The following is a 72,089-nucleotide window of genomic DNA, read 5'->3' on the forward strand; positions in this document are numbered from 1 at the left end:
TCTATTACTAACAAGCTATGCAAGTTTGGGCAACTCACAGTCTCTTGGTGCCTCAGTTTCCTCATCTACACAACAGGAATATCAGTTGAAAGTATTCCACAGTGTTGAAAGGCTTAGTTAATATATGTAAAGCACTTAAAACAGTGCTGGGACTTGCACTGTTGACCAAAATGGAGTAAGAGGGATTGAATTTATGTTCCCTCCTAAAACAACCACAAACAAAAAAGCAAATAGAATAAATAAAACAATGCTTTTCAAGACATAGGCAATGTAAAATAGTTATCCCTGAGACATGGGGAAAAAACGAAAGAAGCCCTATGATTGCCCCAATTTAATGCCTTGAGACAGTTCCTAGGCCACCAAATGGGGTGAGGGAGAGGGGAGAATCCAGGCAAAGCCTGCTGGACTCCCTAGGTTGAGGAGATGAAGTTCAGAGTACCAGGAAAACAAGGGGGTCAGGATTTGCAAGACAGAGTACCAGAAAGGAAAGAGCTGCACAGGAAAGGAATGATGGAGATCAGCAGAGGGTCCCCTCAAATATGCAGCAGAATAGTGATGAGCACATGCATGTGAGGAAACTGTGTGAGGACAGGGAAAGAACTATCCCAAAGCACCAGAGAATACAGTACACAGCACCCACACAGGACCAGGAATAGGGGCTATTGCCACCAGTCAGACTGGAAAACCTCGTAATTTACAGAGCGTTTGGTAGAGTATTCAACAGATTCTTGCCTCAGTAATAGGAAATAATTAGTCTTGAGTAAACATTTCTCTGGTCACGTCTAACAAATTTTAAAAGTTACAATTCTCAAAAAGATAAAACTATCTCCAAGTAACTTAACTGCATCTCAGAAAAAAGCTCAAAAATATTTATAGGAAAACAAAAATAGCTAACACCCAACATGATAAAATTCACATCTTGAATCAAATTAAAGGTTACCAGGCATGCAAAGAAGCCAGAAAATATAAATCATATTGAAGAAAATAATTAATCAATTAAAACTGACCCAGAACTAACACAGATGTTAAAATCATCAGACAATGACATTAATATTTATCACTACTGTATTCCATATGTTCAGAAACTTAAGGAGAGATACCAAAGATATAAAAAGATCCAAACAGAACATCTATAGGAAGAAACTACAATGTCTGTGTTGAAAAAATACACTTGATGGGATTAGTAGAAGGTTAGACATTGGATAAAATATTTGTGAATCTGAAGACACAACAATAGAAAGTATACAAAATGAAGCAAAAAGAGGAAAAACAAAACATGTTAAAAAATAAAAAGAGCATCAGTGAACTGTAGGAAAACTTCAAGTGGCTAACAAATGTGTAATGGAAGCCCCAGAAGAAGACAGCAGGGAGGACAGAAAATATATTTGAAGAAATAATAGCAGTCTATTCCTTTTTATTACTGAATAGTATTCCAACACATGAGTAAAACACAATTTGTCCAGTTATTAAGCAATAGACATTGGGATTGTTCCCAGTATTTTTTTTTGTTCTTTTTTTTTTTTGTTCCCAGTATTTTGCCTGATATGAATAAAACTTTTTTGTATATTCAAGTATAAAAAACAAAAACAAAGAAAACCAAAGGCAAAATAAAGACTTTTTTACATATATAAAAGCTGAAAGAATTCATCAACAGTAGACCTTAACAGTACTAGAAGAAATGTTAAGCCTTTTAGGCAGAAGGAAAATTATACCTGATGAAAATATGGATCTGCACACAGGAATGAAGAGCACAGAAATCTGTATCTATATGAGTAAATATATAAGACTTTTTTATTTAAATCTTTTAAATAAATAATTGTTTAAACAAAAATAATAACAATATATTGTGAGGTTTATAACATGTATAAGTTAAATGCATGAAAATAATAACATAAAGGGCAGAAGAGAAGTAGAATATGTATTTGTAAGTTTCTTATATTATATGTGAAGTGTTATAATATTATGTGAATGTCAACTGTGAAAAGTTAAAGCTGTATACTATCTTTCTAAAGCAACCACTGAAATAATAAAACAGAGTTATAGATAATAAGTTACCAAAGGAAACAGAATCATTTAAAAATTTTAATGAAAAAGAAGACGGGGAAGGGGAACAAACAACAAAGACAAAGAGAAATCAAAGACTGGAATATTTTGGTTTAAGGTTTAAGGTTTAGCTTAGAGGTTTAAGACCCAAACATAATAATCACATTAAATATAAATGGTATAAACACACTAATTAAAAGGCAGAGGTTGCTATATTGGATAGAAAAGCAAGACCAATGCTGCCTAAAAGAAAGGTACAAGTATGTTAAAAGAAAAAAAAAGAGATATACCATCCTAACATTATTCAAAAGAAAACTAGAGTTGCATATTAATATCAGACTAAATAGATTTAAGACAAATATTATCAGGCAAAAGGAGGACAAATTTTATAAGTGGGTCTAATAATCAAGAAGACATACAATCCTAAGTGTTCATGCACCTAATAATAGGCTTCAAGACATTAACGCAATACTGAGAGAACAGCAAGAAGAAATGGACAAATCCAGAGTTACAGTAGGATATTTCATTTCTCATCTCTCAATAAATAGAATAAGTAGACAGAAAGCCAGTAATAATATGGGGGACTTAAAAACCACAATCAAACAAAATTGACCTGATTGGCACTAATAGAACACTCTATCCAACAACAACAGAATACATGTTCCTTTCATTTGCACACAGAATATTTTCCAAGAGAGACTACATTGTGGGGCATAAAACATATTTCAATAAATATAAAAGGACTCAAATTATATATACTACTTACCTGATCACAATGAAATTAAACTAGGAATCAGTAGTAAGAGAGGACTCTAGAAATCTCCAAATATTGATATTTAAAACTAAACAACAGAACTTTAATCAATGACTCAAAGATAAAATCAAAAGCGAAATTAGAATTGAATGAAAAAACACAGCACATCAAAATTCATGGGATTCTGCCAAAGTAGTACTTAGGAGAAAACTTATTGCACTAAACACCTATTTTGAAAAGAGAAACATTTTAAATCAACAACCTCAATTTCTATCTTAAGAAACTAGGAAAAGAAGAGTAAATAAAACATGAAGTAAGCAGAAGAAATAAAATTCTAAAGATTAGAGCAGAAATCAACAAAGTGGAAAACTACTAAACAATAGAGAAATTTAGTAACACCAAAAGCTGATTGTCTGAGAAAATTGAATTGATAAACCTCTAAGGAGAGTGATCAGATAAAAAGAGACAAGATACAAATTACCAATATCAGGAATTAGAGAAGTGATAACACTGCAAAATCTACAGATATTAAAAGGATAATAAGTGTTGGCGATCCCCATACCACCCTAAGTTTTGATGATTAGCACTAGAAAGGCTCAAAGAACTCAGAAAAACTGTTATACTTACAATTGCAGTTTATTACAGTGAACAGATACATATTAATATCAGAAAAGGCAAAACACACAGAGAGGAGCCCAGAAGAAATCAGATATAAACTTCGAGTTGTCCTCTCCCAATGTAGTTGTATGGACAGGTCTTAATTCTCCCATCAATGATGTGTGACAACACATATGAAGTATTGCCACCAGGGAAGCTCATGTAAACCTTGTTGTCTAGGGTTCTTATTGGGAGTCAAGTCATGCAGGCATGGAACACCAACATCACTGACTTTAGCTATCCAGTCTCCAGCCCCTCCAGAGATCAAACTGATAAAGTATTGCCCAGAAATCCAGGTAAACAAAAATAGGCATTCACCATAAATCACACTGTTAGCATAAACTATCTGACAAGCACAAAGACCCTAGGCATATAAAGACAATCTTATCGTGAAGGATGCTTAGAGGTTTTCTCCCAGGAGCCAGTCAAGAGCCAGTTATTTCTTTGGAATGTGCAGAGTTTGAACAACACAAACCCTCTGAGCTAACCCTTTCCTGAACAATAAGCACATTATGAACAATTTTATGCCAATACATTCAACAACTTAGATGAAACAAATAAATATCTTGAAGGAAAAACTACCAAAATCACTCAAGAATAAATAATCTAAGTAGGCCTTTATCTATTAAAAAAATTCAATTTGTAGTTAAAAAGTTTCCCAAAAAGGAAAATTCAGATGGCTTCACTGGTAAATTCTACCAAGTATAGAAGGAAGAATTAATACCAATGCTACACAAGTCTTTCAGAAAATCAAAGAGAAGAAAACATTTCTCATTTGGTGAAACCAGTATTACCCTGACCCCAAAACAAGGGAAACATTACACAAAATTAAACTTTAGACCAATAGCTCTCATGAATATATGCAAAAATTTTAGCCAATCAAATCCAATATACAAAAAGCATAATGTACTATACTACATCTAAGTAGAGTTTATCCCAGGATGCAAGATTGGTGTAACATTGGCCAGCTGATCAATGCAATTCACCATATTAAGAATCTGATAAAGAAAAATCATATTATCATGTCAATAGGCCCAGAAAACACATGCAAGAAAATCCATTATCCATTTCTGATAAAAACTCTTAGAAAACTAGGAATAGAAAGGACATCAACCTAATAAAGGACATCTACCAAAAAAACCTAAAGCTAGCACCACACTTAATGGTGAAAGACTTTATGCTTTTCCCCTAAGATCAGAAACAAGAAAAGATACCCAATCTCATTTTTCTATTCAACATTATACTGGTGGGTCTAGCCAGTGCAATAAGGCAAGAAAAGAAGAAAAGGCATGTAGATTAGAAGAAAGAAAGAAGTAAAACTGTCGTTTGCAGACAACATGATCATACAGGTAGAAAATCCAATGAAATCTACTTTTAAAAATGCTGCTACAACTATTAAGTGTGTTGGGCTTCCATGATGGCACAATGGTTAAGATTCTGCCTGCCAATGCAGGGGACACAGGTTCGAGCCCTGGTCCGGGAAGATCCCACACGCTGCAGAGCAACTAAGCCCATGCACAACTACTGAAGCCCGTGTGCATAGAGCCCGTGCTCCATAACAAGAGAATCCATGACAATGAGAAGCCCACGCACTGCAACAAAGAGGAGCCCCCACTCACCGCAACTAGAGAAAGTCCATGTGCAGAAACGAAGACACAACACAGCCAAAAATATAAACAAATAAATACAAAATTTAAAAAAAAATAAAGTGTGTTTATCATGGTTGATCAACAAAAATTGATTTTATTTCTATATAGTAGACACAAAATATTAAAAATTGAATAAAATTGCTATTTACCATAGCATCGTGTTATTAATTACTTACGGATAAATCTGATAGATGTGCAAGACATATATTGAAAATTATGGGATACTGCTGAAATGCTATTTTAAAGGCTTTATAAAATGGCATCTTCTTTTCAGCCTATTGTTTTAATAAATTAATTTATATTTTATTTATTTATTTTTGGCTGCGTTGGGTCTTGGTTGCTGCATGCAGTCTTTCTCTAGTTGTTGTGAGCGGAGGCTACTCTTCGTTGTAGTGCACAGGCTTCTCATTGTGGTGATGGAGCATGGGCTCTAGGTACGTTGGCTTCAGTAGTTGTGGCTCACGGTCTCTAGAACGCAGACTCAGTAGTTGTGGCGCACGGGCTTAGTTGCTCCACAGCATGTGGGATCTTCCCAGATCAGGGATCAAACCCATGTCCCCTGCATTGGCAGGCAGATTCTTAACCACTGTGCCACCAGGGAAGTCCTTTTTCAGCCTATTTTTAATGTTTTTTATTTACTAAACCATGAGGTCATGGCTGCAACTAGCAATAAGTAACAAATGGGGTTCATAGAAACTCATACTGGAAAGGAATCTCAGAATATATAAGATGTGGAAATGTTTCAGTACTTAACTTTGAAAGGTTTCTTCTTTCAATATTTATGTGAGTGCTCAGTGTCAAACACTTATACACTGAGTAAATAAAAGATGCACCACCTGAACTTGTGGAGATATTAACTAGTAAAGGGAAACAGAAAATAAACAAATGCAAATAATTTAGGAGTTGTAATTAGTGCTAAGTGAAAATAATAAAGAACACAGAAATGTAAAAAACTGGGGTGCTACTTGGATAGAATAGGGTAGTCATTGAAGTCTAAGTGGACATTCAGGTCAAAACCTGAAGCAGAAAGAGCCAGCCAGATAAAGTAAAGATCATTACAGCCAAATGGAACAGGAGTTGGGAACGCCTTGGGTAGGGCAGTAGGGGATGCCAGGAGAGACTGGCATGTTCTAAAACTCCAAAGAAAGCCAACTTGGCTGGAGTGTAGGGAATGTGGAATAAAGGGAAAGACAGCACAATGGTCATGTACGAGGTAGGCAGGGATCGGATCATGCAGGCTCATGTAGGAACTGGGATTTTATTCAAAGGGCAATGGGAAGCTGTTTTACAGTTTTAGGCAGGCTATAGACATTAGATTTTTCTTTTCTAAAAAATTACTCTAGCTTCTCTGTTGGAGAATCAACTGGAGCCAATATAATAGTCTAAGTTGTCACAGATGGTCCCCTTTTGCTACAAACACAAAAACGCTGTACACTACACAACATGTTTTTATTTAAAAGAAAAAATACATCACAGAACTTAAAAGAAAGCAAAAAGAGATGTAGAAAGCAAATCCAAGGGGTACTCTACCTGAATGTGTGCTGGGGATTTGATTCCTAAACACATATGGAGACAAGATCACCGAAATAAAGTTCAGAGTGTGGAAACTCCTAAATTAATTTACAACTCCTAAATTAATTATCATGGTCCACATGGTAACAGAGGATTAGAGAAAACTCAGCCTACTGCTTTGTAAAAGCAGTAAGGAAGACTGTTATCTCTGAGTTTTATATATATATATATATATATGTGTATATATATATATATTTTTAAAGGGCATCTACAGATACTTGAGGCCTGTATCATACAGTGGGGGTTAGATCTAAATTTATATTACAAGTTTAAAAAATTACCTTAAATCTCGTTTAAAGCAAATGAAACTTCTAGGGACCAGCAAAACCAATCTGTAGTCTCTCAATCCAAGATATAAAGGGCTCTCACAGAACTTTTTTGAAGATAAACTCCCAATAAAATACACATTATTTTAAGAAACCAGTCACCATGAGGGAGAGCTAACAGAAACAACAACAGTAGATTAAGAAGCTTGCAAATTGGAAATTACAACTTTATACAGATGTTGTCTTTTACCATAATCTTGCTCGTGCTTTGGTTCTCATTCAGGGTTAATGCAAAACTTTTTAAAATACCTTAATTTTCATCTCTATTATGATTACGACACTTCTTGAAATCTACTCAAAGTGAGCTAAAGAAAGTTTATGTATAAAATTTAACATGGGGCATACAAGGTGGTTCATTTTTATTAGATGGAACTAGATAGCTGATGCCTGTAAATGGCAAACTGAATTAACTACCAGAATGTACCGAGCCCCATCTACTATTTTGAAGCTAGATTATCTGTATACTTTAACGTATTTAGTGTAGCTTCAAAAACTGGATGAATCTGGCTCCTCCAATCCTTTTGGATAGCATTTTTTTAAATGTTAGGAAAAATGAGTCCACATTTAAAATGAAGAGTTTGTGCACACCTAAATGTAAGAAATCGCTTTTAAGTTTAAAAGCTTAAAGGTTACAAAGAGAATTCCAAACACCCTTCACCTTCTAATCACCTGTTTAAGCTTGAAATATTCATTCCAACTCTTTTCTTGGTGTAGTATTTTAGTTTTAGTCTACTTCTTTATTTCAATTTGTTTAAAAATATTGACACACTAAAACCAAAAGCCACACATGTGATTTTTAAATATAAGCCAAAATAACTCGTTTTAAAAATGCAAAACAGTGAAAAGAGAAACACGAAAAATTAAGTGGTCTCATTTAAATCATCCTGATCTATATGTACTTTGACAACGTTTGCATCTTTTAATCTCCAAAATCTTGCTTAAAATGAGAAAATGGAAGCCCAGAGTGGTAACGTGTTCAAGGTAGTACCAGAACATTGAATTCAGGACTCCAGGCGGGAGAAGCCTAGGAAGTGTTTTCCCATCCCCCCAGCGCCGACGTTTTTACATTGTCTTCTCGGAACATAAAAACAGAGGACAGATCATTTTTAAGAGGAGGGATTTAGACATCCCTTAGGAGAAAGGTTACAGATTAGCGAGAATCTTTCACAAAATCTAAGAACCAACTCCCAAGCAACAGAAATCTAGAAGTCGCTACAGCCTGGGGGAGACCTGGCTACGCTGTTAAACGTGTCTTGTTCCTTTTCCACTATTATACCCCAGTCCTCTGAAATGATTCTTTATAATTAAAAGCCTAAATCTGAACATTCTTGAGTCAACTTGCGGGATGATTTCAGCGCAGTTTTGGAAGAAGCCACTACAAGCCACGCAGCGAAACCCTCCACCACCAACACATAGAGTGCTCCGCCCCAGTAAATTGGAGGGCGCCAAGAGGCAGCTCTGTCCTCCCTTTTCCGCCACCGACTCGTAGTCACTTCCTCACTGCCTGTTTATCTCCACATTTATTTCCATTGCTATTTCCCCCTTTACCTCTTGAAGCGATAACCCAACAAGCATAGGAGACAGGGAGAAAGAGCAGCCAGGTCAGGGGAAATGAATGTCTGCGAGGCCACGATTTCTTCACGCAGTTTGTCCGGCACTGACGGAGAGAGCCTCGAAGAGAGCCGGGTCCTGCTGCAGGGGAGAGGGGGCCTTGCGTCCAGAGCTCGATGCGCTGATTGGTTGGTCAGCCGCAGCCGGGGAAGAACCCGGATGTGCCTGGGTAGCTGTGTTGGCAATTGGGGTTCTGAGGTTTGGGCGTTCTGGGCGTGCTGGCAAGTCGAGGCGGATGGCGCGGGGTTGGGCTGGCTTCTCTGAGGAGGAGCTGAGGAGACTAAAGCAGACTAAAGGTAAAGGGACGGGTCTGCACAGATTTAATTCTTGGGTCTGTTAAGGGGAAGGGGCGGGGTTGCAGTTTTTGAGGGGAAGGGGGCGGGGAAAATGGTTATCTGTGTTAGGGGAAGGAGCTATAAGGGGGAGGAGAGGCTTGAGAGGGCGCCAGAAGTGGATGTGCTTGGAGCCACGGCTGGGGGAGGGGGGCAGGCACAGAGGACTGGGGTCTACTTTTAGAAAAGAGATTTCAGGTACTTATTTCAGGGATTTGACTTTTTCCGGTGAAAGGAAGGGGACTTGGGAGAGGAAGTGACCTGTTAGGGGGATTGCTGCATAGATCAGTGGTTGGAGGGTTGGGGTCTGAGTAAAGGAAGGAGAAGGGGCACACACCATATTAGGTTTGTGATGAATTTATAGAAGCAGGCAATGATTGGGAAAAAGGATCACAGGGGTCTGAATAAATGCAAAAAGTTGGTGCTTTTCATAAGACATCTGGAGTCTTGCTTTCACTTGCCAGGTGATTTTTGCAGTTCTTTCCAACTCTTGAGAGTCAGCAAACCAAAAGGGTCTTTGAGAAGATAGATGTGAAATATCTAGCTACCTATCTACGCCTCTGTCCATCCATCCATCCATATCTACTGACTTTAGTGTAAGCTAAAATTTTGTGCTTCCTTCTCCAGCTTTATAACGTAATCATTGAATGGACTTGTACTATTTTGTTATCTTTCAATGAAGAAATTAAGTTTGCTGATACTTTGTGAGAAACTCTTGGTAATATAAACGGTGCTTTGATTGTGGTTGAAATTTCGTAAAGTTCTGTACAGTGATCCTGGTAGTGCACACCTCTTCTGTGAGCTTACACCATTCTTGGTGCCATAACTTATACATTCTGGGAGAAAATTAAATAAGCTCTGCCATGCCTTTAATTAGAGTTTGTGAGAAAACTGGATGTTTTCTCAGGTAAGCTTGTGCATTTTTAGCATGGTTGTGAAAATAATCTAGGGCTGACAAGTGGAAAAGGAAGTAAATTTGTAATGTAAGGCCAGTGTAGATTATGTAGATCGAGGAAATTTTGACTGGTTCAGAGACCTTTTAAAACTAAATCATAAAAGTTACACTACAGTTTGTAATTAACTGACATTCCCATGTTCAGATGTATGGAGTACTAGTACCCCTGCTTCTGGTCTGACCAGAAGTTACGGGTATCAGCTTCTGCAATTAGGGATGCTGATATGAACAAGGCCTCATCCCTGCCTTCGAAGAGCTTATAGTCTAATGAGGAGACAAACTATAATATAATGTGATAGTAGATGTTGTACAAGAGCTTGCTACAGAATTAGCAGGAACTTTACTGTGCTGGTGGTTGGGTGGAGCTTGGCAAAATTTCACAGAAATTATGTGTTAGCAGAGGTGAGTTTGCCAGGGGAAAGAAGACTTAACGTAGAAGGCTAAATTAAACATTGGGTTCATTATGTGGAAGTAACGTTTTGTACGTTAAGGACCTTAACTTAAAGACCTATCATTTCAATGAGAGGTTAGAGCATAGACGTCAACTCAGTAGTCTTTGATCACCTTAAGAAAACATCTCAGCATCTTTGTATACTCATAGCCAAACGCTGATTGGTATATAGAAGATCTCCCAGCTCTGCCTCTAAATCTTTTTGTCTTGAAGTTCTTATTTATAAGACTAGAACAGCTGAATCTTTAATTTTTAAGTCTCCTTTCAGCTGTTCTCCAGCCTTAAAAATATATTTAGGGCTTCCCTGGTGGCGCAGTGGTTGAGAGTCCGCCTGCCGATGCAGGTGACGCGGGTTCGTGCCCAGGTCCGGGAAGACGCATGCCATGGAGTGGCTGGGCCCGTGAGCCATGGCCACTGAGCCTGCGCGTCCGGAGCCTGTGCTCCGCAACGGGAGAGGCCACAACAGTGACAGGCCCGCGTACCGCAAAAAATATATATATATATATATGTGTGTATATATATATATATATATTTAAATAACCTATGAAGATGGGGTTGGTTGCCAGCAAAAATAAAGACAAGACTACTCTAGAGAAACCCATATGGGCATTTGGGAAAGTCAAAAAGTTCTTAATAATCTTGTTTATAATATTAAAAAGCTGGAAACAACCCAAGTGTTCATTAACAAGGGAGTGGATAAATAAATTGTGATATAATCATCCACTGGGCTACTATACAGCTAGTGGGAATATATGAACTATAGTCACATGTATTAACATGTATAAATTTCATAAACTTAATATATGAAAAGAACAAATTGCAAAAGAATATATACAGTCTGATACCATGTATAGAAGTTCAAAATCATACAAAGCAGGTATATTCTTTTAGGAATATAGGAAATATATAAAGAAAATCAAAGGAATGAAACACAAAATTCAGGGTGGTGGGAAGGCAAGGGAATATGAACAAGAAGGGGCAAATACACTTTCAGAAGTACTGAAAATTATGAAATCAGGTTAAGCCAATTTAAGCTGCAGTAACACATATCCCTAAAGTATCAGTTGTTTGAAATAATAAAGATCTCTTTTCCACTCTAGTTTCATGTCTTCCATGGGTTGACATGGTCACTACACACCATGATTTGGTATTGTCATAGGAGTTCACCATGGCAGGAGAAGATTGAGAATTGAGTATTGGGAATGTGTCACTCCTACTTATGTTTCATTTAGCAAAAGTAAGTCATATGACTTGGAGGACAGGAAGTAAAATTATCTTGTGTGTTCCAAAAGAGGGGTAATGTGTCAGTCCTTGAACATCAGTTACGTCTACTGTAGTCATGTTTTATAAAACTGTGTTATGAGTTTTTATACTTTGTACAAGTTGGATGTGTATATGTAACAGAGACATACATATTATTTAATGTATAGTTTATTTTGTAATGAAAAAAATTGTAAATAAACAGTGCTGTCAATTTCTAATTAAAGAAAATATTCACGAGTTCTTTTTTTTTTTTAATTTTATTTATTTTGGGCTGCATCGGGTCTTCGTTGCTGTGTGTGGGCTTCCTCTAGTTGTGGCAAGCAGGGCCTACTCTTCATCGTGGTGCACGGGCTTCTCATTGTGGTGGCTCCTCTTGTTGCAGAGCACAGGCTCTAGGCGCGCAGGATTCAGTAGTTGCAGCACATGGGCTCAGTAGTTGTGGCATGCGGCTCTCTAGTTGTGGAGAGCAGGCTCAGTAGTTGCGGCGCACTATCTTAGTTGTTCCATGGCATGTGGGATCTTCCTGGGCCAGGGATCGAACCTATGTCCCCTGCATTGGCAGGCAGATTCTTAACCACTGTGTCCCAAGGGAAGTCCTGAGTTCTTTTTTCTAGATACTAGTTCTTTGCCAGTTAAATTATGAATATCTTCTCACAGTATGTAATTTATCTTTTAACTTTTATCTTTTAATGAAGAAAGTATTTAATTTTAATATGGACAAATTTGTTAGTTCTTCTTTTATAGCCAACGTTTTCTGTATTTTAAGAAATTAGCACCCTACTATAAGTTCTAAAAGATATTAATCCCTATTTTCAATTAAAAGTTTTTAAAAATCGTTTTTATTATAAGCTGTAGCAGATTCAAAACATTGCATAAAGAAATGTGTTTCTGATGTGTTTTAAAGTGTTGATTTGACATTTAAGTCCTTAATCCATTTGGTGAGTGTTTTGTTTGTTTTTATATGGTATGAAGGATAGAGCTGATTTCATCTTTTCCATATAGATAACCAGTTTTCTCCCGGGTTCATTTATTGAAGAGATCCCACCTTTTGTTGTTGATCTGCTGTGCTACCTCTGTTGTATACCAGTGCTTCAAACATGTATGAGCTTGTTTCTCTGTTCTTTATTCTAATCCATTGGTCGCTTATCTACTCCTGCACTGATACCACAGTGTTTTAAAGTTTTGCAATATTCCTGATAGCTAGTAGTCTAGTCCCCTTGTTCTTTTTCTTTGGAAGTTTCCTTGCTATTCTTGAACTTTTACCCCTTCATATAAAAATTTTGTGATTTTACCAAATTTCATGGAAAACCCAGTTGAAATTTTTATTGGAATTGCATTGAGTCTTTAGATCAATTTGGGGAGGTTTCACATTTTCACATTGTGAACACTACCACTAACACAGTATGTGTCTTCATTTATTTAGGTCTTCTTTAATATCTTCTAATAAACTTTTAGAATTTTTCCTGTAGAGGTTTTGAACACCCTCTTGCTAGATTTGTTCCTAGATACTTGATAATTTCTAGTATTGAAATATCTTCTCTTTAACTATATTTTCCAATTGCTGCTGACATATGAAGAATACAAACAAGCCAAAAGAAAAATCAACAAACGATATGAATATATATTTCTTAGTAAAGGAAATATGAAGAGATGCTTATCACCATCAACAATCAGGATTACAAATCAGGACCACAGTGAGATACTACTTCATACCCATTTGATTGACAAAAATCAAAGTTTGATACTATTATATATTGAAGAGAAAGTGCATCCACAGGATCTTATACGTTGCCAGAGGGAATGCACTTTGGAAAGCAACTTGACGTTTCTCCTAAAGTTATACTTTATGACACAACAGTTCTTAGATGATATCTAAGGTAAATTCTTGTACCTATACAAGAGGAGACATTAAAATTAAATTAGCATTAAAATTGAATGGCTAAAGCAACATGAACAATATGGATGAATATTGGCAATATCATATTAAGTTAAAGAAGATTACATCCACCATGACACCTTTTATATAAAGTTAAAACAAAATAAAATTTTAAAGAAATATTTGTAGATGCAGTATGACATAAAAAGCAAAGGAAGGGAATGATCAACACATGATTCAAATGATGGTTGTCTTGGTAGGAGAAAGTAGAGCTTAAACTCAGCCTCTTGGATTGATTTAACCCAGAAATGTGTTTGTCTTTCTATTTTTCCTTTTTTGGGTTATCTAATCTTTAAATTTCTTTTTAAATTAATAGTGGTGAAAATACTTCTAGTTCACTTCTCTTCCCAGTATATTCCTATTGCCGTTGTTTTTGGATCAGACCAAGTGCTAGTTCAGCATTGAATTGTGAGCAGAAGTGTTATGTCACTCCTGGGTCAGAGCAATTAATTGCTGAACCAGGACCTTCCTGAGCTCTCTTCTCTCCTGCCATGGGGGCTAGCAACACTAAATGGCTGTGCAGTCGGCCTGGTGCCCTAAGAGACTGATTAGCAGAAAGATGCTGCTGGCCTTCAGTTGGCACGTGGCATTAATGAGAAATAAACCTTTGTTGTTTAAAACCACAAAGATTCCAGGGTTCTTTGCCTCTACAGCATAACCTAGATTTTCTTGATTGATGCAATTCCCTATATTTTACATAAAAATCTGAATTTTTCTGGTGAAAAATCAAAATGTCTGATAACACTGACCTAAACTTTTTAGTGACAGCTGCCATTTTTAATGGCTAGAGGTGGCTATGGATTGCCCCCTTTAAACTGTGCTTGCGCTCCCAGTTTACCACAGTCTTCTGGATACTTGCAGCCCCCAATATAAGTATGTAAAACAGTATGTTCCTTTTTTTTCCAGTTCTTCCTAAAAACCTAATTTTTTTTAAGAGCAGTTTTAGATTCATGGCAAAATTATGAGGAAGATACAGAGGTTTCCCATTTACTCCCTGCCCCCACATGTACATAGCCACCCCCATTATCAACATCTTCCACCAGAGTGGCACATTCATTATAACCTACATTGACCCATCATTATCACCCAAGTCTATAGTTTACGTTAGGGTTCACTCTTGGTGTTGTACATGCTATGGGTTTGGACAAATGCATAATGTCATGTATCTGTCATAGTATACGGAGTATTCTCACTGACCTAAACATCCTCTTTTCTCTGCCTATTCATCCCTTCTCTCCTCAATCCTTAGCAGTCACTGATCTTTTTACTGTTTCCATAGTTTTGCCTTTTCCAGAACGTCATATAGTTGGAATCATACAGTATATAGCCTTTTCAGATTGTTTTCTCTCACTTAGTAGTATGCAGTTAAGGTTCCTCCATGCTCTATGTGGCTTGACAGCTTATTTCTTTTATTTTTAGCATTGAATAATATTCCATTGTCTGTGTGTACCACAGTTTATCCATTCACCTACTGAAGGAGATCTTGGTTGCTTCCAGGTTTTGGCAATTATGAGTAAAGTTTCTGTAAACATCCATGTTCAGGTTTTCATGTGGACATGAGTTTTTATTGCCTTTAAAATACCAATGAGGGGCTTCCCTGGTGGCACAGTGGTTGAGAGTCCGCCTGCCGATGCAGGGGACACGGGTTCGTGCCCCGGTCCGGGAGGATCCCACATGCTGTGGAGCGGCTGGGCCCGTGAGCCATGGCCGCTGAGCCTGTGCGTCTGGAGCCTGTGGTCCACAACGGGAGAGGCCACAACAGTGAGAGGCCCGCATACCGCCAAAAAAAAAAATAATAAAATAATAAAATAAAATAAAATACCAGTGAGCACGATTGCTATATCCTATGGTAAGAGTATGTTTAGTTTTTTTTTGTTGTTGTTGTTGTTTTTGGGGTTTTTTTTGCGGTATGCAGGCCTCTCACTCTTGCGGCCTCTCCCGTTGCGGAGCACAGGCTCCGGACATGCAGGCTTAGTGGCCATGGCTCACGGGTCTAGCCCCTCCGCGGCATGTGGGATTTTTCCGGACCGGGGCACGAACCCGTGTCCCCTGCATTGGCAGGCGGACTCTCAACCACTGCGCCACCAGGGAAGCCCGAGTATGTTTAGTTTTGTGAGAAACCACCAAACTGTCTTCCAAAGTGACTACCATTTTGCATTCCCACCAACAACGAAAGAGTTCTGGTTGCTCCACAACCTCACCAGCATTTGGTGTTGTCAGTGTTACAGATTTTTGGCCATTCTAATAGTTGTGTAGTGGTATCTTGTTTTAATTTGCGTTTCCCTGATGGCATGTGATTTGGAATCTTTTCATATGCATATTTGCTGTATGTATATCTTCTTTGGTGACAAGGTGTCTGTTAAAGGTCTTTGGCCCATTTTTTAATCAGGTTGTTTTCTTGCTATTGAGTTTTTAGAGTTTTTTTTGTATTTTAGATAACAGTCCTTTTTTATCAGATGTGTCTGTTGCAAATGTTTTCTCCCAGTTTGTGACTTGTCTTCTCATTCCTTTGACATGTCTTCCACAGAGCAGAAGTTTTTAATTTTAATGACATTCAGTTTATCAGTTATCTCTTTTATGAATAGTGCCTTTTGGTGTTATATCTAAAAAGTCATTGCCTGAGATCATCTAGATTTTCTCCTGTGTTGTCTTCTAGGAGTTTTATAGTTTGGAGTTTTGCATTAGGTCTATAATCCATTTTGAGTGAAAGGCATAAGGTCTGTGTCTAGATTTATTTATTTTTTGCTGGAGGATGTCCAGTTGTTCCAGCCCAGTTGTTGAAAAGAATATTTTTATTCCATTGTATTGCCTTTGCACCCTTGCCAAAGATCAGTTGAGTGTATTAATATGGGCTCTGGGCTCTCTGTTCTATTCCATTGATCTCTATTCTGTTCTTCTGCTGATACCCACTGTAGCTTTATAGTAAGCATTAAAGTCAAGTAGTGCCAGTCCAGCTTTGTTCTTCAATATTATGTTGGTTATTTTGGGTCTTTTGCCTCTCTATATAAACTTGAGAATCATTTTGTCAATATCCATAAAATAACTTGCTGGGATTTTGATTGGTATTGTGGTGAATCTATAGATCAAGTTAGGATGAACTGACATTGACATCTTGACAATGCTAAGTCTTCTTACCAATGAATATGGGATATCTCTCCATTTATTTAGTTCCCTGATTTCATTCGAGTTTTGTAGTTTTCCTCACAGATCTTGTACATATTTTGTTAGATTTATACCTAAGTAATTCTTTTTTTTTTGAGTGCTAATGTAAACGTTACTGTGTTTTTTATTATCAAATTCCACTTGTTCATTGCTGCTAGGAAAGTAATTGATTTTTGTATATTAATCTTGTATTCTGTAACCTTGCTATAATGACTTATTAGTTCCAAGAGGTTTTTTGTCATATGTTTAATCCTTAAGTGACCTGATTTGTTGTTTGGGAGTTTAAAAGTTAGCATTTTTAATCTCATAGGTAGGTTCTGTGAAAATGCAAAATAAAGTGGAAGCTGTATTATTGACTTTCAGAGGGATATTAATAATTCAGCTAACAAGTGTAACTGAAAGGTAAGCAGGCTCAGTGACATTTTCTGATGGTGTGAATAAAGATCAGTAGCCAAGAATAAGTTTCTGTTGCAAGATGTAGGACTCTACTTTGTGTTTCTGTCTAAAGTCAACAATAACATTTTACTTTTGATTGTATGTCTTTGAAAATATTTTCTTTAATTCTTACACCAACTCCATGAGATAAGTAGAGCAAGTAAATTTTCAACCAGTTTGACAGGTGAAGAAACTGAGGTATGGAATAATTAATTGACTGGCCTAAGGTTACTGAGGTGTGGAGAAAAGCAACACCAGAACTTTGACTCCAAAGCTTTTAACTCTCCTTTGGGAAATTTAAATATTAAGCTTATGTTGTTTCAAAGGTCAATATGCAGGATTTAAAAAACACACTTAGTTCATTTATTAGAACTTATCATAGTTTCATTTCTCAGGCATTTTGTAAAGAATATCTCTTACAGATCTTATGTAGTATAGTATGAATGTGAGTCAAGATTCTCCAGTTGTCTGACCTACAAGGTTAACACTGATATGGACAATCCAGAAAGTACAATAGAAGTGTTATCATTTAGTTTGTAATGCTTTTAAGAAAAATTTCTCCCGATTGTTTTATCTTCCTCTATTGCTTTGCTCAGGCTGCTATTAAAATTAACTTGCATACATTGATTAAAGGCTAACTACACTCTGGGGAACACAGCCCTGGACTGTTTGGAAGATGAAAGAAAACAATTTAGGGTTAACTAGCATTCCTAAAATTAAGAGACTTCATTCAGCTCTACTTTGTGTATCATGTCTACCTATGTATCAAATTACCCTAAGGTCTGTTAAAATTTAAGAAAGGTGAAGCCTATCTGAAAACAACCACCGTTTTATTTCAGAAGAACAGACAGAACCATAAATCAAATTAAGACATATCAGAGAATTCATTTGTCTACCTACTTTGGTCATATTAGATTCTTTTGGCAGTTAGCAAATCAAGTTGAAACCTTGCTTTGTATTCTAAGGCCTAACTCACAGACAAATGGACTTCCTCAAAGATAATTGAGAACTAAGGAAGTTTTTGTTAAATATTAACGGTATGATCGGAGAACTGTCAAAACTCTGCAAGAAGATGGCTGTTTTTCTCTGGGATTTTAAGAAAGAGAAGGGGAGAAAAACCCTGCAAAATTATCAGAGTTTAATGTTAATGCTTTATTTTCTTAGAGAAATTATAATTATTTGCTGCTCACACAAAGGAATTTTTCTCCATTCTCTTTTTTATATAGATCCATTGGAACCACAGCGGCGTCTTCTCCCTGTGAAGAAAAGTCGACAACAACTTCAGCGAGAAAAAGCCCTTCAAGAGCAAAGCCAAAAACTTGGACTTCAAGATGGATCAACCTCATTACCTCCAGAGCAGCTGCTTTCTGCACCAAAACAAAGATTTAATACTCAAAGACCATGTTCTTCTCCCCCCACTCCCCCCACACTCACCTCTTCTATTGGTGATGGAAAACCACAGGGTATTGAAAGTCAACCAGGGGAACTAGGACTTAAGAATTCCCATGAAGGTCACAAAAATGCTGAGGTTCTACCTCCAAAACCAGATTGCAAATTGGAAAAAAAGAAAGTGGAATTGTTAGTAAGTCTGTATATCCATGAGACTTTTTTCCATTTTAACGTTTTTTTCCCATTGGGCTTTGAAGAAATGCGTTTTGTTTGTTTTATATTCTAACGTAGAAATGTAATGAATAAACTATTGAAAAATAGCTACCACCTAAATATAAGTAGCAGTGTTACACACTTATGTTTTATGTTATTTAGTCTTTACAATAGTCTTACAATGCACGTTCATTATTTTCACTTTATAGATGAGATATCTTGGACTCAAAGATACTGTATTCCCAAAGTGAATACACCACTAATAAGTAGCAGAGTTGGGGTTCACATACAGGACTCTCTGGATCCAGAGTCTATGCCCTTTACACTCACCAGAACCAGTTCTTATATGCATGGTACTCCTCCCCAAACTGAACCCATTCTTTCAACTTCCAGATTGCATCTCCATTGGCCCAGAAAAGGGTACTTCTGAAGAGATGTGAAGGGATGGTCAAAGGAAAAAGTATTGGAAATTGAGAGGACTAATTAAATAATTCAGCTGCATCATTAGATTTCTTTTTTTAATGTGTTTGTATTAGAAACCACCTGCAGAATTTGGTTTAGCCACATTTTTGTGGAAATTACCATTCTATGACTTGTGAATTCTTATAATCAGAATTTTTTTTTATTATATAGTTTATGTTTGAATATCCACTCTTTATTTCCTCCTGATTTATCACTCACAGGGAAGAAAGAATGGTATTTGTTTCTTTTTTCCATTTTCTGAGTCTTTCTTTTTCAAAGTGTCTTATATTTTTTCTAATCTCACCTATTTTTCCAATCTCTGCTAATCCAGATTCTGTACTGAGTTTTAAGTGTTTCCTGCCCACCAGGGGTTTACAGCCTAGAAATCATTTTGACAAGAGACAGAAAGCCACATGAAGTATGAGACCCAAATTAAACAGATGCATACTTTTAATGTCTTAAGTGTAGTTTACCAGCAAAGTCCTGAGACAAGTTGTTGCGGGGGTGTGTAAATTGAACTGGAGAATTTAGACTGAATATCATTAGGAAAATTATTCTCTTTTTAGGTACTTGAGAAAATATTCATAGAAGACATGTAATCTCAGGAACTGTTGTTAAAACGGAGAAATTCTGAGGCTCTAAGGGGGGAAAGGAAAAGTATATACTAGAGAAGGTCAGAGATGACATTGCACTTTTCTGAAAGAGGCACAAGATAAGCCAGAAAATAGAGAATTAAGGAAGTGAAAAGGACTTGGAAGCAGAAGATGCTTGCCTAGTGAGTTCCTTGATGCTGTAATACCCCACCAAGACCCCTGAAGGAGAGATGCCCTGATAAAAATAATGGTTAGAGAAAATCCAGGTGTCACTGTTGAACACCATTTGGGTGCTGGGTGAGCTGGAACTAAGGTATCTGGGGAGGAGGTACCTGCAGGTAGTAAAAATGAGAAAGAACCAATGCCAGCACTAAGGTGGAGGCTGTAGGAATGGAGAGAAAAGGATAATTTTGCAAGTGGTTACTAGGTCTGGGAATAGAGATTTTTGATATAATGGCTGTGAGAAATGACAGTAATAGGAGCAAATAGCTTTGTCATTACCTTGTTTAATTTGAGTTGATATTAAGTTCATGAATTTACAGGAAATTTTAATATATTTCTTTTAGAATTGGAAAGATGGGAAGACAATTCATGTTTTCAGATCTTTGGAGTTTTTCTTTAGCCCAACATTCAAGTCTTAGTTCATAGTGTTTCACTCTGTTTAAAATGTTTAAGAGCTAGAAAGAAGTGAGCAAATTGTAAGAGAATGTATGAAATAAACATTGGTTACTGTGCTAAGGGTTATTACATGGTGAAGATGTGTATTATAGAAAACTATAAAAGATATGAAGTTAGTTACAGAACAACTTATTTTGCTTTCTATTTTGCATATAACACATGATTAACTTAAACAAGTTTCTTTGTACTCCAAAAAAATGCCATAGTACTCTGGCTTCCAGTTTGGGTTCCTAGGTTATATATGTATAATGGATTTCAAAGGGCCAATTTATATAAGCCTTCTTTACTTCAAATCATAGTCTTTGTTCCTATTAGAACAAAATAATGAGCTACAGACGGGTTCCTTTTAAGAGGACTTTTTTTTTTTTTTTTGCGGTACGCAGGCCTCTCACCGTTGTGGCCTCTCCCATTGCGGAGCACAGGCTCCGGACACGCAGGCTCAGCGGCCATGGCTCACGGGCCTAGCCGCTCCGCGGCATGTGGGATCTTCCCGGACCTGGGCACGAACCTGTGTCCCCTGCATTGGCAGGCAGACTCTCAACCACTGTGCCACCAGGGAAGCCCTAAGAGGACTTTTGAAAGAAAATATATATAATCTGGTTGATTAAATTTTATACTTAGGAACTGAGACTGGTAAGGTGGAGCAGGGTTTCAGAAACTCATTTTTATACTTTTGCTCCCTAGGCAAGAAAAATCTCGTTGGGAAGTCCTCCAGCAAGAACAACGGCTAATGGAAGAGAAAAATAAACGTAAGAAAGCTCTTTTGGCTAAAGCTATTGCAGAAAGGTGAGGCACCTGAACCAGGAGAGCTTGTTTGTAATCTGTAATTAGTTTTGTCATGTTTTATATTTATTTTCCTATGTCTGTTCTAATAAATGGCGTTTTCTCTACAACCATTACTTTTAAGACCTACTAAACAAATTATGCTTTACAAATGATACTGAAATTACAATCTTAATTTATTAAGGAGGGCTTTTTAAGCATAGATTATAATGTATTTATGAATACAGGGGCAATTAAAACTTAAGGATCATCATCAGTGTTTTTAGTTTTAACCATCTACACATTCATAAGGGAGCAGTAAATAGCTATCAACATAAGTAAATTAGCAACAAATGCAGGTTTTAATTTTCACAATAGGCCTTAATCATCTGACATGTGGAGGAATAAGATTATTCCACATAAGTGACTTATACACCCACAAATCCTAATTGTATTTCCTATGGCCATTTTTCTTAAATAATGTATCCTGCCCCCACTGATAAAAGGTACATGATATAATTTAACTTTTTATCCTTGACTGTGGGTCACCATTATGAGCATTGTCCCATACTGTATACAATTCAGTTTTTCTCTCACCTTCCAGAGTGAGCTTGTCAGCGATCCCTTTTCCTTTACTGCACTGTACAAGCCTTGAACAGCAACATTCCTATTTGAGCCACTTTTCCCATCCCTCACCCACTCTTCCCTCTTTGTAGTTTCTAGTGTGCTGTGGCCTTAGGAAACCAAGCTCAGTCAATAAAGCAATGATTGAGAATAGTGAGAACTAAATGCAAGCAAGTATTCAGAGGCATTTTCTTTTTAGATCTCCAGAAAAGTCTGGCACAACTATTACTCATTAAAGCTGGTGTGTGTGTCAGGGGGAGAGGAAGGAATAGGGATGGAGAGAAAGGCACGTGGGTATAAGAGTAATTCAGGATTTTATCTGCCAAAGGGATGTATGTATTTGAAAATAATGATTTTTTTTTTCTTACTGGTACACCTTGATCTTTCATGAAGCAACTTACTGAACTTATGTTTTAAGAAGAAAAACAATGTGATTATTGAAACATGATTATTGAAAAGCATTTTAGTAGTCTTCAGTTTGGAAGAGGTTGGGGAGGCTGTTTACTCGGGATTTTACAAAAAGATTCACAGGCTCGGCACTTACTCTTCTCTACGTGCTTTTGATTTAAGACAGAAAGTATTACTGTAGACAGAAGTGTAAGGAAATATAACCTGATTAGATTATTACTAAATGGGTAGTGAATCACTTGAAGTAAAAAGATCACGTGGTTAACTTTTGTAGGCAGAAAATAAGGGTAAATGCATAATGGAGTAGAAATCAGGAGAATGTAAGTTGCAGTATAGTGGTTTTATTGGGAGTTTTATTCTCCTGTGAGAATGTGTATGAAATTTCAAAATGAGTGGAATTGTGATTAAAGGTTGGCTTTTGTATTTGTTTATTCTGTTTCTTAAGTAGATGATGTACTTGGGGTTGGAGAGAAGGCTGAGGTTGCTTCTAAACAAAGGAACAAAAAGAGTGTTTGGTTTTGAGCCCCAGAAAGAAGAATTTTGAGGACCTGTAGTTTTCCTAAGGAAGAGGAATCAAAGAAGTTTGGGGAAATGAATCTTAAGAAAATTAAAACCGATTGACATATACATGCTACTATATATAAAATAGATAACTAATAAGAACCTACGGTATGGCACAGGGAACTCTACTCAATTCTCTGTAATGGCCTATATGGGAAAAGAATCTAAAAAAGAGTGAATATATGTATATGTATAACTGATTCACTTTGCTGTATATCTGAAAGTAACACAACATTGTAAATCAACTATACCCCAATAAAAATTATTTTAAAAAATAATAAAACCAAATAGATGTTCTCAGACTTATAAAGGAATGGTGTTTAATGTAGGCAGCTGTTCTTGGCGTCCACTAAGTATCAGACAAATGAAAGTAGGCTTAGCAAGAAGAGTTTAAGGCTGGAATTTGGAAAGCTGTGTTCAGTATTCCAGCATATCCAGTTCTCTATACAGATACATCCTTTTAGTGCTTATTCTCATCCTTATGGAATGAATATAGGCCTATGAATGAACTCTCTATTGGTATTTTTTTTAATTACTTTTTTTCCTTGTGTATAAAAAAGTATGTACTAATATATAATTTGGCCTAATAAGGAGGAAAAGTGCAAATGCAGTTTTAGAGATATACCAAAATGTTACCAGCATTTGTTTTATCTCAGTTTTTCTAGTTTTTTTTTTTAATTCTTAAAACTTACACATTATAATCATATTGTATATACAGTAGCTTGCTTTTTTCACTTATATTGTGTATGGATACATGATTTTAAAATGTTTTTATTTTTCCACTCATATTCCTCATTTTATAGATCTAAAAGAACTCAGGCAGAAACCATGAAACTAAAGAGGATCCAGAAGGAGTTACAGGCTTTAGATGACATGGTGTCAGCTGACATTGGAATCCTCAGGAACCGGATTGATCAGGCCAGCCTTGACTATTCATATGCTTGGTAAGTTGGGGAAATGGAACTCTGAACAAGGAGTTTAATTTAGTTAACGTTTATTGCTGGCTAGGCCAGGGCATTTATATATATCATCATTAAGCCTCATAATGACCCTATTAGGCGCTGTATTTATTCCAGTTTTATACTAAATCAAGTATCTCCTTTTTGAAGTCTTCCTTAACTCTGCCCTACCCATTAACCTTGTTTATATCCCTGTTAGAGCATTTCTTGCATTATTTATTTACATTTTAGTCTTTCCTGCTAAACCATCAGCTGTTTAATATTTGAGACTCTTTAAATGTCTAAATGACTTGCCCCAGAACTCTATATATTATTCTGACACCAAGTCTGTGCTCTTTCTTTTAGAAATTTTGATTATGTGAGATGGTATAGGGACTAGCCTATTTCTCATTTCAGTTTTCATCAAAGAAAGGAGATCTAGTTTATTTTTTAAAACCTTTGAGTATTTGAAAGAAAATACCACTCTGTCTTGAAAGCTTGAAGTTTTTTCTTTTTTTTTTGCAATTATACTGTATATAAAATGGCTTGCTATCATGTGTTTCCTTGGTTTTAATGATTGGCATTTTTTTAAAGAGAAAAAATCATCATTGCATATTCTCAAAACAAACTAACACATGTAAAGAATTACATGAGCTTTGCAAACAGATAAAAGCAAAAAATTAAGCCCAATTTCAGGGTTATCAGTCCTTTCAACATTGCTTTAATCATCCTGGATTGTCTTTCTTCACAAGGGAATGCTGTGTTAATGACTCAGTTTTGCATCTTTCTCTGTAACACTAGAAATCAATCAGAGTGCCGCATTAGTCCAGGGTAAACCACAGCATCAGAATGTTTATGTAACAATTTAATAAAGCGGAAATGCTTGATTGTGGTTTTTAATTCACTGTTTATTGTTTAAGAAAGAGGTTTGTGGTGTCCTTGTGATTTTTATAATTGTTGTTTGACCATATGCTCTTAGACCTAATGGGTTGCTTTTATTAATTAACTGTGTAAATTAATGCCATCAGTAGCTGATAACTGGTGGTTCCATTTCTGTTAATAAGGTCATTAAGGAGGTAACCAAGATTTTATTAAGATTAAACTAAGCGTAGATTTTTAGCACATTTTATTCTCTGTAACTTAAGTTTACCAGAGGAACATTTTTATGCCTTTGTAGCTCCTTAAATGAATAATTCTGATTATTCTGGATATCTCCACAGAAAAATCATTTGATCGTGTTTTAATTCAGTCCTAGGGGAGGCTGAAGAGGATGCCTTTGTACATTGAAAATTATATAAGAAATGTCATAGTTTTAGCCTTCTGAGAACCACAAAGAAGGTGGGATTCTGGTTAAAAGAGAAGACATCCCATAGTATATGAATATTTTTAATGACATTTTAGTACACTTTTATATAGTAAAAAGATTTTATATGGTAAATTTTTACATCTCTTAAGCTAAAGATGACAGTTTATCATGATACTAGTATTGACATAGATGTATGTGAGTATCCTTATCGTATGTGTGAGGCTATTTTTAAAAACATAAGCTCTTGAGTTAAGTCAAAGAGAAGCCACTGACAATTTAGACTAGAACCAGGGTTGTATCTTGTTCATGCATAAGATTAAGACAGTATTTTCTAAATTTACATCTGTGGTTATTAAGAAAGTATAGATTGGTGATATAGTATTATGGTCTAGATTTCTACTAGAAGGTAATCCGCAGGGCAGTTTCTGTGGTTCTGTGGGAGATTTCCTTGATTTTTTTTTTTTTAATAAAAACATTGTAGTTCTGTAGTGGCTGGCATGGTGCTGTGTCCACAAAATGTTCTTGTATACGAATAGGCCAGAATTCATCCTAAAATTGGTTTCTGTAGAGCAGTGTCAGGGTATCCACCTCTGAGGAGATGGTACTTGGAGTGTCCCAGCGGAGAGAGTTGTCACTGCTGCTGCTGTTCACAGCTGTGATTACAGTGCTGCCATGTGCTGCGCAGGCAGCTTGTAAAACTAGAGTGCCTGCCTGTAGAACATTTCTTTAACCCTCAGTATACCAGGAAAAACAATGATCACCATTTGCCATCAATGTTGAATAGACGCTCCCATACGCACATGCACACATACACGTGTAAACATATATACATAAATATTTTAAGTCATTTTATGAATAATTTAAAGAAGTAAGAATAAAGGATTGTGGAAAACACCTTTGTTAAAAAATTTTATATCAAGTAATGTTTGACTGCAAACATTATAAAAAGCTAAAAGAATATTGTTATATCCTTTCAGCCACACAGGATGGTCCAGGTACTTGTAAAATATTGTATGATAAAATTCTTCCTCTTGAAATTATTAACTCTCGGAGAATAACGTATTTCCTTTTTATCCTCAGAAATATATTTTTCACTCATTGATTCTTGAGTTTGAGAAAATTCATCTAAGATGTGTTTTTCTGAAGACTCATACTCTGAGATTTCACTTACATGGTCAGTTTCAACATCTAGAATCTAGCCTGTCTCTGCATTTATATTGATTTGCTAGGGCTACCATAACAAATTACCAAAAACTGCGTAGCTCAAAACAACAAAAATTTATTCTCTTATGCTTTTGGAAACCAGAAGTCTGAAATCAAGGTGTCAATGGGGTTGTTATTCCTTCAGAGACTCTAGGGAAGAATACATTCCTTGCCTATTCCAGCTTCTTCTGGTGGCTGGAGACATTCCTTGGCTTGTGGCCACACTACTCAGTTCTGGGTCTCCATAGTCTCATTGATTCCTCCTGTTTTCTCTCAAAAGTTTCTCTGCCTTTTTCTTAAAAGGATACATGTGATTGTATTTAGGGCCCAGCTGGATAGTCCAGAATAGACTCCTCTCAAAATCTTTAACTTAGTCACATCTTTTACCATTTAAGGAAATGTTCACAGGTTCTTGGGATTAAGAAATGACTATCTTTCGGGGCCGGGGTGGGGTGGTCATTTTTTAGCCTCCACAACATGCATCTTTTGATTTGTCTAATAACTGCAAAATGTCTTCATCTGTCAATTTTCTTTGTCATTCTGGGTAGAAAACGAAAAGTAATAATTCTCATCTGAACAGTGAAAGCTAAGAGCAGATTACAAGTGTGCTATTTCCAGTCTTCTTTTATACCTTATTTAAAGGTGATGTAATACTTTGGCAAAACAGTAAGGAAACTAAGCGATGATGATTTATTTCATTATAGTATCATCCTTTTAGGTCATTCCATCATTCTCTGTTTTCTTATTATTTTAATTTTTTTAGCATAAATGTGAATAATTGATGAGTAATGAGTAAATAATTCCTAGGGTGATGAAATGGCAAAATGTTTCAAGATATAGGAAAAAATATATTTCAACAATCCCATAATATATCTTAGGTTTATAAAAGTGGACCCATATAGTAATTGCAAACTATAATTAAAGTCTATTTTTCAAAATATAAGTAAATTTATGCCTCTTAATAAAGGGATCATGTGACTGTTAGAGATCCCCTCTTGGAGTTTCAAAACGAACATAAGCATTGTGAAAGCTTTGAGAATGTCTGCTGAAATAAAAGGACAAACAAACAAACAAAAAAAATATAAGTAAATTTTCTTTTTGTTCTCTGGAACACTTCTAAGAAAGGATAAAAATAATGATATGTTGATCCTTACAAATAGAACTGCTCAGGAAAGAAACTGAAGAACTAAGTATTTCATTGGAACCTAATGACATGCCAAGGGTTAATGGTGTTTTAAAAAAATTTCAGGGAACCAAAACCAAGAGACAGTTTCTAGAATCCTTTAAATAAGATTCATTAAATCATTCAGCATTCCTTTAAAATAATAAAACAATTCTATAATTACATTTCCAGTTCAATTTGTCTTACTGTGTTATGTATAATGCTCTTATTATTCTGTTCCAAAGTATGTCTTCATACTCTGATTTGGTATTATCCCCCTGACCCCCAGACTCATAGTGCAGTTTGTGAAACTAATCAATATTTTGCACATAAATCACTCTGTAAAAAATATATATATATGCGTGTTTCTGGCCAGAAGGACTTTAAATAAATAAACAAAATGCAGAATCTTCAGTGATTTATCCAAGGTGAAAGATCATTGGAAACCTAGGGACCTATTTGCAAATTTTAATTTCAATTCAGCATTCATGAGCCCAGTCAGTAAATCTTTACTAACTGACTTTGGCTGAGGGAGACCACAGACTTGCAGAGAAGGGAGGTTTGAGCTGGGGGGAGAGACAAGATATGTATACCTGTAGAGAATGTTGTCAGAGCTCTTAAGCTGGATGAAAGAACATTCATAAACAGGATATGTTATAAAGTATGGAAATAAGGGATCCAGATACCCAACACAGCTCCTTTACAACAATTCTTTTAACATAGGGGTAATTGAAAAACATCTAGTTCTCATTCTTATATTTACTAGATGACAGTAAAAAAATGAAATATGAGAAATGAACATAATATAAATAAGTTTTCAAATATAAACACCAAGTCCTTAAATTGTACATAATTTTAATTTTAGATAACATGTTTAGTGGTATACTAACAGTGCTTTTTTATTCTGGTGCTCTGAAGAAGTAGTTCTGTTTCTTGAATGCCTACCAGGCACTGGGCTAGACACTTGCCCTGTTTATTCTATTTAATGCTTAATTAACACTCCTATGAGATGTTATTATCATCACCATTCTACAGATAAACCAAGACTTAGTTCAAGAAACCACCCCTGGTCACCATACTGGAATTTTCAGTCACTGCATGCCTTTTCTCCAGCCTCTTCCACAGGAACCTGGCTGTGTTTTGTATTCATGATATTGAGCCTGGGACACACCTGATAAGAACAAAGATGGGAACTCCAGAACATTTAATCCATAGACTAAACTGGGGTGCATGGCATGGCCTGGCACTAAGAGTTCTGTTTAAACTGATACGAGTCAAGCCAAGCCAACCCAGGTCCTCCCTCTGGAATTTTGGGATTGGAACACTGAGGGATTGAGTGGAGTGAATTTGATGTCAAGGCACAGCTGGCGGCCATATTGGGCTGTGAATATGATAGGAAAGCCTAAATGAGAGAAACTGTGGTTTCTCAGCATTAGCATGAGCAATAGCCTTTGATTCCAATGACATGCCTGTGAGATTGCCTCTTGTATCCTACAATAAAACCCATTTTTTACCTGAGTGAGTATGACTGAATATCTGCTCGTTACATCCAGAAAAAGCCTTCAACAAAGGAGGTACACACATAGTAAATGGCAAAGGCAGGTTTTGAACCCTGGGTTCTCTAAAAGCAAGGCCTTTTATTTTTTCACTATATTTCCCTCCAAGACAGAGAATCTTGCATAAGGAGATATACCTGTTTCTTTTTTGCTATAACTCTAGTATTAGAAATTATTATGTTGAGTAAGGTAAGGCAGTCATAACAGGTAAGGCGTCATGGCCTTCACAACTGTTAGTGGTAACTAAATAGAATAATTAGTTGGTAGGTAGGGGTCGTCCTCTTTTCTGGGCAAAAAGAAAAGCAACGCATTATATGGAAAAGGCAAAAAAGAAGAAAAAAAGAAAAAGGAAGATTGCAAAGTGACTTCCCCAAGTAGAATTACCCTACTTCAAATAAATCTGGCATTACCTACCTATGGAGTTTCTATATATATAAAAGTAATAAACTTTTCTTAATAGAAGTCTAACAGTAGTCTGTTACAGAGTGGAGAGGGTGAAAACAACTTAACCTGGGGATTCTCAACTGGGGGCAGTTTTGCCCCTTAGGAGACATTTGGTAATGTCTGGAGACATTTTTGGTTCTCACAACCAGTGGGTGCTACTGACAACCAAGGAGAGAAAGCCAGTGATGTTCTGCACATCCTGCAATGTACGGGACAGCTCCCCACAACAAAGAATTACATGGCCCAAGTTGTCAGTAATGCTGAGGTTGAGAAACCCTGCTTAAACGTATCCTGAAGTTTTCTCTTCTACTTGGTGTTTACTTCTTACTCTCACCTAGTATCATTGGGCTGGCTGCGCTCTGTCATTTCTGAACCACTGTCCATGTCCTTCTCCACCAAAATTTTTCTTCCTTTTCTACTCCATTAATCAAAAGATATGGATTTTCTACTTTCTCCATCTCTTATTATTTTGTCTCATAAATTTAACCAGTTGAGTGCTGGAGCTGGCTCGCCCTGGTTCATGAGAGAGATTTTGTGTATCTCTTCCCAATTCTGTATTCAGTGATGTCTCACTGATAGCTTGAAATTGGACATAGTAATAGTATTTTTACTACAGAAATTGATAAACACTACAAATTAGGGCTCTCCCCCACTGGAGCTAGCACACCACTGAATTAACCTATCAGCCTGCTTTCATTCAAGCACAGCCTTGGAAAGAAGAAATGGGTGTCGAAGAATGTTGTTAGGTTAGGAGAGTCCAAATGTGCATGTTGTGGAAGTTTCAGCAGCAATAGCCTACTTTGTCTAACGTGTAGATAAGTGTTCGTAAAGTATTAATAGCCATACTTTCATCATATATATATATATATTTCCCGATTTTGGAGTTTAATTATTATTTCTAGGCCCTCCTTTGACTGTCTTCTTCAATGGAAAACTAATGGACCAGTCTTTGTACCTGTCCCTGCAGGAAGCGGTTTGACAGGGCTGAAGCAGAGTATGTTACAGCAAAGCTAGATCTACAGCGCAAGACTGAGCTTAAAGAGCAACTCACTGAACACCTTTGTACGATCATACAGCAAAACGAGCTCCGCAAGGCCAAGAAGTTGGAGGAGTTGATGCAACAACTAGATGTGCACGCTGATGAGGAGACTTTGGAGCTCGAGGTGGAGGTGGAGAGACTGCTGTGTGAACAAGAAGCAGAAGTAGGGAAACAAGTGGTTCATTCAGAGAGACCATTTCAGCCTTCTGGGGAGAATATGACCGTAGGGTTTGCTAAAGAGAACAAAAAGCATCAAGACCAGGCTGCTTCCCCAAAGGTAGATGAACAGTGTGAAAGCTCCAGTAGCATTGCCCTTCTTGATCCAGACCAGCCAAATCAAGAAGTTGAAACTACTGTAAAAGACATTTCAGCTGCTCTGACCACATGAGGTGCCAGTGTTTGTTCTTTACAACTAATATTCAGTAAACTAAACTTTCTGTTGTAGATCATGCCATGACCTCTGATAAATGCCTCTTCAAAGCAGTATTAATTTTTAAATCCATTAGTTTTAGTATAATGTTTGAACATTCTAGAAAATCTGAGATTATGATAATTTTTTATATGGAGGCATAGTTCACCTTGATTTTGATCCAGTTCCTTCATTGTACGCTTACAAACAAGTGATTTAAAAGGATGGAAGAAAAACTACATGGTTAATAGTGTTTTTAGACCAGGTGAATACTGAAAAGTAAAGTGAAAAATGAACTCAGTACCTAATTGAACTCATTTAACTTCTCCTGGGAGAAATGTTGAGAATGAGAGTACTATTTTATGTAATCAGTAAAGAGACATAAAAGCTAACATGTGAAAAAGAATGAGGAACAACCAACAAAAGTAGTAGGTTGAATTATCTATTTGGATCTCACTAGAGTTGTAAAACACAACTTGGAAGTTGTAGTTTATGAAAAGAACCAGAAAACTTAAACCAGCATCACTTTTGTTTTCAATTTGCCTTTTAAACGGCTTTAGTTTACAACCTGAGTTTTGGTTAGTTGATACACATGAGCGCACGTGCACACACACACACACAGATAGATATACACATACCATGGTATATAAATAATTTCACTGTTAATATATTGTCTCTTTAATCGGCACATTGATTAAATTTACCCTTCTGCAGGCTGAAAATAATATAAAAAATCTTATTGCTACTTTGGATTATCTAAAAAAGTTGATATATTTTCTTAAAGTTACCTCTAAGATATGTGTTTTATATGTTGGATATAAATTATCCTGTCATAAAACATTTAAATTATTAAAATGATGGTTTTCTTATTACTTCAATAGTTTGTTACTGTCACTAATACTTGACCCCTACATTGTGCTATATGTGAATGTGTAAATAAATATTGTAGTTTCGTCACAAAAATCTATGAATATCACATTAAATTATGATCTATTTATCAGAAATTCCAAAAGTACAAATACTACATTTTAAGTCTTAAAGAACTATTATAAAAGAAGATAAGGACAAATGTAACATTGTATCCATAATAACTTCTGAAAAGTTGGGGACATACTATTTTTAAATGAGTTTCTTTGAGGGTATTACCTTCTAGTAATGCAGATGAACTTTGTAGTTTTATATTATGTAATTTGAGTTGAATTTATAGCTTTCCATTACTGCCTTCTCTAAACAGAGGCTTTTATACAGATAGTTGTTTTTTTATTCATGAATTACATACATAAAAACGGAAAGCTTCGTTGTCTAATACACTTGTTTTTCTAAGGAATAAATGATTCTAATGCATTTATAATGTCGCCTTTCAAAGTTTTAAGCAGTTTAGTGTGTATTCTTAAGCACTATGTGGCAATAATGTATCCTGTATCTCTGTGTGGTAGATACACTTACCTCCTTTTTATAAGCCTCTTTTAGGGAAAATCCATCAATTCAGCTTCTATAATATTGGCTAAATGCAGGTAGGTACAATCTAATTCTCAGTCTATACTTTAAGTACTTACAAGGTACAAGGAGAATTGAGAACCATGAAATAAATGAATTGGATGGGAACTCAGAGATGATTCGATTTAATCCTCTTATTTTACAGTTGAGGAATTTGAGAGCCAGAGATTTCACTTATGGCAGGTTGGCCGACTGGCTCATGTTAAAGTGCTAGTAAAGTTGCAGTTCTAAACTCAATATATCTCATACATATATTAGGCCATGAAGTTCACTGCGTTTTTCCACTTGAAAATTTTGCTTTATAACTCATTCAGGGTTTGTACATGTGAAATGATTTCAAATGTCTGTAAAAGGTCCACTGAAACCATTATTTTGAAAAACTTACCTTACTTGGCTTTCCCAGGGTGGTATCCAAGTGCTCAGGTGATGATATAAGTGACAAAGTTATATTGCATCCGTTTTGTACAAGGCAGCTGTCTCCCATGTGTGAGAGGAACAGAGCAAATGAGTGAGAATGGAGGCTCATTGGTATGAGGACCATATGCACTGGTTTTTCCAGGATAGCCCTGATGTCTTTTAAAATCATAAAATACACTTGAAAGACTTTTGATATATGGATTCAGAAATCCACAATAATTATTTTCTTTTTTTAATATTTTATTTTATTTATTTCTTTTTGGCTGCTTTGGGTCTTCGTTGCTGCACACAGGCTTTCTTCTAGTTGCGGTGAGCAGGGGCTGCTCTTCATTGTGGTGGGCATGCTTCTCATTGCGGTGGCTTCTCTTGTTGCAGAGCATGGGTTCTAGGTGCGCGGGCTTCAGTAGGTGCAGCATGCAGGCTCTAGAGCGCAGGCTCAGTAGTTGTGGTGCACGGGCTCTAGAGCACAGGCTCAGTAGTTGTGGCTCGCAGGCTCTAGAGTGCAGGCTCAGTAGTTGTGGCGCACGGGCTTAGTTGCTCCGCGGCATGTGGGATCTTCCCAGACCAGAGCTCCAACCCGTGTTCCCTGCATTGGCAGGCGGATTCTTAACCACCAGGGAAGCCCCAATAATTATTTTATGAACAATTTATGAAATGTTATGAACAAAATTACTGGTTCAAAATTACTGCCATGAGTTTACTGGGATGCTTCATAGAACTGTTCCTCTCTGGTGTTTAACTCCTCTTCTCTTCCTCCCTCTTCTCAGATAGTTAGAGCTTAATGTTATCAAGGCTCTTAATGATGTGATATGTAATTTAGGAGTTAACTGCTTTGTTATCTCACTTGTTCTATTTAAAAGATAGGGTTTACCAAATTGTAGTAATTTTCACTCATTATCTTAAAAAGGCATACTTTGAAGGGTAAACATGAATTCCAGAATTTAAGAGTTATAACTTGAGACTCTACTACTTTCTTTAAATTAGAGCCATTTTTATAGGTTTCAGAGAAGCAAAATTTCCTAAAGCATGGTTCTCAATACATTTAAAATAAAAAGTTTTTCTCAAGTTTTTCACCTCTGCATAATTCTGCAGAATTATAGCAATTGCAGGTGGTAAATCTTTGTACTCACTGAGAGCACAGCTGGTTTCCAAGTCAGCTGATACAAATCTCTGATTGGAATTCCTAGAACATATTTCATTGCTAGATTGGCATTTGAATTATAGAGTAAAAAGTCAGCTATAAACCTCTCTCATTCTTTGTTTGGATTTGGCAACGTAGTATTCTCAAGGAGCTTTAAGTATTCAGCAGCTTCCTCTTCTGAGGCATTGGCACAAAATGAACTCAAGTTATTCTGACCCAGGCCATTCCCAGTGACCTTTATAAATGATGTTTTGGGTTTTGTATTTCTAAGAGCTAAGTCAGCATTTTAAAAGTCCTTGATAGATATAACTCAGTCTGCCAGACAAGACCTGGGGCCACTCTGTACCAGGGTAATTATACCCCTTCTCAACATAGATCTATCCCAGGCCAGACTTGAACTGCTCTCTGGAGGGATGAAGCAGGACGTGATTCTCCAGTCTGCCTTTACCTTAATGTCAGGCTACTTTGGCAAGCTCCTAATCCCAAACAGTTGTCTTGAAAATACAACATCATCTCTTCACGCAGTTGATCAAAAAAACAGCTGTGTGTAACTACATACATGCAGAGCTATATAAGAGGTATACAGTCTGCCTTTTGTCCTTAAGAAGCTTGTAGTCTGCTTGAAGGACTAAGATTTACATGCATAAAACAAATGCTGATAAAAGAACATAATGTATTATTAATGGGAAGCAAAATAAGTGACCAGTGATGCATTCTCCAGAAGTCCCAAATTTTTAGAACAGTTCTAATTTTAGAGGGTCTGTACACTTGTTCTGCGATCTCTGAATGTATTTAGGACCTGCCATATCTCGGTTTGCCTTTAGCACTGAGGAGCAACACATACACAACTAAAAAAACAACAACAAAAAAACTGCTAGACAACATGTCCAGATTTTAAGCTAAAAAATTGTAGTCACCAGAACAAGAGTGAAAGGAAGTTTTTGCATGACATGATGTAAAACAGGGGGCCCACTGGGATTTATCAGTTAAAAAAAAAAATCAAGCTTGGTAAAATGAACTTTAAGCACATACCTTTCTGACAAAGGGTTGATGGTATCTTATGTGGAGAAGAGCATAAATATAATATCTCATTACAGTAATTCAAGGTGTTGCTGAACCAAGGGGCAATAATTATTGCCCAAGCCAGAACAAGATGGAAATGGAACAGACTGGTGTGAACTCAAGGATGACAGTGTGGATGCATGTTCAAAGATCACACACATAAGAGAGGTCTTTTCAAGCCAAATGACTCTAGGCATCTAAAATAGAGCCATAATTAAGCAATAAGACGTGACAGAGGGCACATTTCTCAGTGATTATAGCATGCCTCAAGGGATAAGTCACTAGGCCAAAGGTTCACATGAGGAGTGAAATAATAACCTTGCAATGTATGGTATCGCGCTCTTAGAGGGAAAAGAAGCAAATGAATAATGGGAGTTAGAAGAGTCATTTCACGAACTCTTATTTCAGTTGTAGGTTTACACTGCCATATGTACATTACATGTAACCATTAGTTGTACCCCGCATCCTGAAGCTGTGTATTTACACCAGAGCCTTCACCTAATTTAAAACCCAGAATCTTCCATTTCAAATTTTCTTAGCCAAGCAAAAACCAAGTAATTAAGACACAAACAGACTTGAAAGTTCATAGCCGTATATATGGAACTACAGTCTGGTAGAACTATAATTACAGTTGCTCAGACCTGGCGTTTATAACTGAAAAATAACTGAAGCAACCACACTGAGTTATTTTTGTTATCTTGGCTCATTTATCTCATATGCATTTCCCTCAGAAACTACCAGTAGACATGGCCCCAGTGCCCCATAGGTCCAGAAACGTTTCCAGCTTTCTAGTCAGCTTTCCTTTCCCTACTGCTATGCTGCTGGTGGAAGATGGGGACAACTCTAGAGCTAGTGACTAACTGAACCCCACAGTACGGTGGAGGTGAGCCTTTCACTAGGATGAGAAGTGTGATACCCAGTAGCCGTCAAGTGGGATAAACAATTTCCAGACTCTGACGGATGCCCTGAAAAGCCCAGCAGACAGAGGTAGGTATCTTACTGCCAGATGTCTCTCCATGTTTCTATGATTCTTTATCACTTGGGAAGATAGTTAAAAATCTGAACCAAAGTCAGAGGACAAGATTTTTTGTGGACTTTAATGTCTCCCTATACCAGTGAATTTTGTCTCAGGCTGTTGTACCCTGGACAAAATGCTATGCAAACAATTTATCTTAGATAGTCTAGGCCCTTTTGTAACCAATGTTCTCACTCAAAATCTGTTCTTGAGAAAAGATCTGAATACAGTTGCTAGAGACTGAATGCTTGTGTCCCTCCAAAATTCATATGTTGAGCCATGACCCCCAATGTGATGGCATCAGGAGGCAAGGCCTTTTGGAAGTGATTAGGTGATGAGGGCAGAGCCCTCACGAATGGTATTTGTGCCCTTATAAGAGACTCCAGAAAACTTTCTGACCCCTTCCACCACGTGTGGGCACGGCAAGAAGACAGTCATCTCTGAACCAGGAAGCAGGTCCTCACTAGACCCAGAATCGGCCAACACCTTGATCTTGGACTTCCCAGCCTCCAGAACTTGAGAAATAAATATCTCAAGTGACTCGTTTATGAGTCACCCAGTCTATGCTATTCTGTTCATTTTTTAGACATTTGGTCCTGTCCAAAACTTCTATGAGCATATTTGGTCCATGCCAAATGGTTTTGGATGGGACCAAATATCTTATGGACCAAGTGTCTCTTATGGACATTTTGGACTGGACCAAATGTCCTTCCAGTTTCTATTATAGCAGCCCAGACAGACCAAGACAACGGTTACTTACATTTTGGGGAAACTTTAAGTCAGTAGGTTACTTTTCCCAAGGGTGTCTGCATTTTAATGTAGTGGAATATTTTAAAGTAATGTATTTTAATTTGTGTAGTGGAAATCTTAACCCCCAGCTAAAGGAATTTCAAGCATCAGAGAGCAGGTGTGAGAATAGTGCTACTGCCTGGAGAGGACTTGAGGAAATCCTGAAATCATACCCTACTGCATGAGCTGAGAAATGAGTCCGTGAAGCCTTTATTGCTCATGCTGGAATAATCCTCATTTGAGGAAAATTACTCCAACCCGAAAAGAAACCAAGTCTGCCATTCGGGCCATATATACCAGTTATTTGTAGCTGCATAGTAAGCCATCCCAAAACTTAGTGTCTTAAAACAGCAACCACTTTTATTTGCTTACGATTCTGTGGGTCAATACTTTGGTCTAGGCTGTGCAGAGAAGTTCACTGTGATTGCTGGGGAACACTCATGTGGTTGCAGTAATTTGGTAACTTCCCAGGGCTAGATGACCTAAGAAAGCCCCACTCACATTCTGGCAATTGGGGATGTCTGTCACCTGGGCTTTTTTCTCCATTTAGTCTCTTATCCTCAAGACGGTAGCATGAATTTCTATTTATGGACGTCCCGGGGTTCTAAGATGGCAAGTGTGTAAGCTGCAAAGCTTCTTGAGACCCAGGCTTAGCAGTCACATACCTTACTTCTGCATTCCACTGCAAAGCAAGCCACTAAATTAGCCCAGATTTGAGTGGTGGCAAAATGTACTCTACATCTTGAAGGGAGGAACAGAAAGGCACTCAGAAAAGGGTTAATCATACAGAAAAGGGAGGAACTGTTGTAGGCATCTTTGCAAACAATTTAGCCACAGTCTGCACCCTCCCCCTCGCTACTATAAGTCACAGCCATTTCACATGCAAAATGTACTCACCGCCTCCCCTAAAAGTCCCTTCCTAGTCTGGTTTCAGGCATGGAGTCCAGGATCTCATCCTTTGATCAAGTCCAGATATGGATGAGTATTGCAAGGCTGAAATATTGAACAATATCCTGCAAACTAAGAAAGTTTGAGACCAAGAACTGAAGTAGGTGACTCCATAAAGTGCAATTATGGAGTTTATTATGGTAACTTCCATACAGGCAGGATCAAGCTGATGATGATCCAGAGACATTCACAGCTTCCCTCTGTACCATCAAAAAGGGCACAGGGGAATTTAAGGGGGTCAACGCTAAAAACAGAATCTGACTACTAGGGAGAAGTATGTCTGCGTTGACAGGAACCAGGAGGTTTTCCTTGCCTCCACCCCTGGGGGGTCTCATGATCACTAATCATCTGCATCAGCAAAAGGCGTTCTTCCAGTTTTCGTATTAAATGAAGGCAAGAGTAAAAGTTGATAGGGAACTTATCTGGCTTGGGTGCATTGCTTGTGAGGAGGCTAAAGCTCAGTGATGCAGAAAGGGGAGAGGGTAGGACTGCGGGTCTACGATGGAGCTGACAGAATGGAGTCAATGTGGTTCAGCCACACAGTGAGGCTCCTCAGGTGTAACTCCTCCAGTGTGGCTCCTCTTAATCTAAAGACCTATGAACTAAAATGAAAAGTTACCTGTCCTGACCACATATCAACATACAGTGGTGAGACAGAACAGGATAGCTTCAGTAGGCATTCCCTTTTAAAAAGAAGAGGAACATGAGGCAAACTGAAGGCATTCTGAAATCTAGCCGGAGGTATGTTGTCAGGTCTCCCTCTTCTGGGGCCAGGGAATGTAATGAGAGCCTAGTTCTGCTCTCTGGGAGTGGCTCCCTAGTTCACAATTCTAGCCTACACACTCGGACATCTCTTCTCTTTTCCAGAAGAAATGACCCATGTTTGCAAATGAGTAGCTTTCTCAGCCTGCTTCCTGTCCATAGAAACTTGAGGATCCAGAGGTCTCTTTTCATTTTGGAAAGTCTTAGTCTCTTTTAGTTCGAACTGGTGGTGCTTTTGTCAATTCAATTCTCTTGTATATGTCAGGGAGCTGTGACCCCATGTCTCTACTGTGGATTGAATTATGTCCTCCCAAAATATGTATGTTGAAACTCTAACCTCCAGCATAACTGTATTTGGAGATAGGGCTTATAAGGAGGTAGCTAAGGTTAAATGAGGTCGTAAGGGTGGGCCCCTGATCTGATAGGATTAGTGTCCTCATAAGAGACAACAGAAAGCCCTCATATTCTCTTTCTCTCCCTCTTTCTCTCTCTTTTTGCCTCTTTCTCTCTTTCTCTCTCTCTCTCCCTCTCCCTCATATGAGGACACAGCAAGTAGATGGCCATCTGCAAGCCAGGAAGAGAATGCTCACGAGAAATCGAATCAGCTGGAACCTTGATCTTGGTATTGCAGCCTCCAGAACTATGAGAAATACATTTCTAATGTTTGAGCTATCTAGCCTATCATGTTTTGTTATGGCAACCCAAGCTGACTAATACACATATATGTAGCAAGAACTGGGATGCTGTTAAAACAAATTCCATCCCAGCAGCTCCAAAACCCTTAACTTATTCCAGCATCTGAAGTCTAACGTCCAGTCTCATCTAAATATCATCTAAATCAGGTATGGCTTACATAAAACTATACACTTAAAAAGGGTGAATTTCGGGCTTCCCTGGTGGCGCTGTGGTTGAGAGTCTGCCTGCCGATGCGGGGGACACGGGTTCGTGCCCCGGTCCGGGAAGATCCCACATGCCGTGGAGCGGCTGGGCCTGTGAGTCATGGCCGCTGAGCCTGCGCGTCCGGAGCCTGTGCTCCGCAACGGGAGAGGCCACAACGTGAGAGGCCCGTGTACTGCAAAAAAAAAAAAAAAAAAAAGGGTGAATTTCACTCTATATACACATGCCTCACTCAACAAATAAGCCTTTGAGAAAAAAATAGTGACTTAAAACAACTATTTTATTTTCTCACCATTCTGTGGGTCAGCAATTCGGACTAGGATCAGAGGGGCAGTTTTTATGTTCTATACACAGCATCAGAAGCAAATAAAATGATTTTTGTTTTAAAGGGATTAAGTTTTAGGGATGGTTTTTTACACAGCAATAAATAATTGATATGGTGCAGTAGATTGAATCAGGAGCTCTTGCTTTTATATGAGGCAACAAAATACAAGTTGGCCATGAGGGAGGTCAGCCTCCCTTAAGGTGATTAGCAGAAACTCTGTCCCATCTAAGGAGGTGTGTGCCATATCTAAATGATGCCTAAACGACCTGATCGGAGCCTTCATTTGAGGTAGTATTCGGTGCAGAGAGCAAAGAATTGTGGGTTAAATTCAGATCACTACCCAAAGGGAAGCTGAGCTACTTTCCCAGAATTGCCCTTGCCTGTCTTAGGGTCTGGTTCTTGGTTATCTGTCCAGGCTGGCATCCTCTTAAGTCGTATATGGTACCACTTGTCCCTCGTATTCCATTCATGTGGATTACATCTTCAACATCGCTTGGACCAGACTGTGGGATTCTTCCACATCTGGCTTCCTCTTGGCCATTTCTATACCTCTCAGGACCAAAGAAAATTTTAGGCTCACAACTCCTTTGCCACTCTAGGACCATGGAAAATTCTCTGAGGCAACCCATACCCTTTTGCTCTAGGTGTGCCAGGCAGTGTCTCTGGCACAATGCTGGGTAGAGGGGATCTTTGGGAAGTTTGCCATCTTTTGGCTTCCAACCTGGAAATAAGGCATAGGTCTCCTTGTTCTCAGAACCTGAAAAACCCACACTTAAGCTAGGGTTCAGCCTGTGGAGGGGGGCAAGAATAGAGTGCAAGAGTCCCTTTCAGCGAGTCACCAGTATCTAACCCTCTTGCTTTGCTTTAGAATGGCCTCTTGTCTCCCAGCCAGGGGAATTTTTATTTTACGTGGGCAGGAAAATATTGGCTCAAGTTGATCAAATATTCTTCCAAATCTTTTTTGTCTGAAGCCTGAAGCTCAGCTTTTTAAACTCTGAAAGCCAAGAATTTGTCTCTTTTGTTCTCTGGTTCTGCTGTGACAACCCTCCCTTGAGGCAAGGAATGACTCATGGTCTGGCTGCCCGGTGGGGGAGGGTCAAGGGTAACAGGAAATCACGGGGAAAAACACATTTGTTAATATATAAAAATATTATCCTGCTACACTAGGATTCCTATTCTCTTTCTCATTCTTTGTTCAATGACAAACCCGTCTTTCTCCTTTCTTACAGTCTTTTGCATTAGAAAGGGGTCTTTGGGACGTAAGTAATAGAAGTCAACCCATTTTTGCCCTCCCGCTCCCTGAATGAAATGCAGGTGCTGAGAGAAGGAGCAGGAAGGATTTGAGACAGAAAAGTAATCATGCTTCACGAAGCCACCAGGGACGTAAATTTCTATCAGAACCAAGCTTTCTCTGTTTTCATGTTGGCTCTGTGTACGCCATGGCGCTCTCTGGCCCCTCTGTAGATAGGGCCTGCATTTGAACTCCTCCTGCTACTGTGCTGAGACTGAAATCTTCTTGTTCTAATATATGAATTCTAATGGAACGGATCGATCAGTGTGGTCAATGATCAAGCAACAATAGCTGAGAGAGCACTTGTAGGGAAGGGCAGAATCCCATTTTACAAAGACTGCCAAGTGCCCATGCCCAACAGAAGAAAGGAAAATTCTTGAAAAATAAGAGGTTAGACACATAGTGCTTTAGATGTCTAGTTTACTGTTCTCTGGGTGGAAGTGACTTCGCCTTTCCAAAGCTATCTTGGCAGCTTATCTCTACCTACCTACCAGACTACTCACTTCATAGCTATTTAGGGATATGTCTCTCTTCTAATGGGACAAGCAACCATGGGCAAGAACTTTGTTTCTCCTCCCCACAAAGGCAAACACAGTGCCCTGCAGAGTACAGGATTCAAAAGCATCCATTGAAGAATCAATGGGGACTTCCCTGGTGGCGCAGTGGTTAAGAATCTGCCTGCCAGTGCAGGGGACACGGGTTCGAGCTCTGGTGCAGGAAGATCTCACATGCCATGGAGCAGCTAAGCCCGCGCGCCACAACTACTGAAGCCCGCGCACATGGAACCCGTGCTCCGCAATAAGAGAAGCCACTGTGATGAGAAGCCCACTTACAGCAATGAAGAGTAGCCCCTACTCACTGCAACTAGAGAAAGCCCACACGCAGCAACGAAGACCCAACACAGCCAAATATAAATAAATAAATTGAAAAAAAAAATCAATGAATGGGAACAAAAAAAAGAGTTAATTGAACCAATAAGCCCTCCCCCCAAAATCAATGGATACTATAAGGGGAGAAATATAAGGCATTTAATGACAGACATAATTTTGAAAAAGTATCCAGATACCTTCTATTATATGCTACAATTTTCTTTAGGCAGGGAAAGAGTTAAGCAGTCTTACACCGTGTTCATGGACTTCTGACATGATATAAAACACTACAATTTTGGCTTTTCCATTTTAGCTGACATAGTTTAAGTTGATGAATATTTTGATTTGTGCCAGTCTCAGGCAGTTTTAAATGCTATCCCTGCAGGAGTCAAGAAGTCCAGTCATAATCATAACAATATGCTTGTCAGTCAAAAGCACCGGAAGATTGTTTAGGTGCAAAGAAAGCATTTTCCCCTGAAAGGAAACAGGGCAATTGAAATCACCCACTTTTCAAGGCATTGAAGTCAAAACTGTTACCAGCTTCATGGTGTGAAAATCCAGGTCTCAGCACCCCCTTGGTCAGACTCCAGTATGTCCTGGGGCTATCCAGCCAAAAAACAAGTTACAGTCTAAAGTTCAGAAGAAATTAGACTAAAGGGAAAGCACAGCGATCAAGGTTGATTTCCCCGTCATTATTTGCAGGTCACTATTTCAACAGGGAATGTATAATGAATTCCCTTCCATTTCTGCAGTCAGTGCACCTTGGGATAGATTCACAGAGCCAACTAAATCAGAGAATTCATGCAATTACATGAGATCTGGGCAGAAGAATGTGATTTTTTTCTTCCTGAACCGACCAAGCAAATAATGCTTGATAAAATTGACCTAAAGGTTATACCATAGGAACTGTTTGCATTAGAGCAGGCAAAATTAAAACATCCACATAGTATTGGGTTCGTTAGAAAAAGGGGAAAAGCCAGAAACCAATGTGGGAGAAAGAAAGGAAGAAATGAACAGCCTGAAGAAATGGATTTCAGAATTGGAGGCAGCCCAGAATTATTCAGATCTTTGGCTATGTTGATGTCAGGACCTTCTTTTTTCAAAGTTAGTGTGACCTTAGCCATTCCAGCTGCTCAACAAATTTGCTCAGCAACTCTGCCCCACCAGAGGAAAATTAAAAACAAATCTGATATGCCCCTTCTTATTTTATTGCATCAATAGCAGCTTTTACATGGAAATGAACTAGTTAAATAAAAAGTTACTATAATAGAAAGAACACCTTTCACCCCCAAAGAATTCCATATACCCCATGCTGATATCAAAAGAATCTCCTCATGGGAAAGAGCAATGTGGAAAGCAGAGGGGAACGAAAATCTGGTGTTCAGAGTCCGCTGGGAGCTTCAGACAAATATGAAACAATGACTTCATGTACTAGATAAATTTCTCACATTCTTCAACCAGTTTTATTGGCTAAATACTCATGTATCCAGTTATATGAACACCAAGCCCGCCCAAAGAAGAATCTGAGTGGGTATTAAAAAATATATCCAGGGTAGAAATCTAATCATGAGCTAACCCTTTGTCCAGCAATTAACCAATGTTCCTATTAGCTGGTCATTGTTGAAGTCATCTAAAAACATGTCCATGATTATCCTCTATCTCACTGACAAGGAAATCATAACTTTGAAAAGGTAAAAAACCTTTTAGCAATAATAGAGCTGGAGGACATATACTGCGGCTCTGTCTCTTTAGCTCTGTCTCCAAATTTTTTCCTATGAGAATCTTTCTTTTCATTTAGGCCATTTCTACTTGTCCTTAACCAGGCTACGCATACATGTGCCTCTGCACCTTCAATGTGCTCTGGTTCCCCTCTTTTCTCTTGTCTAAGCTCTTTTCTTTCTATCCTTCGGACTAGATGCCTCCATGAAACTCTCACGGGCTGCTCCAGGCTTTCCCAGGTCTCTCTCATCTGGATTCCTCTGGTACTTAGGCTAGTCTGCGTTGCCCTGTGATATCTCATATGATTTCATTAGCCTCTGAAGGCCATGAGAGATAATAGAAAGTGTATAGGGTTTGGAATCAAATAGACTTAGTTGGAGATCTGGGACCTTTCCCTAATGAACTGGTAATTTAACCTCTCTGCAGTTTCATTTTCTCATGTGTAACCTGGAAATAATAATATCCAGCTTACAGAGTTCTTAGGAACATCAAATAAAGTCATATATACAGAGTACCTGGTCCCTTACACTACGAAGTAAGTCAGAGCTTTGTCTCTTTTGTTCCCTGCTTTATCTTTGGCACCTAGAAGAGTTCCTAGCACAGAGCATGTTCTCAATTAATGTGTATTAAATGAATTAATGAATAATCAGTGTGCAGTAAGTGTTGGTTCTCGGGTTTTTGCTTTTTACACTAGCCTGTAATTTTTGGAGGACAGGGCTTGTGCATATATCTCTTGGTATACTCGCTTTGATGAGTGTTTCAAGGAGCTTTGATGAGTGTTTTCTTCTGAGTCCTTGGTCTCCCTGTTTGATGACTAGATGACTCTCAATGGCACATAAAGATCTATTCATCGTGGCAGGTAACCCATTTGTCTATGGACTTCAATGCTACTCCCCACTGCTGGAAGCAGCAACACAGTAAAAATAATAACCATCTTGGAAAAAAAAAGAAAGCTATAAGAAGGCGTTTGACAAATACGTATCATTTACTAACCTTTTCCACCTGTCCAGCCCTCTGAAAAATATACCATAAAACTCAAAAATAAAAGTTAAACAATCAATAATGAAGGTATTGAAGGAGGAAGGAAGGAAGGGAAGGAGAGAAGGAGAAGGAAGGGAGAGAGGAAGGAAAATAGAGAAAGAGAGGAAAAAAAGAAAAAAGAAAGGAAAAAATGCCGTGAACATATCGCTATTGCCTCAAGGCTGCGTGTCTTATGTTTGTTCCCAGGACTCTCGTGACCATTCTGGCTCAGGCTGGGAACAGCCTCAGAGGAGTTCTAAAGTCCCAAAAGGACAGTGGTATTTAGAGTCCAGAAATCTCATAGCACGATCTTTTCTTCAGAGACCATGCCAAGGCACCATACATACATCACAAGCACACGCTCCCTGTGTCTCTCAGAATAATAAACTAGATCTGAGAGCCTAGAAGATCCCTTCTTGATTTTAACCCAAAGACTTCAGAATTTTTTAAATCAACTTGGGCTGCGATGTCATACACTGGAGAGACAGTTTAGAGCAGTTAAGACAGGATTTCCCTTGGCATAACGGAAACCACGTGCACTATTATGGATTTCTAATGCACCATTGAGGTGGGTACCTGTTGCTTTGAAGAAAAGGAAGCCATTTCCAACCACATTTCTCCTGATTTATGCCCAAGCCCCAGAAGGTCCAGACAGGTTGGGAAAGATCTGGTAACTAGAGAAGTGACAGGGGGTGAGAAAGTATACTTTGTAAAAGACTGCAAACTTGACCCTCATCTTAAATCCTTGTCTTGGGCAATGTGTGCATTTCAGAATTTAAATCATGTTAGTAGTTTAAGTCAGATTGAGGGTGAAAAACTTCATGGCTCTATGAATTAGGACTGGATTGTTTTGGTAAATACATTTTCTAAGTTGGACAAACATAAATCAGTCCTAACAAGGCACCCGTGATTAAGCAGGTCTAACACCCTTCCCCATTTTCCACCCATTCTTAATTCTCTTCTATTCACATTTTTTTCCAACCAGAAAAGTGGGGAAAAAATGAGGATTTTTAAAAAACCATGCTGCACTCAGCCCTAAAAGAGAATAGAAGAGTCCAGGATGACTCAAGGACACAGGTGACTGCACGTGTCTTAGCAAGGAGGTCAGGACCAGGCAGAATCTGGATACAGGAGAGCTTTTCGTCAGACAGCAGGGAATGGAAGTCCTAGATTTCAGCCTAATGTCCAAGAGCTGGCAACAGCTATCACCTCGCAGCTGGCATTCCACAGTGCTGTCCCGGAGGGCCTCCACAACTGCGCCCATGTGCCTCATCTTTCTCCTTCTCTTACTCTTTGACCTATAATCTTCTGGTGCAGGAAATTCTAGCTGCCCATCTTTTCAGTTGACTCTTGTTTATACATGGAAAATCTTCATATTTGTTTTTTATTAAACCTTGGGTTTTGCCCTTACTATATTTTCTCATGATTGTTTTATTCTTTATTGCTGTCTCATCAATAATGGTCTCACCTTTGAATGACTGCTTTATTTCTATTAGCAAATGACTTTCTTCTTCAAGTGTCATCAGAAATAGAACAATAACACTGAAAGAAAAGACACCAGGGTCATTTTGTCCTTTTTCATACCATGGTAAACTGGTCAAGTAGGTTTGAGACTTTTTGTTCACCCCACCCCGCAGGGCTACCTAATTCAGCACAAGACTTGGTTTTCTTTGAGGTTAGTGCTATATAAACACTGTCCATTAAAATTCGACAAGGTGTCAGGTATAAATCGATTATGAGGCCCCTGATCATCTCTTTTTAGCAGAACTGAAGAGTTGATATGAATAGAGTTTTCATTGAATACTATTTCTCAGGGACTTGTTCCAAACTTTCTTTAAAGATGAAGAAAAAAAAAAAAAACCTGACGTCTTATATAATCATCAACATGGCACAATGAAAACTGCTAATATAAATAACCTAGATAACCTAATCTGCATCCCTAAGACACCTCAGCCTCCTTTGAAGAGAAGCAAAAAGGATGTCCAAATGTAAATAAACCAGAATAAAAACCAATACACCCTGAGGGATGGGGTTGTTTAGCTCACACAGTGGAATGAAAAGTGGTTTGTGTTTGTTTGCGTCTTTTTAGTTTGTTTTATTGTTGTGGTTTTAACTTCTCCATGATTAGGACTCAAGTAATTTTCTTCTTTTCTGTTATAAGTTGCTGGCAGGCTGGTCAAGATTCGGTTTCATTCTAACGTTTAGAGAAAATGATCTTCCTGTTCCATATTCAAAGATAAAAATATCTCCCAGCTAAAGTGATTGTCAATGCCAGGACCAGGTCCCTTTTCAGGAATTTCCTTCCTGGACTTGGCCCTTCAACCTCTGAAATAACAATTGTTTTTTAGCTTTTCTGAAATGAAAATATTTACCAACAGGGTTTGATTGTACAACATCGCATCTCCTTCTTCGGTCTGCTGGGGTAGCTCATCAGACGGGCTGGTGGTGAGCCGGGGAAAAGCCAGGAGGAAACCTCTGTGGGCAAAGGAGGGAAGGAGAGAGAGAGCAAGAAAGAGGAACAAGCCCTGACTATTTGACGTGCACACAGGAATTTCAAAACAGGCTGCAGGGCTGAGTATCCAAACGGAGGAAACGTGTATCAGATGAAACACCCACGCTTTGATCTTTCTTAGAATGTAGTTCTTTTTGGCAAAAACGCTTTCTCCTCCATACTCATTACAGAAAGGAACTTGTCGTTGCCAATCAATAAGGATAAAGCAATAACAATAGTGTTAACACCTTCCCAATGGGAAAACAGTGTTGGGAACTGTGCATGCTATCTGCTCTTGGCTTGGTTTCATATTTTAAAGGGGATTTGGCAAAATAATTAGATGCTTCTGTCTACCTCTGTTCTATCCTATCCAAACCCTATGCAGCTTAGTAAACTGATGTCAGAGGAATTTGGCAGGATACTTAGTGATAGCTTCTCAAATGAATGTATAAGTAGGGCAGAAATAGCCTTTCTGAAGGATACTTCCTATCTCAATCCCTAATGTATTAACAGTTACTGCTGAGTAATGCTAATACCAGGGATGGTGTTGAAATGGGATGACGTGGTGGTGGGGTAAGGGCATTACGTCATTTGATTGTTTTCCTCTGACAAGAGTGACATCCTCCAGGGGCAGAAAGCACAACCCTGCTCCAAAATGTCAACACTCCTCCAGGAACAAGGCAGTTTACAACATGACAACATTTTCATCTGTGGATTAACCTCAAGGACGATCTGCTATTTGCTAGATCTCTCTTATTTTTTGAAACTATCCTTAGACATGAAAAAAGGATTATTATTTGGTAAGAGAGGAAGGTGAAACTCACTTTGAAAGAGAGCCCATTACATGTCAGGCATTCTGCTAGATGCTTGAAAATTTTATTTCTTTTTGTCTTCATTATAACTTTATCTGGTTCTGTTATTATCCACAATTTGTGAATGAGCAAAGCATGAGTTAAGAAGCACAAAAATTAACCATCTTGTCTAAGGTCATACATCTAGTAGGAGAGAAGCTTCCAAAAGAACGATGAGAACAGATCCTATATTTGTCTTTGTAACGGTCACAGTGGTGCACTGCCCAGATGACCCTTTCAGGACCAGCTGTGAAAAGTGTTGGTTGCTAATGGCTCACTGGAGATTCTTTCTTCAGGAATTGCCCTAGGCTAAAGAGAGTGGTCTTGCCAAAGTTTGTGCCCCCTTCCTGGGGGGAAGCCTGGAACCAAAGTCTGAGAGTTATGATGGTACAAAGAACTGGCCCCCATGCCTCAATTGGGAAGAACTGGGGCCAGAACTCGGCTGAGGCCTTTGTTGTGTCTGTATCACACCCAAAGGCTCTCCCTACCCAGTCCTGCTTCCTTGACCACTTACAGACCTTGTCCTCAAACATACTCTCCAATAAACTTTGGCACACACATCTCCATCCCAGACTCTATTTTCTGAGAAGTCTGATCTTTGACAGCCTTCTGGAATGTATATTAAAAATGAAAAAACAAAAACAATTTAAATGCTAGGACATAGAAAAAACAAAAAGATAAACAAACAAATAATACCCTGCCTCATCATTTCAGTATAGTGGCCCTAGTATTGTACACAGGAATATCTAGAAGTGACACTCTTAATCCAGGAAGAATGTTGTAAATCATAGGATTTTACTCTTTTTAGAACCAAAATGAATGTTAAGGAGACTTTCTCTCCCATCCCACTTCTATCCACCATCATATTACAATTTAAAAAAATAAATGAGGCTTTGAAAAAGTAACTGACTTGGTTATGGTCCCCCAGCTATTTGGTAGATGAGGGCCTAGTGCTGAATCTAAGATGTCACTATGAAACACAGAGCCAAGGTCATATTAAACTTCTAATTTGATTAAATTAAAATGCTTTATGGTACATATTATGTGCAAGAAAGTAATTAACTGAGAAATGTCAGGTTCTTTCATGCCAATTTTAGAGTTAGTGATACATAACTATTGCTTTTACAAATATAATAAAGGAACTTAATATCACGGCAGCAAACATTATCCTCTGCTTATCCTCTGATCAAGTACTGGATCTTACTTGATTCTGCCTATTTTAACCAAGTAGTGTCTTTTACACATAATTCACGCAGCTTTAAGTGATGCATTTTCTCTCCCTGCCACCCTGTGATAATTTTAATTTAAATTTCACCATGTTACATGATCAATTTATTTTCCTTAAAAGGAACAACTTCAAGTGTGCCTTCCAGAGCTCTGGGAGTTCTTTTTCCTTTCAATTAGATTAGTTTATAAATGGGGATCTTGGAAACTGAAAGAAGATTCAGTTGCAGAAGGAAAGACTTTGTGCTTGATTCTGATCCCCCCAATACGTACGCGTGCGTGTGCACAGACACACACACCATCCTCCATCAAGAGGTTAAAGGACCATGGCCTTTTGTTTCATGGGATGGATTAATATTGCTGGGTTGCTTGCAGGGAGAAAGGACTTTCCAAGCTGTTATATGCTGGATGCGTTGAGAGTGCATGTTTCTGTAACACCATACTTTTTAATACAACTGACGGTCTGTCTTGAGATTTAAGTGTGTTTTGACAGTTTTTATGCACCTGTTAATTCCAAGCTCTTAACATATGCCAGTTAAAAAGAGCCAGGCACTAAAACATCTAGCTTTAGAGGCTAAATATGGCTCAGCTGCAATCCCAGGCAGGCAGGCTGACAGGAACAATTCCTTCCGCCAAGATGGAAATCAGCTGTAGCCTCCTCTTGTGCCTTGAACAAACCATTTCTAGGTGGGGAGGGTGGAAATACCATTTGATTTCCCAGGGGACAGTTATCAGCGTCAACTCAGGTCTTCATCCATGGTTGGTTACTCTGGATAATATTCTGTTGTGTTCAAGTGGAGGACTCAGGATTTGGAAAGACCTTTATGTTCATCGTGGTGTCTAGTTAGGAGAGCTCTCCATCTGTTCTCTGCTCCACACCTTCCCTTCATACCCACCTACCCACACCCAGCAAAACTGAGGACAGATGCCCGAATTTTTCCAATGCTAACTCCACGGTTTTTAAGAACTAAGGCCATGCATTTCTCTACAACACAAAGAGCAATATTTCTGGTGTAAATAAAGAAATAATTCTCGTCAAACTTAAACAAGGATGATTAAGGGATATTCACTGTAGCACTAGCTAAATGCCAAAAGATAAATGATCTCTCTGTGCATACAAAGTACCTTGTACTCAGAGCTTTAAAACAGTGTAGAGTGAAAGATAAATAAGCATTTGCCTTTATTGTTCTCTGAGACTCTTTGGGGCAAGGTATGGATTTGATACATTTCAAACATCTGGTACATTTCCTCTTGAGGGTACAGAACAATTGCTGTCCAATGGAAATGTAATGCAAGCTACAAATGTAAGTCTGTGCATATGTAATTTGAAATTTTCCAGTAGCCACATTTTCAAAAGTAAAGAGAAACAGGTAAAAATAATTTTAATCATGTACTTATTTAAGCAATATCCAAAATACTATCATATCAATGTGTAAGCAATTAATGAGAAATTTTATGTGAAATTCGATGTGTATTTTGCACTCACAGCACATCTCTGTTTGGACTAGCCACATTAGCCACATTTCAAGTTTTTAATACCCACATGTAGCAAGTGCAGTTCTAAAATGTTGATCATGAAAATGTTCCAACAAATGGAAAATAACATTTAATGACCCTGGGAATATTACTAGAAACTGGATAATGGCCAAGGGACCTGTAGAGAATTCACCAGCTTCTTCTCTTTTTTACCCTGTATTACAACACATTTCTTTTCATACGATTGTTTGAATGTCCTTCTCAGCTTCACAGTGATGGTCATCAGATTCCAAGTACATAACTATAGAAAAACAGAACTATTAAAAAGTGGAATGAGTTACCTAGATGGAAAAGTAGATTTCATGTCATCAGAGTATTTGAGCAGAATCTAAATGATTGTCTGCAGTGATGCTATGGTGAAATTCTGTACCATGTGGCTGAATAGCATAAGGTAGTATACACAGCGGCTAAGAGCTTGGGATTTAGAGCCAAGTAGAACTGGGTTACAATCTCACCTCCACTATTTGTGTGGTAGCACATAATGAGATTTAATTGTCCCATTTGTAAAACAGGAATAACCACTTCATGAAATTGTTATGTGAAATAAATGAAAGAATATATCTATAGCTCTCACAATGTTCAAAAAGATATTATGATTATGATTATTACAGCATAAGAAAACTGCCTACGGATATTTGGTACTAAAGACAGATGACACATAATATTAAGCATTTAAGACATTGTGTATCGTGTCTCCTTTAACTTTTGCAACTACTCTAATCTATCATGGTTATAGCAAGGTCATCAACTGTTAAAGAGGGTGACAACTAGACTTCAGAGTGATTTGTACCAAAAATGGTTCACTTCAAAAATTGTGGTTTTGTTATAATTTTAGGAGAAAAGAAAGAACTAACTTTCATTGAGCGTTGTTGGTTTTGTTTTTGGTTTTTTCCCTGTTTGTTTTTTAAACGTACAAAGCACTTTCTGCATCTTACCTTAAAAATCCCTTGAGGTGGTGTTCTTTTTAAAGGGTGAGTATACTGAGGATCTGGGAAGTCAAGGGTGCAAGGTTAACATGTAGTGCGTTAATATGTGCATCCAGACCCGTCCGACTTTAAAGCTCGTGCTATTTCCACTACATGGGAATGGCCAGATTTGACTTTCACTTATCTGCAACTGTCAGTCAACAGTAGAAACAGATAGAAACAGTATTTCAATCAGTACTAACATACAAATATTCTGGCTCCTAAATTGACGCTGGTTAAAATACATGTCCCCCAACTACCATCATTTACCCAGAAAGGGGGTTAGTGCTGCACCTGTGGATCATCGCTGTTATCCACATCACAGTCTGCTTAGGCACTGCTTCTTACTGCACCACTGAAACGTTCACCCCTTTGAGGAGCTCACTTCTGATGGAAAAAATACTGGAAATTGGGACACATAAGTTGAAACGTATTTCAAGAGACTTCTCTTAGAGCATGCTACACCAGTGTTCTCAGGGCAACACTGGTGACCACCCTAGAGGTGGGAGCCATGCACACACTTCTCCAGAATGACTTTCCAGGTGTGTCTATCCTGATAAAACTAGTTTAAGGTTGATGTCGGTGGGGGGGGGGGGGGGGAAGGGGCGGGGCGGAGTGGAGTGGCAAGAAAATAGATGTTTAAACACCACCCTTTAGACAATCATTTATGGTTAATCACTATCAGTGCCTTTAGAACATGTCTGCCATAGAAGAAAACAAAAGAACAAAAGTCCCTGGCAGCTGTTCTAAGGTTCTTTGCTTCATCAAGTTCAGTCTTTGTAGCTTTTCAGAGAGAGGTCCAAATAGGAATGTCCATAGTACGGCTGTGATTTTCAGAGGAGTCAAAATTCCTCAGTTTTGATCCTGGGACAGAGATGAACAATCCAGTTCAAACTGCATTTGTATTTCTTATCTATAATGTATTCAATTTAGTTTAAACAAACTTCCGTGTTTCCCTTAGGTGTTCTTACTCCAGAGGAACTGTTTCCACAAATTATATGTAATTACCCCTTCTGGTCAAAGGTGAGAAGGAAATTAGCATCACAATGGCAAGTTTTCTCTCTGGGTGTTGCCAGCTCACACAGTTCCATGGGTGATTTGAGTGTGTTAAGCCTCCGTTTACAAGCAGGAAAGCTCAGCAGAGCCCATGAGGACAGCATTAAAAATTCCTGATCAGAGACAAGCATTTCAGACATTCATTACCACACAAGCCATCAGTGGATTAGATCGAATAAGCCAAATACTTGCAGACCTCAGCCCTGGGGCTGGTTAGACTATTCAAGTAATGCAAAGTCAAATGGGCCCGAGTTACACCCTGCCTTCTTTTGAAACAAGCCAATGAGCCTCTGTCTACTCATAAGGGGTGTTAGGATACTAGTTGAAAGACAGTAGGCCCAGACATTTGGGTTTTAGCACTCTATTTGGTTATAGAAAGTAGGAAGTCATCTAGTGAGTCAGCACACACACACACACACACACACACACACACACACCATTTTTAAAAAATGTGTTAAGTTAGAGGAGGTAGCCTTTTGGGGGGAAGATAAGGGTGCTCTCTCCACTATTCTAGAAGAACGAAAATAACTCATCTTTTTCAGTAAAAAGAAATTGCAAAATATTCTTCCAGAAATAAACATGAAAAACTATACACACACATGAATTTCTGAGATAGATGCCAAGTACTGCTCTGAAACCATGTGAATTTTTCTCTCGTGCATTTGTCAGCCTGACTCCAAACCATTTTATTCTTTCCTCATTTCTCCCCTCTGCTCTGTCTGTTTTTAGTTAGTTGCTTCTTGGCATAGCTTCCGTTGGAGCAGAGAGTGCCTGTACTTTCTTCTTTTCTTCCTCTCTTCTTTTTCTTTTGTTTCCTTTTAAAACTTCTTTTTTTGTGTTCTTTCTCCTGGGCTCTGCAGTGACTCTGCAATAATTACTAAGACCAGAGCAAACAGGAGGTATGTGTCTCTGGAGCCCACTCTGTCCCCCTCCATCAGGCCTTCCTACTACACATAAAGAGCAGCTCAGTGAGGGGCACAGAGACATGTTCACGAATGCAAATGATACGCGTGCACGCTGCCCATGACTCACTTCTCTGCAAGAGCCTGCAGCTCCCCCGCCACCTTCTCTTGTGAGTGGACTTGCCCAATGGCACCATTTTGTGTCGAGGACTTCCTGCAGAGGAATTCTCCAAGCTGCTTTTGCTTTTAAGAACTAGGATTTTGAGACCCAGAGTGTAGAGGTTGCGATATTCATGTATTTACAGAACTCCATTACATTTTATTGGACCTCATTTTTAACTGGCTTTGTCACAACATGTTTCAAGTTGTGGAAAAACAGAAACACACTAGCCATGCAGCCACATAGAGACCTGAAAAGAAGATGGTTGTTTTAAATCTAAGTTTAAGCAAACAAGTTTTGTTTGAATATGGAGTAAGTTTTAAAAAGCATCATGAACACACAGAATATAAAATGAAACACACTGTAAGGGCACGTCTTTGTTCTCATTCATTTTGTCTGGGGAGCTGGAGTGGATTCAGCTGGTGTTACTGTTTCTAGCAATGTGTGATCAGCCTTTGGAAAGGACACAATATCAGAACACACTCATAAGTGTGCGTTGGTTCAGGAATGTTAAAAAAAAAAAAAAAAAAGGGACTTCCCTGGTGGTGCAGTGGTTAAGAATCCACCTGCCAATGCAAGGGACATGGGTTCGATCCCTGGTCTGGGAAGATCCCACATGCCACAGAGCAACTAAGCCCGTGCACCACAACTACTGAGCCTGCACTCTAGAGCCCGCAAGCCACAACTAGGAAGCCCACAAGCCACAACTGCAGAAGCCCGCGTGCCTAGAGCCCGTGCTCCGCAACAAGAGAAGCCACCGCAATGAGAAGCCTGCGCACTGCAACAGAGTAGCCCCTGCTCACCACAACTAGAGAAAGCCTGGGCGTAGCAACAAAGACCCAATGCAGCCAAAAATTAAAAATTAATTAATTAATTTTTTTAAAAAAAGAAAGACAAGTCAATGCCTTTAACAAATTGAGAGTTACTTAAACTTGAATCAGCACTGTAGTCTAATGAGACAATAGAAATTGGCCTATTTGTTCCTGTCTTACCCTTCCCAAGTTCACGGACATTCAGCTTCTTTGAAAGAATTAACTCTGAAGCATGAAGCCCACTCTGTCTTCAGGTAAAACTTGAAATAAGAAGATTCTTTCCCTCTCTAGGAGCAGTTTTTTCAAAGAGACATAGAAACACAGAGGCATTTGTTGATGATGTGCATAGGACTTATGAACAAAATTTAAATCTCCATCATGTATAGGATTTTAAAAAATAATCATGTTAATTTCAGGAAACAAAACTAAAGGAATCAACACACACAGGTGCAAAGACTGTTGTGGGAGAAAATCATCTGAGGTATAAAATGAGAGATGTGAATTGGAATGACTTGGCTACTTGCAAGAAGAAGTGTTCAAAACTTACCCTCTTTGAGTATGCAGCCTGGAGAATGTCATTTCAATCACTTCTGCAGTTGCTCTACTGAGTACTTTTGAAATATCCTCTATCTACAGATGAAAGCACCCTCATCAGGGAGGGAACGAGCCTGTGACCATGTCTACATGATGCCAAACACTTGGGTAAAAACTGAAACCATTACACCAGTGCCTTGATGCTTTTCAGACACTCAGCTCTTTGGCATTGTAAAGGGAAACAATTCAGATTTTTCAGTTTTCCTTCTGATATTTGTCATTGTGTAGCTATAGTCAATGGCTAGATAAGTGTATGTTTACCAGAAAAAAAAGTTTGAAAGTTATATATATGATAGGTAATTCAAGAGAAGTAAATTATAGGGAAGATACATAAAGTAAACAGCTAAATCATCGTGCCATGGTCACCTATGTGTCTTTATTATAGACAAACACATAACACGCACAGGTGCAAACATACACTCAAAGACCAATTTTTAAAAATCCAGTTAAGTGAGATTTTCCCCTCTACCTTTAGTTATTTGTTGTGATGTTATCTCAATCTTATTTGTCCATACACCAGACAACTCCTATGAGAATAAAACTTTGCAGAAGTACATGACTTCTCTTTGTAAATCTGCAAACCATTTTTCTTTCTATCACTTGAAATATTGTCACTGTGGTTTCAGTTATGGGCAGAGTATATTTTAAAGGCACTGCTCAAATCCAGAATGCTCTGAGCCTCTCTGTTATTTTAGTGATCATATGGTTGCTGAAATACAAGACAATTTATGTGCAAAAAAAAAATCCCAGCTTCAGTTTCTAAAATATGCTTACTGTTTTTTCAACAGAAATAAAAATTGTATCCAAAGAACACATGATTAATATTCTTACGTTAAAGGATTCAAAATCAAGATGAGAATAAATATTTTGTGTTTTGGTAGCATAATATATTTGCCAACAGACTTACCTTAATGTCTGTTAATTGGGAGATGGGGAAATAAGGGAATGTATTTAAAGTGAAGAACCACCTTACAGTTGACTTATTTAAAATGGATATTTAATGATTTCTAAAACATTTTCTAAAATAAATGGAAAAGAAAATGTTTAAGCTGTTTGATAAAAGCTGCTTTCAAAAGGCACATAGCTTACTACTAACCTTTTCCCTGAGCCTGCCGTTCTCCAGAAATTCTCCTAACTATAAGGCACGTTCATAAACCCCACACCAGTAGAGACATACTTGTCACACCCAATCTTGCTATCTTCTTAGTTACTCATTTTACAGGAAAAATTCCTCGTCTTATTTTCTAAATTTTTAAATGCAACTTCCTCTAGGTAATATGTACATGAAATGGCATTCATTTCCAATATATTAAATGTCATAACTGAGGTCATCTTAAGATTAGAAAGAATCAGTGTTTTCAAAACAATACACTTGAATTATCTGTGCAAAGACATACATGTACTTAATTAAGGTTGGAATTGTATAGGATTATTTATAAAGTTATAAATTACATTGTTCAAGAAAACACTTGAAATGGGCACTGAGAAGCCACATAATTAAATAAAAATTGAAAACCTTTGAACATGTCTAGATTGGTGTAAGTGGCTTCACAGACATAGATTTCATGTTTTCATTTTAATAGCAATAAAATATTTTGTTTATGTACACTCACTTTAAAACTCAACTTGAAAAGCATGGCATATATAGCATTTATGCACATGTTTACCATATATTTAAAGACAGATTTTAATGATCCATTACTGGAAATCCATAAAAGTTTGCATGTCAACACTGGCTCCATTTTAGAAAATATTTTGGAAAATATTTTCCTTTCTCTATTACATTTCTAAAAGTATGAAATGTTTGGTGAATGTGGAGGATAAGACGGAAGAAATGCTTTAAATAAATACATAGATTCTGAAGGTGCACTTTCTTTCTCTCTTTCTTTCTTTCTTTCTTTCTTTTTCTTTCTTTTCTTCTTCCTATTGAGAACAAGAATAAATAGATTAGTAGTTTAGTGCAGAGGAGAAATTATACAGAAACTGAGATGGTGGCTGTAACACCACTGCAGTGATAATGTATAAATACTATTAGCTCCGTGTTCCTCTATCGCTTATGAACATTTAAAAAGTATTCAGCATGTTTGCTGGGTCAGATAAACTGTTGAAAGTCATTATTTGTCTACTTTTCAAAACTTCAAAATTTAGTGCTTTGTAATTTTGAACAAGGAAATTTAAACTGGTTGCAAGTCAAATGTTATAGAAAACAAACACAAAAACAAACATCAGAAAGAAAGGAAGAAAGGAGATATAAAATGAGAATAATAGTATGGAAACAGAGGGAGAAATAATTTGGGGGGAGGGCAAAAAGGACAAAATTAAGATCAGAATTGAAGGGGTCTGATAAAAGAATCCAACATAAACTTAAAAATATAGAAGCAGAGTAAACATCGCAAAATGCCCTTAACAAACCCCAGTTCTGCAGGCTTTTCTGCTGCTACACAAAAGTGTATTTTTCAAGAAAATTGGTTACAGCAGTTACCCGTGCCTTCGAATAGCAACAAGTAGAAATAAGGCAGGACGTCTAGAGGGGCTCTCCTTAGAGCCGCATTCCCTACCTTTTCAATCCCTGCCAGTTCTCCTGCGCCAAACCATATGGAATCCATCTCACTCAAGGACATAGACGAGGAGAGGGGCTTCGGGAAACCAGGGCTGCTGCAGGCGTTTTAACGGCATGCCACAGGAAAGTTTTATTTCCAATTGATTGGTTACAAATCAGATAAATATCGCTTCTAATGAAAGCAGCTTCGAACCGCTGGAAATGTTATCTATAGGAGTCTGGGGTTTATCAAAAGTCAAAAGTAGCTTTAATCACATCAGCATGCTAATTACAGGCAAACAATAAAAGCTTTAAGAAATGATTGTGCGGGTTTTATTACTATTGACAGTCACTGAGGTATATTTATTTCGGGAGGTAATTGTCAGAAGACTTTCTCCAGAAAGACTTGTTTGTATAATTAAGTGCATGTTATGCAAGCTTATCTACTGATCTACTTCTGCTAGTTATGTAGCTCCCCCAATGCCTCAGAACACAGAAGCAATTAAAAAAGAAAGGCCCAGGGAGATGGTTTTTCAGTAGTTCATTTGTGAAGGAGGAAAAAATAAAGACCTAATGTACTCTGGAAAAACAGAATGTACTAGAGTAAGAAATGTGATCAGTCACTAAAACATAAAGGAATAAAACAATAAAGGTAAGTTGGAAACTCTTCACAATCAGTGATGTAAAAGTAGGAAATAATAAGAATGGACATTTTCATTTGGAGGAGAAGTTGGGGGAGCAGGAATTTTCTTTTTTGTATACGAAATATCATTCAATAAAATGGGGTATTCCAACCTAAAAATATATGTGATGAGAATGAGACAAAATGGAAAATAACAATAAATGGCTTCAGGACCACTGGTTTTATTATTTTATTGTGGGTTTATTACCTAATTCCCAAAAGTGCCTAATTTACAAGTAAGAGCCTAAACTTTTCGTAACATCATTTCAAATCTGCACAGACACACGTGCTTTTTCATCCAAATGAACAACAAAGGTAGATTTACAGTTGCCGCCGAGCTTTTTTTTTTTTTTTAGGCTAAACCACCTGAAACATATTTTAAAAAAAATATTTCCATCTTATTTCTAATGACAAACTGCATTGTGACTGGACTAAAAGAGGAAAAAATAAACCTTTCAAACTATGAACTATTTTTGTGCCATAAAGAATCATTCAACTCTAAAAGGGAAAAACCCTAATTTAAAAGATATCATTATTATATCAAAAGGTGTTGGACTGGATTTAATTCTTTCCATTCCAACATATTGGCCTCAGTTCAGTTTCCACCTCATTCAAAGCAATTAAAAATGTGGCAAACCCTTGATCAATTTTTTACCCCTAAATCCGGTCGGTTCTGAAGTTTTCATATTTTAATGGGTTCAGAGTCAGTTTATGCAAGAGACAATCAAAAGTTTGCTTTTAAAAGTCCTATAAAAAGTAAGAGCTTTTAACCTTTTGAATGCATTAATAAAATGCTAATGGCATCATGGCCAAGACCACATTTGGAGGTTCCCCAGAACTCCAAAGGACTGTTGTGAAAACAGAATTTTAATCAAATGATCTGTTATTTTAATGGCCACTTACAAAACAGGAGATTTATTGAGAAGCATAAAGTTTGTTTGCATGAGTGAAAGCAAAGCTTTTAAGAATTACCTTCTTCCGGGTTTTTTTTTTTGCCCCAGTTCCTTACAACATAATACTACCAAATATTTGTGAATTGTGACTCAAGTCTGCAGTCTTATTTCTAGCAGAAAATAAAAGGGAGGCTGGAGAGCAAAAAAAAGGTGGTGCCAATTTGTCTGCCCAGGCTCTGATTATTGGATGCAGAAAATTTTTTTTTCCTTTCAGGGGAGAAGGGTTTGGTGGGAATGTTTCTCCCTTCAGGGTGAGATATCTGATATCCATCCCGAGACCAATCATAAGGCCAAACTTTCATGCAAACTGCACAAGGGAAAAAAATTAGGTCTTTGGGTAAAATTCTCATCTAAATTTGCAGCAGATCCCTAGTTTCCGCTGGGCAATTATGTCTCTTCTTACCATTTCTGATTGCAAAACACATTGATTTTTTTAAAAGTTATTTCTGATAACTTGAGAACCTTCGATCCCTAGCCCCCTCCCCCAACTCTTCGTCCTCTCTTTTGAGTCTCTGTTCCTCATTTCTGTCTCCCCCGTCTAGAAGTGCTATCCAGTGACCCCTGGTGCTGATTAAAGTTTCTCGGGTGACCCCTGAATGCATTTTATTACACTGGCTGGTCATAAAACCTGCTTAAACTGCTGGCTTATCCAAACTCCTACCTCTTCTGTGGAAAGCCCTACAGTCAGTCCAGCCTCAGGCAAGGAAAATACAAACAAGCAAACCAAGGAGGGCAGAGAAGGCTTGAACACAGACTTTGTCAATACCAAGGAGCCATCCGGCATAGGGGAGGGGAAAACTTAGAATGAAGACAGACACTCACAAGGGTTCTGGAGGAAATCAACTTAATACTAGTGTAGGTGGGACATGGAGAAGTAGAAACATGAGAAAAGAGAGAAAAAATTAAAACCGTTTGGTGTTTTCTTTTCCCTTAAAATGATGTCACAACACTGAAATAGCTTACAAGGTGAAAGGTAAGCATCACTAACACAGGTCAGCATAAGACATCTCTGAAAACAACATACTCCTAAAACGGATCCCAGGAAAACATTTACTCAGCTTCTGGGAGCAACACAAGGAGGTTAGAAGCCTTTGTATGTTTATGTATTTACTACATCTAGGTAAAAATATGTATTGTTATATTTACATGGTTCAGGAGAAGCCAACTTACAGTGAGGTTTAGTTTAGCTGTTTATTTTCCTGGGCTGCTGAAGGGAGGCAAAATCTATAAGATTCACAATCCTGCCTGGATGGAATTTCTGTGGCAGGGATAAGGCATGCAATGCTTAGAGGGGAGGCCAGAGAAATCAGCGTTCGAAAGGAGAATGGTGTTATTGCGCATCAAAACCTATCAAGCTCTGGGTTTTCCCCTGGGACTAAAACTGAACATATGCGTGTGTATCAAATCCAATTTAAAAAGTGTTTTGAATTTCATTCTCATTCGCGAAATCTGAAAATAAATCGGTAGGGTCGGTTCTCAGCCTTAAGCCAGAGTAGGAGGCTACAGTCTGGAAGTCTGCCGAGAGAAGTCCGTCTGTTCAGTTCTACAGGTAAGGTGCTACCTGTTGCCTTGCAGGCAACGGGATGAAGATCTGACACACAGAGTTAGCTCCTGGCAGCTGTCCCACCAACCACGGTAGAGATCCACAGAGGCAGGAGAAGAACACACTTTTCCTACTGGTCACGTTCCCATTTCAGTGACACTGAACCTGGATGAGATCCAGACTCTGCTCGGAGCCGTTGACATTCCTAATGTCCAAGTGACAGGCCCCCCGATTGCTGGGCAGTTTTTCAATACTAGCTAGAAATCTTTAAGAAGGTAAAATCAAGGGCCCAAAGTGAATCATTAATGACTATTTAATTGCATCTTGTGATTAAAAAGTGATTTGTGATGGTTACTCTTGACATCATTTTCTTTGTTCATGTGATTTTTTTAAACTCTTACAAAATGTCATTATTTTCCCTTTTGTTCAAAGAAATACAAAATAACCATGAATTCAACTCTTCTGTAGACCAGAAGTGGTCCCTTTCACCTGTTTATACTTTTCATGTAGTCACTAAGCAAAAGTCAAGCATTTCCCCAAAGATACTATTAGTGGAAGCTGGTGACTTTGTTAATACCTAGAATGAACTGGTGAGATATGCTTTATTTATCTAATTTAATTGATCTAATGTAATTCATTCAGAGAGTCTTCATAGTGAATGATAAATCTGATAACCAATGACATTCATCAACCATTTTTATTTTTTATATGCAGCCCACATTACACCAGGAGAGGAGTTTGATACCATTCCTGCTGTTGCTTGCCTATCTACTAGGCCTGGCAATTTACAGATGTAAACACTTTACTTCTTACTACAACCATATGGAGTAAATATAATTATTCCCAGTTTGTAGATGAGGAAACTAGGGCTTAGAGAAATGAGGTAATTGCCCAGCTTCACATAACTAGTGAGTGTTACAGTCAGGAATGTGATTCTGGACAATCTGACTCTCTGCACTGACTTGGGCTCCAATTCACTCCTTAACCAACATCTCTTCATCAACTTTGCTGGGTCCCAAACAGGGTAAATAGAAAGGAAAGATCGGGGAAACAAACAAATGTACACTTGGTTGCTTATTTCATTTTTCTCAATATGTTAGGTCCAGAATATATATGAATCCACAACTCAAGGTTATTTTCTTCATGAAAACTTCCTGAGTAAACTAACTTACTCTCCACTTGATAAATCTATTTCTCACCTCTCCTTTCCTCAGTGGAATCTAAATTTCTTTTAAATTCTATATATTTTAGTTGCTTACATATAGTATGTCTTCTTAAAGGAAGTGATACATTTTTCTTTAAATGGTGGATAGTTTAAGTAGTTAAAAAAAAAAAAAAAGCTTGTTCCATGCTTTCAGATAGAGGATGTAAGAAAGGAAAGTGGGTGCCAGATGTGCCAAAATGCTAAATAGTTTGGAGTTCAAGTTGAAGCTGGGAAACAGAGAGGGTAGATAGGTCAAAGTGGTAGTCAGCCTTCATGTATTTGATTGAAAAAGATGGTGAGTAAAGTGGTGGGGTGACAGAGTCTAGGAAGTTAAGATATAGAATGACCTAGTAAACATTTCTTGGAATCTAGCCTAGAACAAAAAATTATGAGGGAAAAGTTATGTGCAGGAAGATATTCACAATAGCAAAAGTTTGAAAACAGTAGAGCTATCCAAAATTGGGAAAATAAATAATTAAATGCTGACATACACACTGTGAAATATTATTACAACTACTAAAAGTGGTAATATAAAGTGAATAAATTACAAGTGTCATTACATTGTTTTTACTCTAGGTGAAATGTATGTACAGATGAATAAAGATTGGAAAAGAATGCATAGAAACTTTCAAAGTTACTTTAACAAGAGTATTGGTTTAGGAATTTTTTTCTCCCAATTGTCCAAAGTTTCTGTAGCATTGTTATACAGTACATTATATACAATATAATAAACAATAATATATTTACTATAGTGCACAGTGACAAGCACTTATATGTGTAGAAATATTGGGGATATTTCTCTATAATATTTCTATAGCCCCATTATTTTCAAAGGACATTTGATTCATGTAAATGTATGGATATTTATAGAAATTATTAGATTGATTATATTTATACATTTTAAAGTGATATTCTTAATTATTTTCCTCTTTTTCTTGACGTCTCCCTCCACTTTCCTCTGTCCCAATCTCACCCCCACCCCAATAATCTAAAAAGTATTCACTATTGAAATCCCAGGGACAACACAATAAAAATTTGTCACTTATTTCAAATCTGATGAAGGTAAGGTGGTCCTCTTCCAATTTGTAACTATATCATCTGGAACATATGACCTTCAAGATCACTATACAAGAAAAGAGTTTTTAACTATTTTGGCTTGCAGGTGACACACAAATTCTACTGACAGACCATTAGCTGAATTAGTCACAAAGCCCAGCTAAACTGTAAAACAGGCTGCAAAATGAAGGCAGCTCATGGAGTATGTAGTGAGCACTGTCATTGTGACAAATAGCCCATTTTCTCCTTCCTTTCCACAGTCCATATCTTCTCAAAAGAGACAACAAAAGTCCTATTCAGGTGCTGCCTCCATCTCAGAGTCCAGGATGTAGATTAGTATCTCCATCAAGACTGGAGAACTTTGAACTAAATACCCAAGTCATCTTCATACCCCAACCCTGCTGCTCAAGATGTTAATAAATAATGGAACAGTAGACACCCCCCATTTTGAAAGGGAAAAATGGAACATACACCGCAGTCACTGGTCCTCAGAAGTTCTGAAGTCCTCTGGGCAGGCAACATGAAGTCCTCCTAGCTGGCATGGGGATGTGTGTGCAGGACAGCACCTTGGTCAGCCCCCAGTTCTGCTCTCTGAATCTTCTCTGTCCACTGTTCTCAATAACCTTTCTTTTTCCATCTGAAAGTTCTTTTTTGAACATCCTCCTTGTCTACACCTGAAAAAGTCGTTTAGGGAATATACTGTCCTTGGAACTATATACCTTTCTCAGTCTACTTTCTGCTTGCAGAAGTTTGAGGCCCTAATTGCCTGGTTTTTTTAAACAGATTTATTGTGATATAATTGAGATATAAGTTGCCCATACTTAAAATATAATTTGATAGGTTTTGGCATATGTTTACATTGAGAAATCATCATAGTCAGACAATAAACATATCCATCACATATAAGAACTTCCTCAAGCCCCTTAGAATTCTTCTCCACCTCCCCTTTCTGCCCCCCTCATCCTTAGGCAATAACTGATCTGCTTTCTAGACCATTTCATTCTCTAAAATTTTATATACATGGACTTTACATATAGCGTGTACTTTTTATTTTTGGTCTGTTTTCTTTTACTCAGCATGATTATGTCGATGTTCATGCATGCTGTACAGCAGGCATGAACATCTCATTCCTTTTTATTACTGAGTAGTATTTTGTTATATTCCCCTGTTAATAGATATTTGGGTTGCTTCTAGTTTTTGAATATTACCAATACAGCTGCTATGACACTCAAGAACAAGTCTTTGTATGGGAATATAAATTTATTTGTCTTGCTTAAAAACCTAAGTGTAGAGCAACTACGTCATATGGTTGCTGTATTTTTTTTTTATTTATTTATTTTTTTTTTGCGGTACGCGGGCCTCTCACTGCTGTGACCTCTCCCGTTGTGGGGCACAGGCTCCAGACGCGCGGGCTCAGCAGCCATGGCTCACGGGCCAAGCCACTCCGCGGCATGTGGGATCTTCCCGGACCGGGGCACGAACCTGTGTCCCCTGCATCAGCAGGCGGACTCTCAACCACTGCGCCACCAGGGAAGCCCTGGTTGCTGTATTTTTAAGTTTCAAAATCCCACCAAGCTGTTATCCAAAGTAATTGCACCATTTTACACTTCCACCAGCAGTATATGAGAGTTTCAATTTCTCCACTTCCACAACACTTAGTATGGTCAGTCTTTCTAATTTCAAACTTTCTGGTAGGTGTGTAACATGAACTTCTTGTGGTTTGGACTTATATTTCAAAAATGGCCAATGACTTTGAACTTCTTTCTGTGTACTTATTTGCCATCAGCATCTCTCCTTTGGTGAAGTGTCATTTATACACTTTGGCATTTTTTGATTGGGCTGTTTCTTTTTTTATTGAATTTGGAGAGTTTCTTCTATATTCTGGATATAAATCCTTTATCAGATATGTGATTTTTAATCATTTTCACTCAGCCAGAGGCTTGTCTTTTCATAGTAGTATCTTTCAAAGAGCGGAAATTCTTAATTTGGATGAAGTCCAATTTTTCAATGTTTTCTTTTGTGGATCATGCTTTTGTTTTGTTTTCTTTAATTTTTTTTTTTTTTTAAATTTTGGCTGCACTGTGCAGCATGCAGGATCTTAGTTTCCTGACCAGGGATGGAACCCGTGCCCCCTACATTGGGAGCATGGAGTCTTAACCACTGGACCGCCAAGGAAGCTCCTAGATCATGCTTTTGATGTTATATCTAATAAATCTTTTCCTAATTGAAGGTCATAAAGATTCCATGCATTGCTTTTATTGAGTGTTTTATAGTTTTAGGTATTACACTTAGGTTTATGGTCGATTTGAGTGATTTTAATATGTATATGGATGGAAGTTATCCCTCCACCATACACACACATATGGATTTTCAATTGTTCTAGCACCTTTTAACATTATGAATTGTCTTTCTTTATCTCTAATAATATTTCTTGCCTTAAAGTATCATTCGCCTTATATAATCATTGCTTTCATAATTTTTATCAAATTTGTAATTGTTTTGACCATTATTTTTAGCATTATTTCTTTTAAAAATTTTCTGTCCCTCCCCTCCTCTTTTTGGGGACTAGAATCACGTGTATATTAGGTTGCTTAAAATTATACCACAACTAAATGAAGCTCTGTCCATCCTTTTTTCAATAACTTTTTTTCCTCTCTGTGATTCATTTTGAATTGTTTCTATTGCTATGTCTTCTAATTCGCTAATCCTTTCCTCTGCAATATCTAATCTACCATTAATCCTGTCCAGTGTATTTTTCATCTTTGACACTGTAATTTTCATTTTAAGAAGTTCAGTTTGGTTCTCTTTTATATCTTCCATGTTTCTGATTTACATATTCAAGCTTTTCTCTAGCTTCTTGAACATATAGAATGTACTTATAATTGCTTTTTAAATTAATTTATTTTTATTGAAGTATAGTTGATTTACAGTGTTTTTTAAATTAAATTTTATTGAAGTATAGTTGATTTACAATGTTGTGTTAGTTTCTGCTATAGAGCAAAGAGACTCATTTATATACATATATATTTTCAGATTCTTTTCCTATAATTGTTTCAATATCCTTGCCTATTCATTCTGTCATCTGTATCATTTATGATTTGATTTTGATTAATTGATCTTTTTTCCATATTATCAGCCATTATTTGTTGCATGCTTGATAATATTTGATTGCATGCCAGACATTGTGAATTTCACTTTGTTGATGGCTAGGGAGTTTTTCATTTGTTTGTTTTCCTATAACTATATTTGAGCTTTATTCTGAGACATTGTTAAATTATTTGGGAGCAGTTTAATCCTTTGGATCTTGCTTAAAGCTTTGTTAGACATAGTGGTGTTGAGTCAGGGACTAATTTTTCCTTATCTTGAGACAAAATCCTTCTGAGTACTCTAATCAAAGCTCTGTACATTATGAGTTTTTTTCACTCTTGCTCACAGGATTTTCCCTCTAATCCTTTCAGGTGCCTTTTTGCTCAGTCTTGGGTATTTCATTACATGCATGTGTTGATCATTAGTTAGCTGAATACTTGAGAAGAACCCTCTACAGATGTCCAGAATTTTCTCTTTGTGCAGCTCTCTTCTCTCTAGTACTCTGCCTACAAAATCTAGCCACGTTTTCACTACCCAGGCTCCCATCTCTGTCTTCTCAACTCAGGGAGACTGCCATGCTCCACCTGTACTCCTTCATCTGTGCCCTGATTGGAAAACTTTTTCTGGGCTTTAAGCTGGAACAATTGTAGGGCTCACCTACTCTGTCTCCCATTTCTCAAAGATCAGTTTTCTTCATTGCCTTATGCCTAATGTCTTGAAAATCAATTTTTTATATATTTTCTCGGTTTCTTAGTTGTCTCATGTGGGAGGGTAATTTTTTTTGGATGGTAAGTAGAAGTCTCCATATCTTGATCAAAATCTCACAGTTGGTCTAAGCTACTGGTTTCTTTGGCAATGTAGTTCCTTAAAATCTTGGTTGGCTTAACACTTAAAAAATATAGTAGGCTTTTCATCCACTTGCTCAGTTTCATGTGCCAGTAACCACACTGTAAATCTTATTGAGGCATAGTTTTCAGATCTGCTTTATGTCTTTGCTTTCTTATCTCTACGCTTGTCTTTCTCAACTTAATAATAGCCACCTAAAGGCTTTCAGGCTTAAAAGTGAGAAATCTGAATGTGATCACTTATGCCAACAAGGACCTTAATTTTTTTTTGTTACTATCTTACACTTTTTGAGGTTGATAAGCAATCAGTTTTTCCAACCTTGTATGATCCCAAATTTCTCATCTCTGTAATCCTTCTAACTTCTGCTTGAAAATTGGCCAATTTTTTTTCTGAGTTCATCACTTTCTTATAAGATTCTGACAAAAGCAGTTAGCAGTAGCCAATATTCACTACTAATTGTTGTCTTTTCTAATCTCTTCTGCTATGCATGAGGTCTGGCCTAATGCCCAAGTTACCACGAGTGATCATTTTACCTTTTCTTTTTCTTTTTCTTGGGGGTGGGGGTGGGACACTGGATAACATCAATTTCTATCTTTCTTTCCTCTGATGTCAATTTTCTCACTGCTGGCTTCACACTAATATGAAGCATATATTTTAGATTTTTAATTTCAGCAACATCTCATCTCAAAATATTAATCACTGGATTAAGATAATTAATGTAGCTACCATAAGAGAAAAATGCCAAAATCTCTAAGGCTTAACAAAATAAGTTTAATTTTCCTCATGCAAAGTTTAATGTAGATTGGCAGTCTTCCTCAGACTTGTAGCTATGCCATCTGGAACATGTAGCCTCCAAGTTTTCCAAGGCAAGGGAAGAGAGAAATGCAGGAAACACATCATTTCTGAACTGCCTCATTTTTCCTCTCGGTCCATTGGTCAAGATTGTCATGTGGCCCCAACCTAACTCCAAAGATAGGAAATGTTAGGAAACATAAGAAAGTAATTGGGAGAAACAAGGGGGACATAATGATTAAATAACTCTTCCACAGCATGCTAATAACTTTGTATTGTACCATTCACATTTTCTTTATGGTCACATCCTTCCAAATATAAATGTATTATATATAGAAGGATGTGCAATGATAGGATTACGTGTATATAATATATGATAACTATAGTTATATACATATAATCTTATCATTGTATGTGTGTACATAGATATAAAACCTTATCATTGTTTTCTAAAAATAGAATCATATTTATGCTATTTTATCTTTCTTTTTGTTTAGAAATATCTACTGGAAATCTTTCCAAATTAACTTCTAGACCTGTAGTTCATTCATTTTAATGACTCCATAATATTCCCTGGTGTGTTTGTACCGTAATTTATTATTTCTATACTGAGGTATATTTACTTTATTAGCTCATTTTTTGTCAGTATCAACTGTGTTTTAGTATATTTAATCAAATGAAATTTATTTCTGGAAATTAATGGCTTTTCCCCTCTATGGGATAGATATTAAATAGTGGGATTTAATGGGTTGAAGTGTACATTTTGTTAATTTTAATACTTTGCCGGATTGGTGGTCATAAAGGCTGAAAATATTCACATTTTCATGTACATTATATAAGAGAACCCATGCCTCCATGAATGTGACAATAGATGTTTCAATACATTTTAGTTTTGTCAATTTAATGGGGAGTAAAGAGAATTAGGGAAATGCAAATTAAAGTAAGAATATCTTCATATATTAATTGGCCATTTGGTTGCCTCTTCATATTCTTTGCTATTGAGATTCACATGACATTTTTGTCAAGTAGTAAGAACTTTTCATTGTCATAGTAAACATCTGGTGATCTTCTGAATTGCAAATATATTTCCCAAATCAATTTTATAAATGTTTATAAAATTTTATAAACATTTTGGGTATATTTCTGCATAATATAAAATATTTAATATTAAACCATATGATATATGATATTTTGTCATTCAAATATTTAAAGTTTAAATTAAAATTTTAATTTTAAATTAAAAATAAAAGTTTAATTTTCGTATTACCAGAAAGTCTTTTATACTGCTGAGTCTCTTCTGCTCCTTGATTGTACTTGTTGTGTACTAGATTTTCTTGCCATATTTTATTTTTTTTTACTTATTTAAGGTTTTAATCCATATGGAATTAATTTTTTCATAAAATAGATTTCAGTTTTATTTTTTTTAGATGGGTAGCTTTCTGTGCCAGCACTATTTATTAAATAATTCAGTATTTTTCTTCTTTTCATATATCAAATCATGTATTTTCTGGGACTCTTTATTTTGTTCTATTGATATATTTGTTTCTTCCTATGCCTATAACAATACTAATGCAATTTCAACTGTTTACTAATATATTCTGATAGTAAGGCAAGTCCCTATTCACTATTCACCTTTATCAAAATTTGCTTGGCTATTCTCAAAAATGTTTGCTTCCTTATAAACTTTAAAGTCTTTTTATCCATTTTCCCCAAGCCTCTGCAAGGATTAAAACTGAGATTATTTTAAATTTAAACAATAATTTTTGGAAAATTGACACTTTTATTATATCAGATCTTTCCATCAAGGAATGTGGAAAACTTTCTAAAAATGGCTAGTTAAAAGTTAGTTATGGGGCTTCCCTGGTGGCGCAGTGGTTGAGAGTCCGCCTGCCGATGCAGGGGACAGGGGTTCGTGCCCCGGTCCGGGAAGATCCCACATGCCGCGGAGCGGCTAGGCCCGTGAGCCATGGCCGCTGAGCCTGTGCGTCTGGAGCCTGTGTTCCGCAACAGGAGAGGCCACAACAGTGAGAGGCCCGCGTACCCCCCAAAAAAAAAGAAAAAAAAAGTTAGTTATGAATCCATCTGTTCCTGGTACTGTTTTTAATGGTAAGTCTTCAATCTTTCGACAATCTCTTCTGTGATAATTGATCTATTGCAGTTTTCCTGGGTCTTCTTTGATAATTTTGTTAGGAAATTCTTCTTTTCCTGACTTCAAATTTGTTGTTAAAAGTTTTATGTAATATTCTTTTATAAGCTTTTCATCTTTTATGAACCTGTGATGTCTCTTTTAAAATTCCTGCAGTTTTGTGAGAAATTTTAATCACATTACTATTATTTTTCTTTTTAAAAATCCTATCGGGTTTATGTCTTTTCTCATCAGTCCTTTTAATTGAAGATTAGACCTTTATTTGAACTTGAGGGAAATCTAATATTTGTTTCATTGCTTCACCTCCTTTTGCGATTCCTTCTTCTAGAACTTCTTTCATATATGGGGCTCCTGCTCTATCCTCCAAGTTTCTGTGTGTGTGTTTTCCATATTTATGAAATATTATGTTGTGCTTTAAGATATTACTTTTATTTGACATCTCAGGCCACTAATTTGAGTCTAGGTGGTAGCCAATAATTCCATCAACTCATTTACTGAATTGATTAGCTCAGAAATTATGATTTCACATACAGGAAGTATTTCGGAACTGCATTTGAATCTTTATGAATTGTCATCTGTCTCCTTCAGCAGCTGTGTGGGTGTTTTGTGCATTATGATCTATCTTCTTTTTGTAGATTGTTGGGCTGTCCTCAACTGATCACTTTTCATTATGAGCTCATATGAGCTCATTGTCTAGTTATTGGATTATCTCAAGTTGTCTATAGGTTCTTGCATTATGGAAGGTGAAGCAGACTTTACAAACAAGAGGCTGACTCTTATTGAAGGACTGTATAAAAATCTTCCTGCTTCCAGCTATCCTCTCTCTCTTCTAATCCCAGGTATAAAGAGAGTTCAACCTTTTCTTTGCTTCTCCTTAGCTCTTCAAGGCCAGAAGACCAGGCACATTCACTGATACTAATGCCAAACTTCTTCCAAGGATCCATACTGTCTTAGAAACAGGTGCTTTTCAGATTTCTCAGTCTTCATCCTGGAGATCTCCAGGCTTTCCAAGACCATATAGAAAAAGCCCTATACAACATTTCTCCTCTGGGTGTCCCATAGAGTTTGAGTTTCACTGGAACATGAGTATATACCAATCAGCTTCAGTGGTCTGGAGGCTCAGAAAGCAGACCAGACAAAGTTGAAATAACAGGGAAAAAAGATACGTTCAGGGGGACTTCCCTGGTGGTCCAGTGGTTAAGACTCCATGCTTCTGGGCTTCCCTGGTGGCGCAGTGGTTGAGAATCTGCCTGCCAATGCAGGGGACACGGGTTCGAGCCCTGGTCTGGGAGGATCCCACATGCCACGGAGCAACTGGGCCCGCGAGCCACAACTACTGAGCTCCGCAACAAGAGAGGCCGCGATAATGAGAGGCCCACGCACCGCGATGAAGAGTGGCCCCCGCTTGCCACAACTAGAGAAAGCCCTCGCACAGAAACGAAGATCCAACACAGCCATAAATAAATAAATAAATAAAAAGACTCCATGCTTCCAATGCAGGGGGACACAGGTTCAACTCTGGTCTGGGAACTAAGATCCTGCATGCCACAAGATCCCTCATGCTGCATGGCATGGCCAGAAAAAAAAAAAAAAAAAAGATACATTCAGGTTACCACCTTCCTAGAAACTTCCCACTATTTTCTATAGAAATTATGGAAATTGAGAGAACACAGTGACAGAGTGATGAGGACTGTGAAAAACTGGGCACTCCACTCAATTATTGCCAACTAGGAAAGAAAACCCTGTGTTGCCAAATCTCCCCATTTTTTTCAAATGCAGTCATAAATCCAGAATTTTATGCAATATCTTCCCATTTCAAAATATCAATGACTTGTTAAAATTTATTTTGTAAATACTTCGTGAGCCAAAACAAGTATGTCTGTAAGTTGAATTTAGCCTATAGGCTCCGAGGTTAGGATCTCTGGAGTAGATGGTACTCTGGACAACAGATGGGTATCTCTGACTTTGAAGTTTTGCATCATGGAGGGAAACTGTCATGCCTTCT

General features: G+C 37.7%; 1 protein-coding gene across 1 annotated transcript; it reads left to right on the forward strand.

Moving 5' to 3' along the window:
* Positions 1-8,832: 8,832 nt before the first annotated feature.
* Positions 8,833-32,015, forward strand: GORAB (golgin, RAB6 interacting). Its single transcript, XM_082677349.1, has 5 exons — positions 8,833-8,908; positions 18,373-18,724; positions 21,166-21,267; positions 23,640-23,780; positions 30,413-32,015. The coding sequence occupies exons 1-5, from the start codon at positions 8,848-8,850 to the stop codon at positions 30,870-30,872; spliced, it is 1,116 nt and encodes a 371-aa protein (XP_082533475.1). The 5' UTR covers positions 8,833-8,847; the 3' UTR covers positions 30,873-32,015.
* The last annotated feature ends 40,074 nt before the right edge of the window (positions 32,016-72,089 follow it).

The sequence above is a fragment of the Grampus griseus genome, assembly GCF_964374135.1.
Source record: "Grampus griseus genome assembly, chromosome: 1".
NCBI classification, from domain to species: Eukaryota; Metazoa; Chordata; class Mammalia; order Artiodactyla; family Delphinidae; genus Grampus; species Grampus griseus.

Bases quoted from the DNA above. Each gene is read 5' to 3' on its own strand.
- GORAB (XM_082677349.1), top strand. From the start codon at position 8,848: ATGGCGCGGGGTTGGGCTGGCTTCTCTGAGGAGGAGCTGAGGAGACTA. The intron at 8,909-18,372 runs GTAAAGGGACGG...TTTTTTATATAG, and splicing joins GAGACTAAAGCAGACTAAAG to ATCCATTGGAACCACAGCGG. The intron at 18,725-21,165 runs GTTAGTAAGTCT...TTTGCTCCCTAG, and splicing joins GAAAAAAAGAAAGTGGAATT to GCAAGAAAAATCTCGTTGGG.